Source organism: the organism of the source record quoted next, unplaced genomic scaffold (genome assembly GCF_019419815.1).
Source record: "Pyrus x bretschneideri cultivar Hongxiangsu unplaced genomic scaffold, Pyrus_bretschneideri_v1 Contig72, whole genome shotgun sequence".
NCBI lineage: Eukaryota > Viridiplantae > Streptophyta > Magnoliopsida > Rosales > Rosaceae > Pyrus > Pyrus x bretschneideri.
The window spans coordinates 1682668-1750181 of NW_025999812.1; the positions used below are offsets into that span (position 1 = coordinate 1682668).

The 67514-nt window shown below is 36.8% G+C and overlaps 4 protein-coding genes and 1 long non-coding RNA gene across 5 annotated transcripts; 2 read left to right on the forward strand and 3 right to left on the reverse strand.

Moving 5' to 3' along the window:
* Positions 1-14972: 14972 nt before the first annotated feature.
* Positions 14973-18548, forward strand: LOC125468254 (R3H domain-containing protein 2-like). The gene is given in 5 exon segments (XM_048574502.1): positions 14973-15350; positions 15967-16414; positions 16416-16592; positions 16906-17182; positions 18245-18548. Coding segments are annotated over 5 exon segments (1062 nt in total). The 5' UTR covers positions 14973-15238; the 3' UTR covers positions 18293-18548.
* Positions 18549-38548: 20000 nt separating this feature from the next.
* LOC103932157 (R3H domain-containing protein 2) lies at positions 38549-41980 on the forward strand. Its single transcript, XM_009341703.3, has 4 exons — positions 38549-38875; positions 39426-40050; positions 40369-40645; positions 41701-41980. Exons 1-4 carry the CDS (start codon positions 38764-38766, stop codon positions 41746-41748), a joined length of 1062 nt encoding a protein of 353 aa, XP_009339978.2. The 5' UTR covers positions 38549-38763; the 3' UTR covers positions 41749-41980.
* Positions 41981-43589: 1609 nt separating this feature from the next.
* LOC125472731 lies at positions 43590-44333 on the reverse strand. The gene is made up of 2 exons (XR_007254650.1): positions 44018-44333; positions 43590-43777 (listed from the first exon to the last, which is right to left on the reverse strand). It is a non-coding gene; the product is annotated as an uncharacterized LOC125472731 (long non-coding RNA).
* A 6479-nt stretch (positions 44334-50812) lies between these two features.
* Positions 50813-53195, reverse strand: LOC103932174 (transcription factor MYBC1-like). The gene is made up of 2 exons (XM_048574503.1): positions 51660-53195; positions 50813-51161 (listed from the first exon to the last, which is right to left on the reverse strand). Exon 1 carries the CDS (start codon positions 52615-52617, stop codon positions 51667-51669), a length of 951 nt encoding a protein of 316 aa, XP_048430460.1. The 5' UTR covers positions 52618-53195; the 3' UTR covers positions 50813-51161; positions 51660-51666.
* A 10643-nt stretch (positions 53196-63838) lies between these two features.
* Positions 63839-65743, reverse strand: LOC125472737 (transcription factor MYBC1-like). Its single transcript, XM_048574513.1, has one exon. The coding sequence runs from the start codon at positions 65654-65656 to the stop codon at positions 64706-64708; it is 951 nt and encodes a 316-aa protein (XP_048430470.1). The 5' UTR covers positions 65657-65743; the 3' UTR covers positions 63839-64705.
* Between the last annotated feature and the right edge of the window lie 1771 nt (positions 65744-67514).

The following is a 67514-nucleotide window of genomic DNA, read 5'->3' on the forward strand; positions in this document are numbered from 1 at the left end:
TGACCCTTTTGTTTTTTACTATTGATGATGCCTTTACTGTGGAATCACGTTGCTACCTTTTACAAAAGCTTGAAGGATCAGTGACTTTTTTGTTTTTCACTATTGAAGAATAGTGCCTTGTCTGTGCGGAAGAAATGATAGCAGCTACTGCTGATGAAGTTGTTTGGCTGACACAATCACATGGGCAAATAAAGCAGTTCAAAATTCGAACGGATCTTGTGCGTCTTGAAGGTCCACCTGATCAACCCAATTGGCGGGAAGCTGAGACCCTGCATCAGAAGCGTCAGAATCCGAGTCGGAACCTTTCTTTTTCTGGAGCATTGCTGCTTCGGCCATGAGCTGTTAGGCCAAGTCCAGAAGCTAGGTAGTCTTTGAAGATTTTTCTTTCTTCGAGCTAGAGGATTTGGCTGACTTGGTCTTTCCTTTGAGGGAGGAGGATGGACTAATGTCTGATAGAGATTGAACTGGTTCTTGAGCTTTCGGGAGTTCAGGAAATTGCCACTTACTATGGGGTTTAAAAGATATATCGTTTTGAATTCTTTTTGCAAGAAACAAATTTGCACATGACAATGAATCTTTGACAATTTCTTTTCAAGTATATATATATATATATATATATTAGCATATTTTCGCAAAAACATAAGTGATATGGTGGTCAAGGTGTTGAAGGAGTAAAATGGGAGGGGTTCGAATCCCTCTATGCGCAAGATTGACACTTTTCAACATTTTTCAAGTATTTTTGGGTTTCATCTCGCGATATTATCGATAATATCACGATATATTGCCCAAATATATGCTTTAAAATGCTAAAAATATCGTCTCCGATATTATCGCGATAATATCAACAAAAATATTTAATATTGACGATAATTAAGTGGATAAGTGTGAAAATATCGCCCTCTCAAAAAAATGATATTATCGGTGAAATATCGCCGATAATATCAATATTTAAATCATTGGTCGCAGCCTTCTAAAGCCCTTATGCCACCTAAGTCAGGTAAGGTTGTTCCAAATTCAAGTCTTTCTAACCCCATTCCACTAAATGTATCTTTTCCTCGCAGGTTTTTGCAATCCAAGATAGAAAAAGGAAAGAAAAACATCTTCGAAACCTTTCCAAATGTGCAAATTAATATCCTGATTATGGTACAATAATGCAAGTTCCAGAATGTGCTGAATTTTTTAAAGAGATTTGTACAACAAGAAGACAAATTCAAGAGAAAGAAGTGGCTAGGGAATATCTAGAATTCATCTAAAAGGATGTACTTGAGACAACCATCCCCAAAGAAGTTGAATTTTATAACACAGGACAAGTCACTACCCTCAAACTAAATCTGGCCGAAAGCAACATTCCTAAAATTTTTGAAGTAGTGTTTGTCCTTGAGTTCTTGTCGCAGCACACAGGTAAGCCACCTCCTCAAATTTCAATTTTGTTTTCTACTAACATGTTGTTGATTTCAATGATTCAGGCACCCACTCTAGAATTTAAACCATTACCAGATCATTTCAAGTATCACTTTCCATTCAAAGATCAACTCCATGCTGCTGGTCCTAGTGAGGATTAAATGGAGGTGTTGTCCGGCTAGAAGATGTTAAAGCAAGCGCTTCTTGGGAGGCAACCCATGTGTTCAAATAAAGTGACAATGGAATTTCCAGTTCCTACAACCAGATTTGCTCTCTTTTACCCTTCTCTTTATTGTTTTTACTTAGTCATGATTGTCTTGTTTGCTAGTTATCTTTTATTGCTTTCTTGTTTAAGTTTATTTTTGAAACATTGAGGACAAAGTTTGGTTTAAGTGTAGGGGGGTTAAACAGATTGCTTTCCATGACTTATCTTTGAATTTCACCACCTATCACTACTAATATTGTTATTCACTGTTTTAAAATGTTTTATTGTGTGTCATATAACAAAATTTTGAAAAAACAAATTCGAAAAAGCTTGAGAAAATAACAAAAAGAGTCGTTTTTGTTGTTTGATTGTGTCGTAGGGTACCTTCCAACATAATGATGAGTATTTGATTTTTAATTGCATGACTGTTAAAGAAAGTTACAAACATAGGTGGAAGTTTGATATGCTCTTTGGTTAATACTTAGTTGTAGTTGTCATTTACGAATTCACATGTAATCACAACAACAAAAATCAGTTTTTGTAACATGCTTGAAGGAAGAAACTCAAATTAACGGTACAACCCTGTGAGACTTGAGCCTATTCATTGTTTGGAGAGTTAATAATATGTTGCATGATCTCATTATTTCTTTGCTTGGCTGCTACTTAGAATGTTTTTTCAACATTTTAGTTCCAAATACTAGAACTCACTCCCCTTTCATTCAAAGCATAAAATTGATTGCATAACAAATAACAAGATGAAGTTGTTTAGTTACCACCAGAGCCAAAAAGCCTTATCCCTTGCATATGTATTGTAGGTTTAACCCCTTTGAGCCTTATTTAGCCTATTTTCTTTGTTAGCTTGCATTATCCCTACCTAGCCTAGTATAAGAATATCCATACCCATGTTATTAAAGAATAGTGGAACATGACTTGTTGGGAATTCCTTTTAATCTACGATTTGTAGAAAAACAAGTGTGGGGGAAGAATTTGTTCTTTTGAATCTAGTGAAGTAGTGCTTATGTTTAAAGTTGGGAAAGTAGAAAAACGTTGAAAAAAAAAAGTTGAAAAGAAGTGAGAATGAGTTCATAAGTATTGGTTGTTGAAGATGGGTCAAAAATGTAAATTTGACCCTATAGTTGTACAAATCTCCCCTTTGTGTTTAAAGTTGGGTGCTGTAATCAAAAGTTGAATTCTAATTGTTGATTTCATTACTTTGGTTACGATTACTGTAAGAACCTTTGTTTATCCTTAACCTTTCTTTGTTAGCCAATACCTTAGCCCCATTACAACCCTTAGACTTTTATCTTGATTGTTATGTGATTCAATATGTGGAGTTTGAAATTGGTACGAGCATATGGAATCCATGGTTCTCACTTCTAAGTAGTGGCATTTCGTTCACGAGATCATATACATGTTTGTATTAATAATTCCAGAAAGTACCTTCTTTGTTGTAACATATGTGAGTGCTAGTCTGCATGTTTACATCAATCTTCTCACATATACTTAGTTTAGGGAATGTAGTCAGAAAATCTGTGTGAACATAGAGAGTATATCCGGTGAGGAATTGAGTGAATTCCCTAGGCATGTTACTACTTTCAAATGTTGTTTTAATTGATTAAATGAAAGCTAGTGAGTGGTTACTGCGGTTAAGTATAATCTCAAGAGTAAGGATGGCTAAAATCTATGTGAGTAGTGATTTTTAACATGTCATGTTTCATTGGAAACCCCTGAGGCAATTGTTGGAAGGTTTATGTTTTGTTTTGTTTTCTTTGTTTTCCTCGGGGACTAGCAAAAGTTAAATGTGGAGGAATTTGATAAGAGCATATTTATGCGACTTTGTTATTTTATTTCTTTACATTTACTTAATTAATTTCCATTTATTTGGGTAATTTAAGTTATTTTCGTATTATTGTAGGACCAATTGGTAAAGATGACAATAAATAGCTAAATGGAGCAATTTGGAGCAGTTTTGGACTAGGATTGAATAACATGCGTGGATAGCATATGGGCTGGACATTTTTGGTGTTTAAATGGTGTTAGACATGTGCTAAACTCTGGATAAATTAAAGTTGAGGCTTGGAAGACAAGGAATTACTCAAGAAAGAGGAATCTTAGTTGGAGAGGAACATTATCCTATCTTATCCAACATTATCTTATCTTATCTCCAGCTGTAAGGAGGAATCCTAATCACATTCCAACACTTTCTACCTGATTCTTAGAGTTCTAAAATAATTTAAAACATCAAAACCCTTTCCTCCTTGGATTCAGTCGTTTCCTCTATATATATGAAATTCCTGCAACGATTTACGATGTGCCATGCCTACCATTCATCTATTGAAGTTGTTGGAATTTTCAGAGTTCTTTCTCTCTTTGTTTTAAGTTTCAATGTTTATTTTCGATTGCTTTTCAGTTATGATGAACACGTGTAACTAAGTTTATTTTTAGTTAGAGGTAAATTCGAAGCCATGATCATATGTTTTATATAAATTGATTACATCCAGTTATTGTTTCATAAAACATGAATGCAATTTACTTATCTGCCTTATAGAGAACTTATTCTTGTATGTTCATTAAGGACGCATACTTAGTTTGCATGCAGGGATTTGATACCAGAATATAAGGGAATTCCACCTAATTGTTATGAACTTATATGTGTAAGTAGTAGAAGTCACTAGTCATGATTGAGTTAAGTAAATTCTTGGCAGGAGTATCATGCTTGTCATAGTTACGAATTCTTTGTCAATGCTTATGATTTTCACATAACTTAATAATCTTTGAGATGTATCTCTATCATGCTTTTCCTAATTAGGGAACTTGAGAAGAATAATTTAGTTGCGTCACTAAGTCCAATTCAATGAACTTAGGAAAATATGAGAGTTAATTAGTGTTGTTCACAATTAATTTTGGGCATTGTCATTTATGGTTTATAGGAAGAATAACTAGAAATCGATTTGTATGTATATATTTCATGTGTGGAGAAGAATCCTTTAGCTATCCTTTCATCCATATTTCATTCACAACTTAATATACTTGCTGCCATTTACTTTTGTTTTAATTAAATTCGTCCAAAATCCTCTCAGTCATTGTTTTGATGTTAGTTTAACTTAGTTTTCAGTTTTATAAGTTTAATTTGTGTTGATTAACATCCCTTCTAATCCCTAGAATAGAAGGATCCCTACTTACTCATATTACAATTGCATAATTTACAGGGTTTAATTTGTGTGTTAGTTTCTACCGCATTATGGTGCAACATTAGTACAAGGCCTAGAAGAATAAGGAACAGTGAACTATAATTCAACTGGAGAAGCAGCTGAGATCGAGGCATTAGACATAGAAGTTGCACTTGTGGGAGATGCTGGAGAGTGATGAAATGGAAATTTAGATTCATCAAAAACCACATGGCGAGATATATATACCCTTTGAGTCAATGGATCCAAGCACCTATATCCTTTATGTTGAAGACTGTACCCCAAGAACACACAAAGCTTACTTTTACTATCCAGTTTTGAAGTTGTATAAGGCTTAAGCCAAGGGAAACAATTGCAACCAAACACCTTTAGTCTACTGTAACCAGGTGGAGTATGAAATAATAACTCCCATAGAGACTGCAATATTCCAAAGATAGGAAGTTTATTTATCAAGTATACAACAATAGAGAATGCCTCCACCCAAAAAACATGATGGACATTAGAAGCAACTAAGAGATTTCTAGCAGTTTCCACAAGATGGCGATGTTTCCTTTCTGCACAACCATTATGTTCAGGTGTGTGTGGACAACTAAATTGATGACTAATGCCATGTATTTTGAGAAAGGACTGGAAAGCATTGCTAGTAAACTTACCCCCGGAATCTAAACAAAGAACTTTGATTTTATTTCCAAGAGGACTTTCTACATAATTCTTCAACTCAACAAATACAAAATACACTTCAGATTTGGACTTTAACGGAAAGAACCAACCGTATTTACTCTGATCATCAACAAGCAACAAATAGTACCTATAACCACTCATTGACATAACAGAAGCTGGTCCCCAGAGATCACAATGCAAAAGTTCTAAACAAGAAGAGGAATTAGAACTAACGGTACTAAATGATTGCTTGTGACTCTTTGCAAGCACATAGTTGGAACAAAAGAAAACCATTGGATTTCTTCCATGGAGAGTAAGCTTATTCGTTGAAAGAACACGTTCAAAGATTGATGAAGATGGATGACCGAGTATCCTGTGCCATACTTAAACTGGTACTTTGACACTTATTAAGGCAATAGGTGGAGTAGCATAACATGAAGATGACTGAGATGAACACTGCAAGGGATAAAAACCACCCTTAACTAGTCCCCACAAAAGCGTCATCCCCATAGAACGATCCTTTACAAAGGATCCATCAAAATTAAGTGTCAAAGAACATTAATTATCCTTGAGAAATTGATATGCAGAAAGTAAATTATGCTGCATTTATGGTACATGAAGAACATTGCGTAGTTTAAATGTGGCAAATGGAGTATGTTAAACAGAAGAACCAATGTTGTTAATTTTCAAACCTTTACCATCACCAACGTAGACTTGTCTTCACCACGATAAGGAGTAGAAGATGAAATATTAGAAATATCATTTGTAATGTGTGAAGTTTCACCCGAATCAATAAGCCAAGAAAGAGAGGACTTCGATGAAAAATGTGCACACATAGCAACTAATTTGGCAGGATGAACTTTGCCAAAAATGTTCGAATTCATTCCATCAAAACAGTCAATAGCCTCATGAATGGTTGATCCACATATTTGACAATTAATACCATGAGAGCCTTGATAATTGCCATGAGAGCCTTGATAATTACCACAAGAACCATGATAGTTACCACGAAAGTTGTTACCTTTGTAGTTGCCATGATGACCTCAAGCATTACCTCTGTAATTTCCATGATTATTGCCTCTGTAATTTCCACGAAGAGGTTGTGATTGGATAGCAAAAGCTTGGTGCTGGGGGTGGTGTAGGCAACAGAGGAGCCTATGATTAAGCTGAAAAGGCATGAAAAGGCTCTGTGGTGCTGGAGCGGCAATTTTCTTCCTCCGAGACATGGACAATTATTTGGTGAGCAGAAAGCCATGTAATTCAACCAAAGTTGTGGTGGAGATGCGAAGGAGAATGGAATCAGTCAAGGATTCAAACTCATTAGGTAAACCAATAAGTGTAACAGTAATTAGGTCACGATTGGTTATATGAGCACTGGCTACCATCAAGGCATCAAAAATCTCTTTAATTTGTTAAAGATAATCAGAAATTGACTGTGAACCTTTCTAAATTGACTGGAGATGAGATTGTAACTAATGAATGTGAGCATCGAAGACTCCTCCAAAGCGCTGCTCAAGCTTGAGCCAGAGATCGCGAGATGATGATACACTAACAATGAAGGGAATTACTTCTTCAGAGAGAGTAGAATTCAACTAGATAAGAAGGTTCTAATCTTTCGCATACTAGATCTCAAAAGTTGGATTGAGAGATTGATTGAGAAGAAAAGGCAATGGATAAACTTCAATACCATTAATGATGCCAAGTAGCTTGTATCAGCGCAAAATTGGGGCAAACAAAGCACACCATGGGATATAATTGGAGCATTTGAGTTTGATGGGCACTATGCTTCCAATGTTTTGGATCGTAAGAGAAGTATACGAATTCAAAGAACTCGAAGAATTAGAAAAATTAGGGTTTTGAGCATGCAGACTCACAGGGAGAAGACGAATTAGACGGTGACGTTATGGCGAGTTGTAGAGAGAAATGCACTGATCAACTACACAGAAGTTGCGATTGAAGAAGAACAATGAAGAATCATAGCATAATTGGTGAAGAAAAATCAGAGATTGTGAGCGAAAGCGAAGAGGATCGAGAGAGAGAAAGTCTTGAGGCAAGACGGACGTGATACCATATAGAAACTAAATGTTCCTCTTTCATTCAATACAATTAATAATTACAACTGTATTTGGTATATATAGTTTTTGGGCTTTCTAACAGATTACATTAATGGCCTTAACCAAACTAACAATTTACAAAAGAACTCTAACATACTATAACCAACTTTTATCAACACTTTGATGACTAAACTTTAGCTTCTTTATTTCTATCTAAGCCAATTCAATCCAACGAAACTTAATAAGGGAAAACAAACACGACCTTAGGGTACTAAGAGATTCTACAAGCTCAACTTTATGTTTGAACTTTCAAGGTGTTACATGATTGAAATCTAAAACCTAAGTGAGAAATTCGTGTAGGTCAACGGGAAAGATAGACCATGTCACAATGTTGATACCAACACAAAAAATCAGAAATTTAACACCTAGACAAGAGATGAACTGCCTCATTGTATTGTTAAATTAGAATTAACCATTCTAGAATTATTTCGTGATTAGTGCATGTATTATAAGAATGTAGTAGAGATTAATATAATCTTATACCTATTATAGTTTTTTACACAAATTAATACAAAGAGTCATATTTCTACCAGTTAAATATTTGCTCATATTTGTTTTGTCATCTCCTCTCCTCTTTTTGAAATTTTGACAAGTTTTTAAATCCTTTATATAGTAGGAAATATGAGAAATTCATAACATATGATATGCCCATACTTCAATTGAGTTAATTGACAGAAACTAGCATTTGGCAAGACATAAGAAGGTTGCTTTTTTGCTTGGATTGAATAATAATAATAATTCAACCATGTGGGCTGCCTATACTCAAACAAAATTATTATCACATTATCACTAATATTTTATTTCTGGGTTTTCCACGGGGCAACGTTTGGAGGCTACTATTGTAGTAGAGATTTTTCAGTGTGTCGGGCACCGGTACACTAAGTGTAATAATAATATAATTAGTTGAAAACTTGAAGGAAAAAAAAATTCAACTAATAATATTCTTACACCTAGTATACCGGGTCGTGTTCATGGCACATTGAAAAATTTCTTCTATTGCGAAACAAGCAATTTTTTATGTAGCTTGAATGCGGTCATGTAATTTTACTATTTCACTTAAATTATAACATTTAAATTTGTTTTTTCTATTAATATACTCCAGAAGTAGGACATATCACTAATGTCATCTATTCTTCTTATAATACATGTACTAATATACTATATGACTTATGTTCTTAATACCCATAAAATGTTTATCTCTAAAAAACTTAATACGAATTCCTCACGAAGATTTGAGCTTGTTTGGAGCTCGTTCGGTCTATCTTCCCTTGGAGTGCATGAAACTTTCTCTGCGGAAAACCTTCTTCTCATTATGCGATTTTTTTTTCACTTCTCCAAAAATGTTTTGAATTAGAAGGCTGATCATTGAGGCGTCGCTACATGATCTCCTTATCCTTCTCCTCTTGCCTTTATTGCTTCCTTTCTATTGCCTTTACTTCATCCTTACCCTTGTCTTACTCATCTGTTTATTTGTCTCGTTCCATATCCTGTGCATGTTGGCGAACTAATTCATCAACCATTTTTAAATAATCATTATTGGAAGAACTCCCTCTTCCAGCTCTTTTCTTAGCAGTCTTCTTACCAATAGGCCTTGGGGTTACGGGTTTCTTGGGTTTCCAATGTTGCCTCCAATGGCGACTCTTTAGTAGTTGACTTGTGTTATGGAGTCTCATTCAACTCAACTTGTGGACCAATAGGCAGCATTTTGTACTTTAGTGTATGCTTCACAACGTTTCGACATTCGTGCCTTGTGAATGATTCTTGTTATCAAGATTGAACCACATTTGTGTAACAAAAGTATAAAAAAAAAAAATTAATAACATTTTTAATTTATTAAAAATAATATAATATTACCACATCGGCTAGATGAGTGCCACTAGCATAAATTTCCTCCGCTTTTGCAATGGCTTCTTGCCAAACTTTCAAATCTTTATGTAGACGTTTGTACCTACTCAACAGAGATTGCTCGGTTTGGGATGTGCCTTGAATTACCTCGACAAATTGTGCATGAATGTTCTTCCACAAATTGTGCCAGTGATCGGATCATGAGTACCACACACCCAACCCTTAAGCAAAGCAAGGTCTTCTGTGATAGACCACATTGCCTTCTTACCCATTTTTTGGGGAAAAAAAAAAACAACAACAAAAAGAGAATTTGGGCAGTGGAAAACAAATATAGTAGATTGTAGTAAGAATGAATGTTAAGTTGTGACAGTGCCACTGTGCAAAGGAAGGGATCCAGAGGAAAGAGGGACCTCTACCTGTCTAAGATCGTGACTGGGAAGGTCTAAGGTGGTGGTGCTCGTCGTAGATGCTAAGGTATGGTGGCGATGGTTTGTTTTCCACATAGAGGAAGGGAGAGTTCTAAAGTGAGAGACGGAGAGAGTCACGAGAGAGCTGTGAGCTAAGAGATGAAAGATGAGAGATGAGAGATGAGAGAGAGAGAGTATGGGAGATGAGAGGTTAAGAGAGTCTAATGAGAGACTAAAAGAAGGAGAAGAATAATCGGGAAAAAAACGGAACATTTGAGAAAGTGGGGAATAAGGGAACACGGGCCAAACAGTGTGGGCCCCAGTTGCTCACAAAACTAAACTATAACAAACGAAATGGGAAAATTCTTCAAACTGTAAAATTATCGAAATACCCTCGACATTTTGAAATTCGTAAAAATTTCGTTTTAGGTCCGAATTCAATTCCGCTCATAGCCACGCATTTGTAACAACGAGTATTGTGTGAATATGCTAAAAGAATAATTCATACATGTCCTTATGCGATAGTCAACGAAAGTCAACCGTTTTAAGGGCATTTTCGTAAATTTCCAGCTATAACGGAGGGTCAGGAGCTTAGGGAGTGTAGCTTCGCACGGGCTGTTTGGCTTACATCCTCTCTAGGCTTACGTTTGTTGACCATTCGCAACAATTTGATGAGGGAGCGGCAGTTTTTGTTAGTGGACCAAAAAAATTTGACATTTTTTGTATGCTTCTTTGGACGTTGTGGCAAGAGAGAAATGCTATGGTTTGGGAGGGTAAGCACGGGCAGCAAATGGAGGTAATCTAAGGCCATTTCTAACCAAAATGGTTAATCATAGTCCCATCTAGAACTATAGCCCTGCAAGAAAATATTTTTAAATAAATAATGTCAGACCATATTCATATATCATCTTTAACTGATGGGGCTTAGCCCCTTTCCTAATTTATTAGTTTTAAGTTTATAATTCAAATTTATTGGTTATTTTAATTAGGCTAGCGTTGAACGTTCTCAAATCTAGTTGTTGAGTTTGAATCAATTATTATTGCAGCTAATGTCCCTTTGGCCAAATAATGGCTTGGTGGGCTCCCTAGAATTATAGTCCAGCCATCAATTGGAGATGGATTTTTGGACAAATGAGGCTATTATTTGGCTTTTAGACCTTTAGCCCTCTCCATTGGAGATGGTCTAACGTGTTCTCAGTTGGCATCAGGCCTTCTAACTGGCCAATCCTAAAGCCAAGGCTCCCTAAAAAGCGGATGCAAGCTAAGTGGATGGTGCCTAGGGAGGAATGGGTAAAGATTAATGTGGATGAAGCTACACGGTTTGCAATTAGTTTGGGTGGTGTGGGAGTGCTAATTCGGGATTGAAATGGGCACTTTGTTGCTACAAGGGCTTGGAGGAGGGAGGGGATTGGGTCGGTGCTACATATAGAATTACTAGCAGTGATGGAAGGTCTTTGTCTTGCACAACGCTTGGGTGTACATTAGGTTGTGGTGCAGAGCGACTCCACTCAGGCTCTGGCTACGATCAATGCTTACTCTAGTAATGTTTCTGCATTGGGTCTGCTTGCAGAGGACGTATGGCAGGTTGTGACTGCACTCCATCCCACATAATTTGTGCATGTCCCTAGAACCTGTAGGTATAGCCATGAAATAGCTCATGTCCTTATCCAAGATTTGATGTAATCTCCATTTGAGTTTAATATATCGTCGGTTCTTAAAGCAAAAACATCTCTTTTACTAATGCTCTAAGATTTTTTATTTTTTTATTATCTAAATTACGGTAAAAAGGAGAGGATATTGTGACAAAAAAATTAATAAAATTGTGTGCAAAAACAGTGTATAAAAAACAAATTATTATTATTATTATTATTTAGAAAAAAAAAAAAAGTTTTAACGAAAAGTACACGGTACTGTTCACTTTAAGGAAAAATTATATCACTAATGTCATCTATTCTTCTTATAATACATGTACTAATATACTATATGACTTATGTTCTTAATACCCATAAAATGTTTTTCTCTAAAAAACTTAATACGAATTCCTCACTAAGATTTGAGCTTGTTTGGAGCTCGTTCGGTCTATCTTCCCTTGGAGTGCATGAAACTTTCTCATCTTCTGTGGAAAACCTTCTTCTCATTATGCCATTTTTTTTCACTTCTCCAAAAATGTCTTGAATTAGAAGGCTGATCATCGAGGTGTCGCTACATAATCTCCTTATCCTTCTCCTCTTGCCTTTATTGCTTCCTTTCTATTGCCTTTACTTCATCCTTAGCCTTGTCTTACTCATATGTTAATTTGTCTCGTTCCATATCCCATGTATGTTGGCAAACTAATTCATCAACTATTTTTAAATATTCATTATTGGAAGAACTCCCTCTTCCAGCTCTTTTCTTAGCAGTCTTATTACCAATAGGCCTTGGGGTTAGGGGTTTCTTGGGTTTCCAATGTTGCCTCCAATGGAGACTCTTTAGTAGTTGACTCGTGTTATGGAGTCTCACTCAACTCAACTTGTGGACCAATAGGCAACATTTTGTACTTTAGTGTATGCTTCACAATGTTTTTACATTCGTGCCTTGTGAATGATTTCTTGTTATCAAGATTGAACCACATTTGTGTAACAAAAGTATATAAAAAAAATTAATAACATTTTAAATTTATTAAAAATAATATAATATTACCACATCGGCTAGATGAGTGCCACTAACATAAATTTCCTCCGCTTTTGCAATGGCTTCTTGCCAAACTTTCAAATCTTTATGTAGACGTTTGTACCTACTCGACAGAGATTGCTCGGTCCGGGATGTGCCTTGAATTACCTCGACAAATTGTGCATGAATGTTCTTCCACAAATTGTGCCAGTGATCGGATCATGAGTACCACACACCCAACCCTTAAGCAAAGCAAGGTCTTCTGCGATCGACCACATTGCCTTCTTACCCATTTTTTCGGGAAAAAAAAACAACAACAAAAAGAGAATTTGGGCAGTGGAAAACAAATATAGTAGATTGTAGTAAGAATGAATGTTAAGTTGTGACAGTGTCACTGTGCAAAGGAAGGGATCCAGAGGAAAGAGGGACCTCTACCTATCTGAGATAGTGACTGGGAAGGTCTGAGGTGGTGGTGCTCGCCATAGATGCTAAGGTATTGTGGCGGTGGTTTGTTTTCCACGGAGAGGGAGGGAGAGTTCTAAAGTGAGAGATGGAGAGAGTCACAGGAGAGCTGAGAGATGAGAGATGAGAGATGAGAGAGAGAGAGAGTATGGGAGATGAGAGGTTAAGAGAGTCTAATGAGAGACTAAAAAGAAGGAGAAGAATAATTAGGAAAAAACGGAACATTTGAGAAAGTGGGGAATAAGGGAACACAGGCAAAACAGTGTGGGCCCCAGTTGCTCACAAAACTAAACTATAACAAACAAAATGTGAAAATTCACCAAACTGTAAAATTATCGAAATACCCTCGACATTTCGAAATTCGTAAAAATTTCGTTTTAGGTTCGAATTCAATTATGCTCATAGCCACACATTTGTAACAACGAGTATTGTATGAATATGCTAAAAGAATAATTCATACGTGTCATTATGCGATAGTCAACGAAAGTCAACCGTTATGCCTCTAAGGGCATTTTCGTAAATTTCCAGCTATAACGGAGATCCCGAAACGGAGGGTTAGGAGCTTAGGGAGTGTAGCTTCGCACAGGCTGTTTGGCTTACGTTCGTTGACCATTCGCAACAATTTGATGAGGGAGTGGCCGTTTTTGTTAGTGGACCAAAAAAATTTGACATTTTTTGTATGCTTCTTTGGACGTTGTGGCAAGAGAGAAATGCTATGGTTTGGGAGGGTAAGCACGGGCAGCAAATGGAGGTAATCTAAGGCCATTTCTAATCGAAATAGCTAAACATAGTCCCATCTAGAACTATAGCCCTGCAAGAAAATATTTTTAAATAAACAATGTCAGACCATATTCATATATCATTTTTAACTTATGGGGCTTAGCCCCTTTCCTAATTTATTAGTTTTAAGTTTATACTTCAAATTTATTGGTTATTTTAATTAGGCTAGCGTTAAACGTTCTCAAATCTAGCTATTGAGTTTGAATCAATTATTATTGCAGCTGATACCCCTTTGGCCAAATAATAGCCTGGTGGGCTCCCTAGAATTATAGCCTAGCCATCAATTGAAGATGGATTTTTGGACAAATGAGGCTATTATTTGGCTTTTAGACCTTTAGCCCTCTCCATTGGAGATAGTCTAACGTGTTCTCAGTTGGCATCAGGCCTTCTAACTGGTCAATCCTAAGCCAAGCCTCCCTAAAAAGCGGATGCAAGCCAAGTAGATGGTGCCTAGGGAGGAATGGGTAAAGATTAATGTGGATGAAGCTACACGGTTTGCAATTAATTTGGGTGGTGTGGGAGTGGTAATTCGGAATTGAAATGGGCACTTTGTTGCTACAAGGGCTTGGAGGAGGGAGGGGATTGGGTCGGTGCTACATGTAGAATTACTAGCAGTGATGGAAGGTCTTTGGCTTGCGCAACGCTTGGGTGCACTTTAGGTTGTAGTGGAGAGCGACTCCACTCAGGCTCTGGCTACGATCAATGCTTACTCTAGTAATGTTTCTGCATTGGGTCTGCTTGCAGAGGACGTATGGCAGGTTGTGACTGCACTCCATCCCACATAATTCGTGCATGTCCCTAGAACCTGTAGGTATAGCCATAAAATAGCTCATGTCCTTATCCAAGATTTGATGTAATCTCATTTGAGTTTAATATATCGTGGATTCTTAAAGCAAAAACATCTTTTTTACAAATGCTCTAAGATTTTTTATTTTTTTATTATCTAAATTTCGGTAAAAATGAGAGGATATTGTGACAAAATATTAATAAAATTGTATGCAAAACAGTGTATAAAAACAAATTATTATTATTATTATTATTTAGAAGAAAAAAAAAAATTTAACGAAAAGTACACGGTACTGTTCACTTTAAGGAAAAATTATATTTTTACACTAAAAAATCAATCTTAATATTATTCACTTTATTTTTTATTTTGTTCTTATTATTGAAACTCAAAGACCCAAAACCTTTTTCCTTAGTTTTAAAAATAAAAAATCCAAAAAATCCAAAAGCAATATCTTCCCTTATCTTCCCTGTTTAGTTTGTGGGTTGGGGTGGGATTAGAAAGTAGAAACCGAAAGGGTTTCTCACCTCCTGTGTCTCCTCGTTTTCCCTTGTAAATGCTTTCAGACCAATAACACCCGCTGTCCCTCTTCTTCCTCTTTTTGACCCGCCCAACAGAGGACAAGAGAAGAAGCAAGAGGAATCCTATCAATCATTACAACCTTCTTTTCTCTTCTATTCTCTTCTATTCTCTTCTATTCTAGAGAGAGAAGAGAGAGAGAGAAACCAGCTCTTATCCTGTCCATGGAATCCTCATCTTCTTCAGCTTCCAGCGATGGCCTTAACCTCAAAGAAGGGTCAATCGTTGACCCCTTCTTGGTCGAGGCTCTCCAGAATCCTCGTCACCGTCTCACCAGTAAGTTCTTTTTTTGTTTAATTTTATCTAATTTTTTATTATCTCTTGTTCTAAACCCTAGTTTAGTGTTGGATTTGGTTTTGCGTTTATGGGTTTTTCTTTTGCTTTATTTGTGTGTTAAATTTTAATAATTTTGGGTTTCCGATTTCGAAGTTTATGGGTTTAAGGGCTTTTTTTTGTTTAATTGTGGTTTTGGTCGAATTGTTGGATGAAATTGAATTTGTTGGATTTGAATCTGGGTTTATTGTTATCTTAGATCTGGATTTCTTATTGGTACCGCGTGATATGATGTTGAATGTTTTCTATTCATGCTGATTTCTTTTTTTGTATAATTTTGGACGGATCTGTTATCGATTCCTTTATCCTCCCAAAACATGTTTATGAATAAATATGAATTTGGCCAATTATCTCTTAATTGTTTCTTATCTTGTCAAACCTTGATATGATTAAATCAAATCCCAGAGTAAGCAACATTTAATCTATATGATTAACCTAGTCGTCAATTGTCCCCCTACGTGTGCTCTTTTATGCATTTGTGTCCTAGTTTTTGGCGACGGTTTCTTTGAATAGTTTGATATTTTGCTTTTCTAATTAGCCGGATGTCTTTTCTTTTCAGTTTTGCGAATGGAACTTGATATCCAGAGGTTTCTGAAAAGTCCTGATCAGCAGCTGTTTGAGTTCCAACATTTCCCTACATCCTACCTTCGACTTGCTGCACATCGTGTTTCTCAACACTATGGCTTGCAGACTATGGTTCAGGATTGGGGCCCAGATGGTCAAGGGAATAGGATTTTGGTGAGGAAAACAGCAGAAAGCAAATACCCAGCAATTCAGTTATCCGAAATACCGGCTAAGCAGTCAGAAAACAATAGACATGAGCAGATTAAAATTGTCATCAAGCCCAGGTCTGATAAAAATAATATGAATGGAGCTAATGGAGCTGGGATCAAGCGAAGTCCTGTGAGAAGTGTGGAAGAGAGGAAGGAGGAGTACGATCGGGCACGGGCTCGCATCTTTAGCAGCATTAGCAGTTCTGATTCTGATGATACTGCCTTTTCAGTCCCTTACAGATGCGAAAAATGCATCCTTTAGCAGGGATGAGAATGAAGGTTTTAGGAACTCTGTGGTTGATACAGAAAAGAATTTAAACGTGAAGGATCTTGGTTCTTCATCTCGAGTTGCCATTTTTAGAGATAGGCAAAAAGACCGTACTGACCCAGATTATGATCGAAATTATGAAAGGTAGGCATCTATCTATTATATCAAAGTTGATGTGAGAACTTTGCAGATGGTTTCTCTCAACCTAATAAGGACACTACAGTCTTTGCACTGCTATATCACGTGTCCTTTACCTTTCTATTTCTTGAAATGCTTGTAAACTTTGATCTGGTCACCACCGGCTACAATGCTTTCATATCTTGTCATTGTGGAACTCTTTGTTTTATGACATACAAACATAATAGATTTTACACTCTTGGAAAAGTAATATATACAATTTTGTTTTGGAAATAAATAAATTATTAACTGAAAATGTTTAATTACACTACTGATACAGGTATGTCAGGAGTCTTCCTACCAGTCAAGGATTTAACTTGGCACCTTTCAATATGCAAAAGGTTCAACCGCAGTTTTTGCAGTACGATGCTGGTTTCTCTCAGATGCCAAGGCATCAAGCTTCAATTAGTTATGGGCCTCCTTCAACCCCAGCTATGAGCCCTTTTTGTGCTGTGGGATTCAATCAGACATCTAGAGATGCTACGTACATGCAGTGGGCAAGTGCTTCAATGATGTATGCACATTCGTATGATCAGTTTAGGCAAGCTGTTATCCAGGTAACCAAAACTTAATACATAAAATGGTTTATTTGGAATAAATTACAAATAGCTTTAATGTTAAGTTTTTAAAGTTGTGTTGCACTTTAAACTTGCATGTTTTCAAATAGCTCCTCTTTTCCGTGGTTGTTTTATTATTTCAATTTTTGTCCGCGTCTTTCAGTTTACTTGATACTAGAACGTAATATCCCTCTGTGGGGTCACTTCTCTTTAAAATGTATTTGTTAATTAGTGCACAAAACTGAAGTGTTTTGAAGTTTCAAGAATCAGTAGGAATTTTGACAGTGCACCTCAGGAAAATGTGTGACAGACATTTGGTGTACAAGGGCTCAACCTCATGCCTTTGAACCTGGTGTACACTTTTGGGTGTTGTATCGTTGAATATTAATCTTTAAGCTAAAGTGGCTGGGTCTTGGTTACTCTTAAAAAAAAATTGAGACATCACCCCAATTCTTTTGTCATTTTCCCTTCTCGAGGTCTATTCCACTGTTGGCAGCTTCCTAATGTCATTGTGCAGCTGGGCCTTCATCATACCTTTTGAATGTCTTTTTTACACTTTTGTTTTGATTGTTGCGAGTTGCCAGAAGCAAAGGAGATTCGTAACCAAACTTTTGTTGGAGAGATCTCCAGTACAAAACTGCAGGGGCTGTTTGATACTCATTTAGTTTTTGGTTTTTAATTTTTATTTTTTTGACCTTAGAGATAGAGGAGAAATACACTGGGATCTATAGATATAGAGAAATGAAGGATGGTGGGAGAGCTGTAGAAGAAATGGAAAGGAAACGCACACTAAAAAAAAACAATTTAAAAGTCGTTTTCACATCTAAGATTTTGTTTCCATTCATTCATTCTTTATTTCTTTCCCTCTCTCCCATCACCCTTTGTCATCCTGCATTTCTCCCATATACATTCTTCATATCTCCAGCACAAAAAAGTGATTAATCAGGCCCTTATTTTGGGCTATAAAGCATTTAGCGGAATACTACCTGTGCATGTATGTTTGCTGTGCTTGTCTTGATTTTGCTACTGAATGTGCGTATGCTTTTACTGGTCTCTTTGCAGGCTCCATTCTGTCACCAACCCCTGAGCTTTCATTCACAAAACCATTAATCCACGTTTAGGCGGGGATTTTACAGCGGAGATGCAAGCAGAATTCTTTGTTCTTCTAGGATTAAAACAGAGTTAGGTCATTGTATTGAGACTTGGTGCCACACAAGCTTGTTCCCTTTGTAGTTTGTGGTGGTGTCTGCTATTTTTGATCTTTTATGTAGCCGAGGACTCTATTGTATTGTAATGACACTCTTGTTTCGACTATTGCCTAGCAACATTATACTATTCATTTGGTGAGCCCTACTCTTTGTGATAACTCTTGATGTGTTCTTATTTTATTTGCATTGAGCTGTTCAGTTTGTTTTACTCGAGCCTCAGGACATGTCGATTGCGTTTTCAGCGTGTTCGGTTCTTCAATGAAATTTGCAATTTGATGCCGATTTAGATTTAAATTTCAGTGAAATAAAGGTCAAGTTTCAGCTGTTGGAAATTTTTTGGTTTCGGAATCCTCCAATATAATTCATATATATATATATATATATATATATATATATAATTACTATTTGACCGTTGAAATGGTGATTATATTAAATACATGTAAGTATTTTAGTTAAATCTCAAAAATAGGTTCAGAAGTTTTAAGTGTTGAACTTGTGGGTCTCAGAAATTGCACACAATTGGATAGAAATAACTATGAAAATATTTCACCTTGAGTTTTAAGTGTTGAACTTGTGGGTCTCAGAAATTGCACACGATTAGATAGAAATAACTAAGAAACAAATTCACCTTGATTTAAATAAAATATTAATACGTAACTACTCAAACTTTTAAGGTGATTTAAAATTGGTCTAAACTTTTTAATACATTTCAAATAACTACATAACGTTTTGGAAATAATCAATCGTTAGGTAACTAGCATTAAGTGATGATGTCACTACCATTAATTAATGACCTAACACTCCTCCAGATCATCACTTAACACTAGTGACCTAACGAATATCTAGTTTTAAAACGTTAAGTAGTTATTTGAAATGTTTTAAAAGGTTAGACCAACTTAAAATTACTCCTAAAAGTTGAGTAGTTATCTCCCCTCAAAACTTGGTTGAAATAGCTTCTTCATACTTCCATCTCAAAATCTCTGCACCTATTTTTACATCACTCCATCTCTAGATATCTCCCCATCTCTCGTCTTAACATCAAACTCAAGCAATGGAGTTGTAAATGTCCCAAACCCGTTTCCTTTTCATCTTCCCTTTTATTGAACTATTCGATGGTTCATCGCAGAGTCATTGTTCAACTGTTGATATGTCATATTTCCAGTCGTGCACGTCATTGCGTGCGACCCACTTGTACAAAGTCTCATTAACTTAGGTCGCGTTTGGTACGCGGGACGGGACGGAACAAAGTGGGACGAAGCGTTCCGTCCCACATTTGGTACGCCTAAAATGAGTGGAACGCGCTGTTCCACGGAACAAGTTTTGAATGACTTTTTGTTCCACCTCCCCCCCTGGAACAGGTTGTTCCACAGTCCGTGGGACAGAAATTTCCAATATTTTTAGACAAAAATGCCCCTGGTCTTTTTCAAAATTTACAACATCAAAATCAGATAACAAACCCTAAAAACTATTTCTCTTCTTCTCAGCCGTTTCTCTTCACCTCTGCATCCCTCTACCCTTTGCAACCTTCCTGCTCATCTTCTTCTGTGCAGCCTCGCAACCTTCCTCCTCGTCCCCTTCGCAACCTTCCTCCTCGTCCTCTTCTGTGTAGCAGCTCTGCGAACTTGGGGGTCCTCAGGTATGTCTCTCTCTCTCTCTCTCTCTCTCTCTCTCTCTCTCTCTCTCTCTCTCCCTCTGTATTTTTGGGTAACTTGAATGTTTGAATTGGTGATCACAAAATCAAGATTTGTTTGTCAGTTACAGTATTAATAAGTGCCTGATTTCATTTGTAAACTCTTTCGCGGAAAGGGTTGCTGATTTTCGTGGTTGAAGGGATTTTGTGGTTACCGGGCCGTTGTGCGTCTATTTAGATATGGGATTTTTTGCGTTCCGAGGGTTTCGACATCACTAATTGGGGTAAAGAATTCCTGTTGTTTCCCCCTTTTTCCGTTTGGGATTTCTGGGTTGTGGCTGGGTTTTTGGCCGATTTACACCTCTTTTCAAGGGTGGCGTCTTTGCAGCCCGCTGTGGAACAAGTGTGATCCAACTAAGGTATATTTTATAATCATTTTCTTTTGGTTTTTCTTTTGGTTTTTCCTTTGTTTTGATGAAACCTTAATCGTTTCCTTTTATTGTCAATTGTGGTGCTCTCTAGGGTTTTCCCTGTTAAAGGAGAATTTTGCGTTTTTGTTCTTCAGTTGGCAAATCTCTGATTTGCTCGTATTTGCAACGTTGCTGTAATTTTTTGGGTTTTTTTTTTGCGCTTCTGCTTTTTATCCGATTCGGATATGGATTGGTAATTATTGGATTTAAATGGATTCGTAGTTTTTGATGAGAGGAGTTGTTGAGGTTGTGTGAAGGTTTGTTTTTCTGGGTTTTATGCTGCAGAGAGTTACAAACACGAAGAGGAGGAGAGGAAACATTAGTTTAGATTGTGATTTAAATTTTTTTTTTTTTATATGTTCTTGGTGATATAAACTGTGTGAGTGCAGTTGTTTTAAAATTATTTGCATGTGCTTTTTTATAGTTTTGCTTTATTCTAGTTTGGATTAAAATGGATTTTGAATTTTTGAGAAGAAATTAAAAGGGTCGTTGGAATTTTGGAAGCCTTTGTGTTTTTGGTGAACACGCAGACAATCGTGAAAATTTGTGTTAAAAGACTAATGTTTGTATATAAAAATTGCAGCCATGTGGTAAAGAATAATGGTTCATTAAGCTAAATGTCAATGGACTAATCCATGTGTTGACTGTGTTGAAAGGCACAAATTTTTTTGACATGTTTGGGTTTCATCTCATGTGGATTATTGGAAAAACAAAATGGTATTGCTCTGACAGATTGTTGGTCGCTTACAGGTCTGAAGGAAGAGTGTCACATCCCGGCCCGGGCGGCACCACTTCCCGGGCCCGCTCCACCACCATAGCACGATATTGTCCGCTTTGGGCTTACCATTCCCTCACGGTTTTGTTTTTGGGAACTCACGAGCAACTTCCCAGTGGGTCATCCATCATGGGATTGCTCTAGCCTCCTTCTCGCTTAACTTCAGAGTTCCTACGGAACTCGAAGCCAGTGAGCTCCCAAAAGGCCTTATGCTAGGTAGGGATGGGAATATACATTTAAGGATCACTCCCCTGGGCGATGTGGGATGTCACAATCCACCCCCCTTAGGGGCCCGACGTCCTCGTCGGCACACACACGACCAGGGTTAGGCTCTAATACCAAATTGTCACATCCCGACCTGGGGCGGATCACTTCCCGGGCCCACTCCACCACCGTAGCACGATATTGTCCGCTTTGGGCCCTGACCACGCCCTCACGGTTTTGTTTCTGGGAACTCACACGAGAACTTCCCGATGGGTCATCCATCCTGGGAATGCTCTAGCCTCCTTCTCGCTTAACTTCAGAGTTCCTACGGAACCCGAAGCCAGTGAGCTCCCAAAATGCCTCATGCTAGGTAGGGATGGGAATATAAATTTAAGGATCACTCCCCTAGGCGATGTGGGATGTCACAAAGAGGAAGAGGAAGAGAAGCAGGAATGATGATGATGCAAATATTGTATCTGTTATCAGTGAAGGTTGGAATAAAGTTGTTACTGAAATGAAGAAATTAGGTGAAAGTTTTAATTTTAGAGAAGCAAAAGCTAGACTACCTTCTGAGCTTCAGGCCATGGGTCTCCCATACGATCAAGTGTTAAGAATTTCAATGAAGTTAGTGAAAGATACCGATCTGATGGGTATTTGGACCACCTTGGATGACTCACAGAAGCTAGATTTCATTAAAGTGTTTATGGAGAGCCTTTGAGGTTTTAGTATTTGTGGTTTTAGTATGGGGAACTTTATCAACTTCTAAGTGTTTTCATTATTACTTTAGCAAGACATTATTTGTTTTTTAAGTCAGGACGAATGTTTGATTTCGGATATTTCATGTTTAAGTTATGCATATTTCATTTTCTTTGTTTAAGTTCTAAATGTTTAAACCCTAAAATGTTTACGATATGCATGATCATTAAACTTATATATTTTTCAACATTTGTCATGTGCTCTTATGTGGTTTGCCTTGTTCCTGCAATGGGGAATATTTAGAGGGGTGTCCTTCTAAACAAGGCCAATTCTAATGTTTGTAGAACCTAAACTCCCTGAACAACAACCCACAATTGAAAGGACCAAAATTAGGGACTAAAAATTGAATTGGGGTGTGGGTTTTGCAATTTGCACAATAAAATTTGATGGGTTTGTGGTGAAAATTCAAATGGAGGTGTAGAAAACAGGAGAAATTACAAATTTTAAAGGGGTTTGCATGTGAAACACAACATATACCTATTAAAATTTGGACCAAGAAAAACACATAATGGATACTAGTGTTCAAATTTGAACAACTTATTAAAAAAAAAAAAAAAAAAGAGTCATGTCCTGTTCCGCCCATAAAATTGTACCAAACAACAGACGAAACATGGGTATTTTAGTCATTTTAATCTTTTGGTTCCGTTCCGTCCATGTGCTACCAAACGCAGGACGGAACAACCGTCTTGTTCCGTCCTGCGCGTACCAAACATAACACAGAACATCTGTTCCGTCCCGTCCCATCCCGTCTGCGTACCAAACGCTACCTTAATGCAAGGGATCACAGATAGGCCTATAAATATGAGGCTCCATAGCTAATGAGTGACCTTTTAACTAACAATACAAATGAAGGAGCGACCGTTTAGATACAATACAAACCTAGAAGACTCATAAATTTTCTGCATTGTTCAACACTCTCGAGACGAGCCACAAAAGACATAACCAAAGTGCCAACTCCTTCACCACCCAAATCAAACCTCTATAATTCTTGGATTAAACTCACACTTTGTTATTTTCAAACACCTTTGGAAATCAAATTAAAAGATCAGTTCTTGTAAATAATTTACTCAAAAGATTTTAAATGTAAACACTCATTAGTGGAATTTATTATTTTGTAGACGTACTATTGTTTCATTCCAACAAGAACGTTTAAATTTACAATCAAATTTAAATAATAGAATATATAAAACATAAATGATAGAACACGATACTTGAAGACAGTCATATATAAATATAAACATGCCTTCTGTCTTTCATTGACGTTGGAACACAATGTCTCAATTCTTTTTTTCTTTTTTAACAAACGATATTATCTGCCACTAGTACTACAGTCTAATGGTACTCCTCTTCACTTGTAAGTGAGAGGTCTTACGTTCGATTCTCACCAAAGGCGAATTTGAACCACATTATTTCTAATTCATTGTGAGGCTTAGTCTACCTCCCCCCCCCCCCCTCCCCCACATCCTTAGTGTAGATAATATCGTGTGTTCAAAAAAAAAAAAAAACAAACAATATTATCTACACTAGGGGGTGGGGGAGTGATCTTTAGCGAGAATTGAACTTAAGACCTCTTACTTACTAGTATAACGGAATATCACTAGACCGTAGTACTACACCCTGAATGTGTTACCTTTGAGTATACCTATGATCCTCCATACATTTTTGGCATAATAAGTGAAGGAAGATTTGTGAAAAACATGTTCATTTAAGCAACATCAATAGCATGCAATTAACGGCGGAATCATGCTTGTATGCACTTAAAAACAAAACATTTACCCATGAAATTCAAAGCCTAGTAGATAGGTGAACCAAGACTCAGCTCAAAACAAAGTGAGTTGAGAAATCAATACCTTTGTAGATTCCTCTTTGCATAAGCAAAGGCTAATCACCCAAAGAGAGGGCCTTCATTCCTTGCATCTTAGATCCATGGATTTGGATGGATGAAAAGGTTTCTCCAAGTTCCCAAAATTGAGAACCTCTAATGATTCATCACCAAGGCATAATGAAGAAGAAATGAGTGACCTTGGAGGAGTTTGATTGCTAGATGATCCCTCCAAGGTTGGCCGAAATTTTTAGAGAGAAAGGAGAGCTTGTGTTCTCATCCTTTCCCCAAAAAAACTACCCTTAATGAATTTTGGCTATTAAGTCATACTTATTCCTTAATTCATTTGAGTGGCAAACTTGTAAATAAGTCAAAACCCACTCTTTCTCTAACATGGCCGGCCTTAGGGATTTATTGGGCTATTTGGGCCTTTGTGAATCATTATTCATTAAGTTGTCATACAACTTAAGTCAATGGACTTGACGTTCGAAGCCCATTGGGCCTTAAGGTCCAAAACTATCCCGAGGTCTTTTAACGAACTTATTCGTTTGATTAATTAACATATTAATTAATCCTAGCCTTAGATAAATAATTAAACCATTTAATTATTCTTACTCATCTCCGTTGTTTCTTCAAACTCTACCTTACTCGGTGAACGATCCATTAGGTTCCTTTTAGCGAGGCAGTGGGCGATTAAAACTCTTTCTAATCGATTGTAAATTGAAACTTACTTTCAATTCTCCCGTTAGTGATAATACACTTTTAGGGCTTCCACAAACCATGGTTGACGCCTAGCAGCATGTCATGGTTACCCAAGCTAATCAGAAGAGGTGGAGAACCTATTCAGTTTTAGGATTACAAATGCAATACGGTCTTTCTCTAATACAATACTCTTGACCACATTGTTTGGTTTGATAGTTTATTCATGTCTACTATCCAATGTGAGTCTTGTGCTTATATGATTACCTTGAATGTGATTTGGAACACATTCCTAAATCTCATTCATACTTTGGCCAAAGATTCTTAATCATATCATAGAGTATTCTCCCTCAAACAGTTTGAAGGTTAGAGATCCCTTGTTGCGCATTCACTTGCCTCCATGGCTAAGTGGCTTAACCCCAACGATGCCATGGACACCCTCCTGATGGAGTGACTTTGACATAATCAAAGATTAAGGATCTAACCACAAGACAACTGTGATGCCTCAGGTCAAAAGACTAATTTGCATTATCCCAACCATGAGTTCTCATGTGACATGAATATGAGAACTCTTCGTTGATCGTGTTCAGTGAACTCATTCTCTATTGAGCACCTACGTACTTGTCTTGATGTCACACACACCAATGACTCGAGACTAGTCATTCTCCCTGAGAGAAGACATAGCACGTACTGATCTTAACGGACTGTCAATGCCCAATTGAGAATCCTATGATCAGGAACGTTTAGGATGTGTCAACGAAAGAATGGTCTCATGAATCTAACTTCTTTAGATCGCATTCTTCCAATCACATATTCCTTGGACTTATCGTTTAAGCATATAACATTTATATGAGACGGCTCAAACAATAATCTTTGCCCTTTACATTTAAACTACATTAGTTTGAAATGTCCATAAAGTATCATCATATGATTGGTTTTAGGGCACATTTCCAACAATCTCCCACTTGCACTAGAGCCAATCAGCTTGTTCATCAGTGATGATACCTCTTCTGTAATTCATTTCATAAATGGCTGAGTAGTAAGCCTAAACAATGGATATCTATATGTTATCCACAGAAGCAACCTTGAGAATAACGACGTCACCATTATACATGATTCTCAATCATGTGGTTCAGTCTGTCATTTGAGTTCGGACCTTGATGAGACCTTGATTCCCTGGCTTAAGCTATCGCCCCATTAGTGTCATACACTTTCTGGTTGGAACCGAATGGAGAGTTCATGAATGAACTTTCCCATCCAAACAACAATGTTGTAAGCTTCTATATGGCAATATATTTTGCATACATGATGGAACACATTAAAGTCATTTACTTTTAACGTTTCCACCCAAATATCTCTTTAGTCATAATAAAGAGATATCTCATTATCACTTCATTCATAATGAAGAGATATTCTATGATGGATTAGATTCATAATCTAATACATTTACGCTTCCATTACGTTACTCTAATTCTTCCTCATTCTTGAGGAATCCATCCTTAGTATTTCTTAAATACCTAAGGATTCACTTGACAGTTGCCATGGTTCTGATCCTGGGCTTGCACTGATATCATCTTGTACCGTTCTAGGTACAACTTATATCAATGTTTTCATACAATATGAAATACATAAATCACCTTTCTGCGTATGCATAAAGGATTCTATTTACGCATTATTTCTTTGGGAGTCAAAGGGTACATTCCCTTTGAGAAGAACAACTTCCTAGTCTCACTAGAATTGTCATTCTAATTGAAGTTTATCATCATATGAGAAACTTCCTAGCATCTCTTGTCTATTTTAGGTATTGATATAATCCAATTATATCTTGAAATCTATCATTATAGATTTCCATCCCATGTATATAGACTATGTCTCCCATATACATTCTATCATTATAGAATGTTTAAAGTCATAACTTTAACGATGAAGAATTCCTTTCATTTTCAAAATTAATATATATCATGTATATATATTCAAATTTAGGAATATGATCAACTCCCACTAATCTTTTGTAAACCTAGTAAACAAAAGATTCATTTACATCTTTATGAGAAATCAAACAATTGATCTTTTCTCAGAAGACGCTTATAGCTCCCACTAGCTTGCTAAGATCCATGATGGATGGATCTCTACAACTAACATGTCTTAGAAGTATATATCATATATATATGGGTAATTGATAATGTCCAACGAACTAAATCTTATTTATGTTCATTCTTCTCCTAATGGAGAAATTCATTATCTTACGATGCTACTTTCCTTGATATTTTTCAAGGAAATTAATCTAAAGTGTTACTTTTTCCTTGGATCAAATCTAAGGAGGTAAATACTTTAGACATCTTACTCATCTACTTACATTTCTTGAATTCTTTGAAACCTTTTGCAAAGTATTCGGACTTGTGTTTATTCAAAATAAACTATAGTCCAACCGAGAGTGATCTTCGGTGAATGTCATACAACATGAGTAGTATTATGTTGTGGACAAGTGCCACTAACATCTAAGTGAATTAACTTCAACAACTTTGTGATTCTTTCTTCTTTCCAAAAGAATAAAGATTCGAACATTTCGCCTCTATACAATTTTAACAAGAAGGTATTGGATCCGGATCTAACGATCCAAAGCATCCATCTATGACCAACTCGTAACTTATGTTTTAGAGGTATCACAACTCAGTTGGGATTAGTCACTACTTTGCAACCTTTTGGGTTTTAAGCATCATCGTATTCTAAACAGTTAAACTACCACATCATCTCTACTATAGAGACAACCAATTAAATTACAATAATCTAATTATTCATTAATAAAGAACAATGTTTTGTCAAACAAAACATTCATCCATCTCTACAATAGTGACGGAATTAAGTTCCTTAAAATTGGGACGTAAAGACAATCTTTGGTTTTTCCAATTTCTTTGGTAGTTCATATCAGGAAGTAAGTACAATCCGCTTTCGCAGAGATCTATATTTGATTCACGTTTCGAATGTGAAGTACTTTCTCTTCTCTCATTTATCTTCTACTTCTTATTAGCCACACTTTTACAACGATTGTAAAACATAGTTGCTAATACAGAATCATGTATTCAAGTAGAAGAACCAACTGTTTTGAATTATTCAAGAACATTTTATAACACCTTCAAAAGGTGTGTTCTTGACACTTGCAAGACATTTCTTGCAAATACCCCTTCCAATGTCCATCCTTTCATAAAGAAAGTTTGTTCCCTTAGAGTTATTTTGCCTTCTTCATTTGACTTCCCTTTTGATTACAATAGTCATGGTCCCTAAACTCCCACTATCTCTTTTGAAACTTATTTCAAATGTGTTATACACATCAAACGATTTGGAGAGCGTGCGGTTATTGTTCACTATATCGTTTACAATAAACTTAGTGAACCATTAGGATAGGGACACAAAGGTGAAGTCCTTGCCTAGTTTCCGTCTCGTTAAGTGGTTTAACACTTCAACACTCAATGATTCAAAATCATCATAAGTCCATATAAATGGACTATTTTTGTCAACCAACCATTATGTTCTAAACATAATAACAAACTTTCAAGAGTTGTTCAAGGCAACTCTCATTTCTTCATACAACAATTTGTAAGTGAAGAATCATGGCACATAAAGTGTCCATGCCCTTGTGCTTACTTCTCAAGTTCCTTGTTTATGTAACAAAGAAACAAGCACTAAAGTTTGTGTTGATTAAGGGTTGTTCAAAGCAACTCTTATTTCTTCATACAACAATTTGTATTTGAAGAATTATGACATTAAAAGTGTTGTCCTTCTCATGTTAGACTTATCTAACATATTCCTCCAATGATACATTATCAATAGGAAGATTGTGAGGATGAGACTACTTAGTTACATCTACAAGCCATTAAAGACAATCTATGGGATTGTAGAACTAAGTCCGGAAATTAAAGCGTTCGGTTTTTCTTTGTTAAGTTTTGGATAGCGTTTGCAAATATATTGGTAAACAAATACATAACGAATATAAATTGATTGATTTTAAGCCATTTGATTCGGGTCTTTAAATCAAATAGCACCACCCACTATTTTTGGCAAATTCCATATCCCTCATCGGAATTCGAGAGTTTTGTTGAACTCTTAGCAGGGTATGGGAGACTCACCATTACCAAGCCCACCTCAGAATTATATCATTTTGGTTAGCAAAAATAATGATGAGAGAATAATACTTTAGTCATTTACAACTCTTGTAATTACCCATCTAGTTTGGCCTCTAGAGAATGAATGCCTCAAAATTATATCATGTTGGCACCATTGCACTTAGTTAAGTTATTCCCACCATGCTTAGTTTATGTAGAGGTTCAAGCACAACCTCAGAATTATATCATGTTGGTCATACTCGTTGTCTACACTCACCTCATCATATGCGTATAGACTCCTCCTGAATGTAAGCATGCACTTTGTACTCCCCCATTATAGGGTGAAGCTGGTGTACAAGTCACAAACGATTGGAGCCTACCACGGTGGAAGGCCACGAAGAGATATTCAAAGCATCTCTCGCTTATCAACTTAATATTGATTTGGTTGAGGGTTTTTAGGTCTCATCACATATAAACATACATTTTAATCCAATTAAAACATTTTGGTCCTATTACAACTATTGGTCCATATGATTGATTTAGTAGTATATAATACTCCCACTATGCTTTTAAAACGGGTTTTAAAGCAAGACTATATGGTACTACTAACATAAGATTTGCATTCATTGATGGACTATATAGTTGCCTTAGGGCCTTAGGATGACTATGAACCTTTGATTTGATTCAACACGAGCCTAGTGTTGAATCTCGGTCAAGGGATGGTGATTGATTTTAGTTACGCGTTTAATCACATTAAGGCGTGTTGTCTTATTGGGCGTTGGACCCAACTACTCCAATTTCATGCATATCGAATAAAACAAGAAAGGAGTACTTCAAAGTAAATAAGAGCTTATGCTCTTTTACAACAATTGATCAAATCAAATTACTTTAAAGTAAAGAAGAGCTTATGCTCTTTTACAACAATTGATCATATCAAATTACAACCAAAATTTAATCTACACATTCCCATGGTTCAAACAAATTTGAAACGGCCTTTCACATAGCTCAATTATCGTAGGCTAAGGTTCATAATCACCCTTTCTTTAATTAATTAACGCTTTAACTAATTAAACTTGAATGCAACATTTTCATTTGGTTTTTGTATCCATAGAATTGATTTAAATGGAGCTAAATGAAATGAAAATCCAATTCTCATTTAAAGAGACAAAACAATTTTGTTCTCTACCTAATTTGGGCCAAAATGCTATGACCTCAACTTGTTTGGGCCATAGTGCAATTAACCTCAACTTTTGGGCTATTTTGCAAAAACTTAAACTTTTGGGGTCACTTTGTAAAAACACAAAAGTCCACTACTTCATGTAATTACAACTAGAACCCAAAAATTTCCTCAAAAAATAAAACTTCATTAAAGGAGCAAAACAATTTGTCCTTTTAGTGATTTTGGACCTTTACGTAAAAACGTAAACTTTTGGGTCAAAATGCAAATACACAAAAGTATCAAAACTTTATATAATTGCATAAAAGCCCCACAAGGACCCTAATTGAGTAGGGTGGCCGGCCATTTGAAACAAAATGTATAAAAATTTCAAAGTTTTTGTAAGTGGGGTGTGTGTAATGGAATAAATCATTACACACCAACCCACTAAAATTTCTTTAATTTTTCAAAATAAATATCTAATATATTTAAACATAAGAAATATTTCAAAACAAAAACTTTATGAAATAAATCAAAACTTTGAATCAAAACACCAAACCTTTTGTTCTTGGCAAGAACATATCAAGAACAATGAAGAACATTCATGAAAACTCATAAGAGCTCCATGAACATTCTTCACCCAAAAACATACCAAAACCACTCAAACTTAAGGGAAATAACATACAACCATACTAGGGTACATAGGGGTTCCAAAAGTCACTTTAAAACACTTTTAACAAGTCAAACAAGAACCCAAAATTCCACCCTTTGGATTTGGCCGAATTTCCCCAAAAACATGGCACCAAATTTTAGCTCCAAAATTCATGCTCATATGAACTACATCTACAACATTTGAGATGGCAAATTTTCTAACAAAATTTACATTCAAAGAAGAAAGAATAAAGCTTGTAACAATTACAACATTCAAATCACAAACTATGAACTACAAAACCCAAAAGGATTCACCAACTACTAGACTTAGGCTCTGATACCACTTGAAGGAAGATTTGTGAAAAACATGTTCATTTAAGCAACATCAATAGCATGCAATTAACAATTAAAGGTGGAATCATGCTTGTATGCACTTAAAAACAAAACATTTACCCATGAAATTCAAAGCCTAGTAGATAGGTGAACCAAGACTCAACTCAAAACAAAGTGAGTTGAGAAATCAATACCTTTGTAGATTCCTCTTTGCATAAGCAAAGGCTAATCACCCAAAGAGAGGGCCTTCATTCCTTGCATCTTAGATCCATGGATTTGGATGGATGAAAAGGTTTCTCCAAGTTCCCAAAATTGAGAACCTCTAATGATTCATCACCAAGGCATAATGAAGAAGAAATGAGTGACCTTAGAGGAGTTTGATTGCTAGATGATCCCTCCAAGGTTGGCCGAAATTTTTAGAGAGAAAGGAGAGCTTGTGTTCTCATCCTTTCCCAAAAAAAACTACCCTTAATGAATTTTGGCTATTAAGTCATACTTAATCCTTAATTCATTTGAGTGGCAAACTTGTAAATAAGTCAAAACCCACTCTTTCTCTAACATGGCCGGCCTTAGGGATTTATTGGGCTATTTGGGCCTTTGTGAATCATTATTCATTAAGTTGTCATACAACTTAAGTCAATGGACTTGACGTTCAAAGCCCATTGGGCCTTAAGGTCCAAAACTATCCCGAGGTCTTTTAACGAACTTATTCGTTTGATTAATTAACATATTAATTAATCCTAGCCTTAGATAAATAATTAAACCATTTAATTATTCTTACTCATCTCCGTTGTTTCTTCAAACTCTACCTTACTCGGTGAACGATCCATTAGGTTCCTTTTAGCGAGGCAGTGGGCGATTAAAACTCTTTCTAATCGATTGTAAATTGAAACTTACTTTCAATTCTCCCGTTAGTGATAATACACTTTTAGGGCTTCCACAAACCATGGTTGACGCCTAGCAGCATGTCATGGTTACCCAAGCTAATCAGAAGAGGTGGAGAACCTATTCAGTTTTAGGATTACAAATGCAATACGGTCTTTCTCTAATACAATACTCTTGACCACATTGTTTGGTTTGATAGTTTATTCATGTCTACTATCCAATGTGAGTCTTGTGCTTATATGATTACCTTGAATGTGATTTGGAACACATTCCTAAATCTCATTCATACTTTGGCCAAAGATTCTTAATCATATCATAGAGTATTCTCCCTCAAACAGTTTGAAGGTTAGAGATCCCTTGTTGCGCATTCACTTGCCTCCATGGCTAAGTGGCTTAACCCCAACGATGCCATGGACACCCTCCTGATGGAGTGACTTTGACATAATCAAAGATTAAGGACCTAACCACAAGACAACTGTGATGCCTCAGGTCAAAAGACTAATTTGCATTATCCCAACCATGAGTTCTCATGTGACATGAATATGAGAACTCTTCGTTGATCGTGTTCAGTGAACTCATTCTCTATTGAGCACCTACGTACTTGTCTTGATGTCACACACACCAATGACTCGAGACTAGTCATTCTCCCTGAGAGAAGACATAGCACGTACTGATCTTAACGGACTGTCAATGCCCAATTGACAATCCTATGATCAGGAACGTTTAGGATGTGTCAACGAAAGAATGGTCTCATGAATCTAACTTCTTTAGATCGCATTCTTCCAATCACATATTCCTTGGACTTATCGTTTAAGCATATAACATTTATATGAGACGGCTCAAACAATAATCTTTGCCCTTTACATTTAAACTACATTAGTTTGAAATGTCCGTAAAGTATCATCATATGATTGGTTTTAGGGCACATTTCCAACAATAAGACCTTTGAAGAGGTTATGGAATCTGAAGTTTCATATTTAAGTTCAACCTTGTACTTTGTTGTACTTTGTTGTACTTAGCTCATTGCGTTAGATAGAACATCTCATTTGCTGTTGATATATTGGCAAATATGCATCACCACGTCTACATGCAACTACTGAATTGGTATTGAAGACATCTTTCCGCTACCCTAAAAGGTACTACAGATTTGGGCTAATCCTAATGCATCCCTAAAGGATTCAAACCCATTGATCATCATAATGATGCTTGCCTTGTTTGTTATGTTGACGCTTGTTACTTATCAAACCTGCACAAAGCAATCCACGAATGGTTATGTCTTCACCGTTAGGGATATTGCAATATCATGGAGGTCCATGATATGACCTTAGTTGCGAAATCTTTGAATCGTTTGAAGTACTTGTTGTTCATCTATCGTTGAGTCCCGACAACGATCCATATCCACTCAACCAAGACATGATACATCAACAAAATCAACGCTAAGACATATTGCGTCTACATCACATCAGCAAAGCATTAGAAGATTGAAGTCATGTAAGCTGACCCCATATAACCTTGCCGACCTCCACACGACGTCATGCCGAAATCAACCTTACAGAAACTTGTTTGAGGAATTAGTATGCCTAACTATTCATATGCAATACTTGTAGTTCTCATTTGGAAGTTTTGTCAAACTCAGAAGGAGTATCCAGAAGTATACTCACTTGATCTTAATGTATTTTTCCCCCGACGATTAGGAGCATTTTTGCTACCTAACTACGTTTTGACGAGGCACCCATCCTAGGTTGATGATACCCTTGTGAGGTTTTCTACTTGAGTCCTGAAGATGTTTAGTTTTGACCTAATACAACTTCTCACTTTTCTATTTAGTCTACGGGTTTTTCTCCCACCTTGGGTTTTACCATAGTGAGGTTTTGCGAGTTTTATCTTTTATGCATTCTTTCGTTGATTTGAGACTCACATTCACTCATTCTGCCGACGACTTCATCAACTGTACTTACTTCATTGCTGAAGACCTGATGTGCCATTTACTTGAGTATTTACACACTCAAGGGGGAGTGTTGCAGTCCTATTAGATTAGGAAGTGATCATGTAAATCCTATCATATCTAGAATATTTCTTAGACTAGATATTATCCTATTAGAGTTGTAATCTTGTTGTGGTAAGGAATTTTCCTTCCTTACTACTATAAATAAAGGCACAATAGGGTGAGATAACACACACCTCACAATGGCACATCTCTGTCTTTCTCTCTATGCCAACGCACACCCTTTCTCTTTATCCTTTATATTGTTCAGTAAATGAGGCCTATAACAAAAGAGTCATATTTCTACACATTAAACATTTGCCCATATTTGTTTTGTCATCTCCTCTCCTCTTTTCGAAATTTTGACAAGTTTTTGAATCCTTTATATGGTAGGAAATATGAGAAATTCGTAACATATGATATGCCCATAATGCAATTAACAACAACTAGCATTTGGCAAGACATAAGAAGGTTGCTTTTTTTACTTGGATTGAATAATAATAATAATTCAACCATGTGGGCTGCCTATACTCAAACAAAATTAATATCACATTTTCACTAATGTTTTATTTTGTGGGTTATTCAAATGGCAATGTTTGGATGCTGCTATTGTAGGAGAGATTTTTTTAGTGTGTCGGGCACCAGCACACTAAGTGTAATCATAATATAATTAGTTGAAAACTTGAAAAAAAAAATTCAACTAATTGTATTATGACACTTGGTATATTGGGTCGTGTTCTTGCATATTGAAAAATTTCTCCTATTGTGAAACGAGTAATTTTTGGTGTAGTTAGAACACGGTCATGTAATTTTACTGTTTCACTTAAATTATAACACATGAATTTGTTTTTCTATTAATATACTCTAGAAGTAGGACATATCAACATTATCATCTATTCTTCTTATAACATACTAACCTGCATGCGCGTGCAGAAGACATTGTTTGAATCACAGTGTGCTACACACAACTTACACGTTTTAAATGTATTTATTGCGTAAATTGACAAAAGAAAAGTCAAATATTTGAACTAAATGAATAATCTTAGATCATGCTAGAAGAAATCCCTCATAAACCAATTAAAGCAGCTGAATTTATATAATAAAATCGGTCTCTATTGAATTTATATTAAGAATAGAAAAAATAATATTCAATAAACAACTGAGTGAATCACATTATTGCTAGCCCATTGTGAGGATAAGCCCACACCCTCCCTCTTAGTGTAGATAATATCGTTTGTTAAAAAACAAAATAAAAAAAATATTTAACAACTAATTTAATCATATTATTATTATCCGCGTGCAAAAGACCTTTTTAATAATCGGCATTACACACATCTTAAGATGTTGAGCATGTTTAAAAATAGAGAAAATATTATTTAATGAACAACTGATTGAATCATATTATTACTAGCCCATTGTGAGGCTAAGCTCATATCTTCCCCCTTAGTGTAGATAATATCATTTGTTCAAAAAAAAAAAAAAACATTTGACAACTAATTTAATCATATTATTATCTGCATGCAAATTACATTTTTAATAATCGGCATAACACACATCTTAAGATGTTTTGAACATGTTTAAAAATAGAGAAAATATTATTTAATGAATAACTGATTAAATTACATTATTGCTAGCCTATTGTGCGGTACTAATTATTAAAAAAAAAAAAATGTACAAATAAGATTAATTATTACAAAAACACTATTAAAATGATGAAAATACCCTTACCACATTTGATGCATTATTTAGGGTTGTTTTTGAAGTTTTTTGTTTGAGGGGCATTCTTGTCCAATTGTTTTTGGTAAACTTGTGACACAAAAAAACACTATTCATTGGGTCCTTGGCTTTATACATAAAGATGTAATAATATACTATATGACTTGTATTCTTAATACCCATAAAATGTTTATCTCCCAAAAAGTTAATACAACATTTCTCACTAAGATTTGAGCTTGTTTGGAGCTCGTTTAGTCCGTCTTCCCTTGGAGTGTATGAAACTTTCTCATCTTTTGCGAAAAATCTTCTTCTCATTATGCGATTTTTTTCACTTCTCCAGAAACGTTTTGAATTAGAAGACTCTTCGTCGAGGTGTCAAGACATGATCTCCTGATCCTTCTCCTCTTGCCTTTCTTGCTTCTTTTCTCTCGCATTTACTTCATCTCTAGTCTCATCTTACTCATATGTTAACCTGTCTCGTTCCATATCTAGTGCATGTTGGCGAACTAATTCATCAACTATTTTCGAATAATCATTATTCGGAGAACTCCCTCTTATTGCTCTTTTCTTAGCAGTCTTCTTACCAATAGGCCTCGGGTCACTTGGGTTTCTTGGGTCTCCAATGTCACCTGTAATGACGACACTTCAGTAGTTGACTTGTGCAATGGAGTCTCGTTCAACTCAACTTGTGGACTAATAGGCAGCATGTTGTACTTCAACATATGCTTCACAATGTTCCAACATCCATGCCTTGTCAATGATTGCTTGTTATCAAGATTGAGCCACATTTGTGTAACAAAATTTAAAAAAAAAAAAAAAAAAAAAAACTTTAATTACATTTTAATTTATTAATAATAATATAATAGTATCACATCAGCTGGATTAGTACCACTAGCATAAATTCCTTCGGCTTTTGCAATGGCCAAACTTTCAAATCTTTGTGTAGATGTTTGTGCTTACTCGACAAAGATTGCTTGGTCCAGGATGTGCCTTGAATTACCTCGACAAATTGTGCATGAATGTTTTTCCACATATGTTTCAGTCTCATCTCATTTCCAATGATCGGATCATGAGTAAGACACACCCAACCCTCAAGCAAAGCAAGGTCTTCTACGATCAACCATATTGCCTTCTCACCCATTTTTTCAGACAAAAGAAAAAACACAAATTTGGAATGTAGAAAACAAATATTGTAGATTGTAGTAGGATTGAATATTGAGTTGTGATGAAGAAATGAAGATGGTTGGGTATTTATAGAACAACAATATATAAATAAAGAAAATATCATTTTTAATAAAAATAATTTCTATTTTTTTTTAACCTTTGGATTAATCGTGGCCATTGATTTTCAAATTGATCTAAAATGCACGCACTAGATTGTCCCGCGTGTTGCAATGGTAACATTTTAATTTTTTTTACCATCGGAAATTCTACGATCCAGATCATCTGACCATTAGAAATCCATAAAACTACTAAAATACCCTCAACGCTTCAACTTTCGTAAAAATTTCGTCTTAGCTCTGAATTCAATTCCGCTCGCACCCATGCATTCGTAGCGATGAGTACTACACGAATATGCTAAAAGAATAATTCATATTTGTCAGACATGACAGCAATGCAAGTCAACCGTTTCTCCACTAGGGGTATTTTCGTAATCTTACACCATTAATAATATAAAAACCGATAATTTTGGGATGGCTTATACAATTTGGGCCGGCAGTGGTGGGCCCACCACTTGCCTTTGGTTTATTGGACAACTAAAGATGATTTTTTGGTTTGGAGGGCAACATTGTTGTCATTGCCCTTACCTTCCACCAAGTGGTGGAGATGCTCTAAAAAAGCGATGAATCCTAAAAAAGCATATACAAAGTACTCTCTACTTGTCATGTTCCAAATAGCTTAATAACACTCCAACAGTACGTAATTACTGTACTTTAAATTTTTCAATATTACCATAGCCCCTGAAGGAAAAACTTCAATAAGGTAGTCTGACTGTCTAGATGGTCATATAATCTCATTTATTTACGTATTGTTTCAGCACACATAAGTACAATTTTCTGAAAGTTACCTGACTGCCACAGTCATCAGCTCACTATCAGAACTTTTACGAAAAGAAAAGACAGTTATCCCGAGAGATATATTCCTCCCTTTCGATATATGACTAATTGGTAAAGATTTTATCGACCTTTGGCTAAATAACTTTATTTTTTAAATTCTTTAAAATAAATAAAATTTTGAACACACATGATTTTCATGGACTTTTTTAAAGTCATAAAAAGACTTTGTTCAATAGAAGTTGACTTTTATAGTCCTTTTAAAGATTAACGAGAAATGATAAGGAGACTTTTTAAAATGATATTTTTTATGGACTTTCTGTCACATTACAGTTTACCGTTAATTATCGTGCCAACATTACAAATATCATAAAACTATATCTGAATATACTTAGATTTGAAAGTCAAACAAAGCCATTAAACTCCATATACAATACAACTCCTAAGATTTTTTATTTTTTATTTTTGGTAAAAGAGAGGATTTTGTGACAAAAAAAAATGTATTATTATTCACACACCCACATTTTTATTTCTCTTACACTCTTCTCAAATTTTGACGGTCAAATCAAATGAAATGGAGAAAATCAATAACCAAAAATTAATAAGTCTTTAAGTAATAAAATTTGGTAGGCAGATAACACTATTAAAAAAAATAGTGTGTATAAAAATATAAAGATTTATGATTGGTAGATCAAATTTATAAACCATATTTGCTAACCAAATGATCTGTTTCCAATAAGAAAAAAAAAGCATATTAATCAACATTAAATAATAATCCAATTATTAACAACCATAATATTTTGTTTACAAAATTTAGTCTCCTTAACATTATCGTAATATGTAAAATCGCGTATGAACACAAATTAAAATATAAAAAAATATAAAAGGCGATATCTCCCCGCTTATGTTCCGTGTTTAGTTTGTGGGTTGGGGTGGGATTAGAAGGTAGAAACCGAAGGGGTTTCTCATCTCCCCTTTCTCCTCGTTTTCCTTTGCGAATGCCTTCTGACCAATAACACCCGCAGTCCCTCTTCTTCCTCTTTGACCCGCCCAACACTGGACAAGAGAGAAGAAGCAAGAGCAATCCAATTAATCATTACAACCTTCTTTTCTCTTCTATTCTCTTCTTATCCTATCCATGGAATCCTCATCTTCTTCAGCTTCCAGCGATGGCCTTAACCTCAAAGAAGGGCCAATCGTTGACCCTTTCTTGGTCGAGGCTCTCCAGAATCCTCGCCACCGTCTCACCAGTGAGTTTTTTTGGTTTGTTTAATTTTCTCTAATTTTTTATAATCTCTTGTTCTAAACCCTAGTTTAGTGTTGGATTTGATTTTACGTTTGTGCGTTCCTTTGTTTTTTTTCTTTTTTTTTTTTTCCCTGTTTCCGATTTCGGAGTTTTTGGGTCTAAGGGCTTTTTTCTAATTAATTGTATGTGGTTTTGGTTGAATTTGTTGGATTTGAAACGGGGGTTTATTGTTATCTTAGATCTGGGTTTCTTATTGGTACCAGCATGATATGATGTTGAATGTTTTCTGTTCATGCTGAATTCTTTATTTGTGTAATTTCGAACAGATCTGTTATCGATTCCTTTTTATCCTCCAAAACATATTCATGAATAAATATGAATTTGGCCAATTATCTCTTAATTGTTTCTTTTCTTGTCAAACCTTGATATAATTAAATCAAATCCCAGAGTAAGCAACATTTAATCTTTATGATTAACCTAGTCGTCGATTGTCCCACTACGCGTGCTCTTTTAATCTTTACTTTTCTAATTAGCCGGATGTCTTTTCTTTTCAGTTTTGCGAATGGAACTTGATATCCAGAGGTTTCTGAAAAGTCCTGATCAGCAGCTGTTTGAGTTCCAACATTTCCCTACATCCTACCTTCGACTTGCTGCACATCGTGTTTCTCAACACTATGGCTTGCAGACTATGGTTCAGGATTGGGGCCCAGATGGTCAAGGGAATAGGATTTTGGTGAGGAAAACAGCAGAAAGCAAATACCCAGCAATTCAGTTATCTGAAATACCGGCTAAGCAGTCCGAAAGCAATAGACATGAGCAGATTAAAATTGTCATCAAGCCCAGGTCTGATAAAAATAATATGAACGGAGCTAATGGAGCTGGGATCAAACGAAGTCCTGTGAGAAGTGTGGAAGAGAGGAAGGAGGAGTACGATCGGGCACGGGCTCGCATCTTTAGCAGCACTAGCAGTTCTGATTCTGATGATACGCCTTTTCAGTCTCTTACAGATGCGAAAAATGCATCTTTTAGCAGGGATGAGAATGAAGGTTTTAGGAACTCTCTGGTTGATACAGAAAAGAATTTAAATGTGAAGGATCTTGGTTCTTCATCTCGAGTTGCCATTTTTAGAGATAGGGAAAAAGATCGTACTGACCCGGATTATGATCGAAGTTATGAGAGGTAGGCGTCTTTCTATTATATCAAAGTTGATGTGAGAACTTTGCAGATGGTTTCTCTCAACCTAATAAGGACACTACAGTCTTTGCACTGCTATATCACTTGTCCTTTCTTTTACCTTTCTATTTCTTGAAATGCTTGTAAACTTTGATCTGGTCACCACCGGCAATCACGTTTTCATATCTTGTCATTATGGAACTCTTTGTTTTATGACATACAAACATAATAGATTTTACATTCTTAGCAAAGTAATATATACGATTTTGTTTTGGAAATAAATAAATTATTAACTGAAAATGTTTAATTACACTACTGATACAGGTACGTCAGGAGTCTTCCTACCAATCAAGGATTTAACTTGGCACCTTTCAATATGCAAAAGGTTCAACCTCAGTTTTTGCAGTACGATGCTGTTTTCTCTCAGAGGCCAAGACATCAAGCTTCAATTGGTTACGGGCCTCATTCGACCCCATCTATGAGCCCTTTTTGTGCTGTGGGATTCAATCAGACATCTAGCGATGCTACGTACATGCAGTGGCCAAGTGCTTCAATGATGTATGCGCATTCATATGATCAGTTTAGGCAAGCTGTTATTCAGGTAACCAAACTTAATACAGAAAATGGTTTGTTTGAATAAATTACAGATAGCTTTAATGTTAAGTTTTTGAAGTTTTGTTGTACGTTAAACTTGCATGTTTCCAAATAGCTCCTCTTTTCGTGGGTTTTTAATTATTTCAATTTTTTTTCTCAATCTTTCAGTTTACTTGATACTAGAACATGATATCCTTTAAGTGGTGTTACGTCTCTTTCAAATGTATTGTTAATTAGTGCACAAAACTGAAGTGTTTTGAAGTTTCAAGAATCGGTAGGAATTTTGAGGGTGCACCACAGGAAAATCTGTGACAGAAATGCACGCCGTATTTGTGTGTTTGGTGGAAGTGTAAAGTGGCTTACACCTTTTTCCGTGGCCTGTACACATATAGTGCAGAAAGGCACACCCTCTTGCCTTTGTCCCTGGTGTACATTTCATGGGTGTTGTATCATTGACTATTAATCTTTAAGCTAAAACGGCTGCGTCTTGGTTTACTCTTAAAGAAAAATTGAGACATTACCCCAATTCTTTAGCCATTTTCCCTTCTCGATGTCTATTGCACTGTTGGCAGCTTCCTAATGTCATAGTGCAGCTGGGGCTTCATCATACCTTTTGAAAGCCTTTTTTACACTTTCGTTTTGATTGTTGTTAGTTGCCAGAAGCAAAGGTGATTCATCCCTTTGTAGTTTTTAATTTTCATTTTTTGGCCTTGGAGAAATACATGGGATATATAGATATAGGGAAGTGAAGGAAGCATAGTGGGAGAGATGTAGAAGAAATGTATAAGGAAACGCACACTAAAAAAAAAAAAATTTAAGTAGTTTTCTCATCCAAGATTTTGTTTCGTTCATTCATTCTTTATTTCTTTCCCCCTCTCCTGTCACCCTTTGTCATCCTGCATTTCTCCCATATGCATTCTTCATATCTCCAGCACAAAAAAAAGTGATTAATCAGGCCCTTAATTTGGGCTATAAGGCATTTAACGGAATACTACCTGTGTTTGTTTGTTTGCTGTGCATATCCTTTTTCTGCGATTGAATGTGCGTATGGTCTCTTTGCAGGCTCCATTCTGTCATCATCCCCTGAGCTTTCATCCACAAAACCATTAATCTACGTTTAGGCGGGGACTTTACAACGGAGGTGCAAGCAGACTTCTTTATTCTTCCAGGATTAAAACAGAGTTAGGTCATTGTACTAAGACTTGGTGCCACACAAGCTTGTTCCCTCCCGTTGTAGTTTGTGGTGGTGTCTACTATTTTTGATCTTTTATATTAGCCGAGGACTCTATTGTAATGTAATGACTCTTTATTTGACAATTGCCGAGCAACATTATGATTTTCATTTGGTGAGCCCTCCTCCTTGTGATGACTCTAAATTATGTGTTCTCATTTTATTTGCATTGAGTTGTTCAATTTTTTTACGAGCTCGAGTTGGTTCTTGTGATGCTTCTCATACAAGTTGAGCTCGAGATTCAGGACATGCCGATTCTAAGCGTTTTCAGCGTGTTTGGTTCTTCAATTAAATTTGCAATTTGATGCTGTTTTAGATGTAAACTAGCTATTAGTATTCGCGTGATGCTGCCGGTTTATAAACAGGATCAAAGACTCCGTATGCAGAGCAGCAATTCGGAGAACAGTGATAAACATCACAGTTATTCATTGGACTGCGGCAGTTTCATCCTTCTTTGGATCAGAAGGATCACATCCAGATACAAAAATTCAGCAGATGCTGTCATATGGAGATACCAAAAATATTACAGTAATGCATTCTGCTTTAATAGTCCTATGCGCTCTGAAAGCTAAACCAGCATTTGCATACAAAAAATTAGGAAATGCTGGTCTATGGAGGTGCAAAAAATGTTGTCTAATTCTGAGCAGAAAAATATATTTGCAGGCCGTAAATCATATTAACGAGTGTTTTACAGATGCTTTGCACAAAAACATATCATCCTGCAAAACATCTCATATGTACCACCAATTATAACATGTGTCAAAACGTTTCACAGATGCTTTGCACAAAAACATATCATCCTACAAAATGTTTCATCACACATTTATATGATAAGGAGCAACAACATAAATTATTCGACATCATGGATGTTTAAAAAGTGAGACAAAAATTGTAATGAATAGATTTAAAAGCCTGGTCAAATAATTTCAACATGTATGTTTAAAAACGGAACACAAATTGTAACGAACGGAGTTAAACACTTGCAATTAACGAATGAGAAACAAAACAAATACCGTGCCATAAAGGACAGGAACCTAATACAGTAAAATCACATAATGATAAAACAGTGGAATATTTTATACCAAGTAATGTAAAAAGATAACAAAACAAAGAGAAAAAATGGGTTTCAGTTAAATGAGCTACCTCGGTAACTTGACTTTTAAACTTGTAAACACAACAACAATCGGCAAAGACAACGTCTCCACCGATAAAGAACAAAAAGTTTATGCAACATCTGCCCATAACGTAACACGCAACTCTTCTTTTCTATGCACAAAACAAATGAGAAACAAAGGCTGAAATTTTTTGCCACCCTAACAAAAGAAAGGCTGTGAACAATTTAGAACTGCATTGATGAAAACAAAGGAACAACCTGATATTCTCAATGTGTAGGTCACACTTGTGTGCTATTCTTTGATTAATCTATTTTGGTTCCAAGTGCTGGACCGCAGTTATATGGCCAATCACATTTCACAATTTAAAACATTAACACACAAAAGCTTGTCAACATTCATTTCACAAAAAAAGAACATAAATATTTTTAATTCATGCACATATGCGCGCGCGCGCGCACACACACATATATGCAGAGACAGATATACACGTATTAACATTACTTGTAAGAATTTCAACTCTCTTGAGACGGGGATAGAGCGTGTTAAAATCATAGAGAAAGAACTAGGTGTCGAGGGATGGATGGAAACACACTAGAGAGTTTTTCGAACATTGTTTTAGCAATGAATATAACCTGGTTATCGTGCGGCACACTTTATACTACCCTCTGATTCTAATAGTGCGAAAATTCATGATCTCGTCACAACCATCAGCCTCAATCTTTGAAGCCACAACTTCATAATCAATGTCCAACGTAGAGGCTTCAACTGCATTGTTCTTCACAATCGACCACGCCTGAAAAAAAAAAAAAAAAAAAAAAAGAAGGGAAAAAGAGAAAAAGAGAGTTAAAATGGTAATCAACAAACAGACGATAAGAAATATTATATTTTGATATAGGCAGATTCAATTGCCACAACAGGCAAATACACTGACTGAAAAAATAGCTAGACTATGTGAACCAAGATTTATAAAACACTTGACACAACTATTACTGTTATAATCCCTAATTAAAATGATAAAACAATGACCACTCACCGTTTCATCAACCAAGATATAGTGTAGTGTCGCGTATTTCTGAACAGTTCCGAGAATGCTAGATTTCCATACCCTACACACATGCATCTTTATTTTGTCCGCTTTTAGTGTACAGATGCAATTGCGCAATAGAGGTCACCTCTACGCCTTCCATTTAACCTGCCCAAAGCGAATACAAATTTTATAAACTCATGAATCACCGTAATACAAATTCGAAAACAAATATGAAAGTAAGGAGTGATTTGTTCCATTCCTAATTCAGCAAATGTTAAATAATTTCCAACATCACTGTTACAAAATTGACAACCACAGTATACACTGCCAACTCCCAAAACACAAAGGACTCCAAAAAGAAATAACTCAGCTAAAAGCAATTAAAAAACTAAATTTCACAAAAAAAATGCACTCGACATTACGACAGCAACAGGAGCCAACACATGTTAACAGATGAGAGATACAACGACTATTATCAAACTGTCAGCATTTTACGAAAGCAACAAGGCAGTCGTTGCAAAACCCAAACTTAAAAAGACGCTAGATATTACAAAGACTAAAACATTACTTACAAAAAGCAGGGTCAAGGAGATAAATCAACAACTTTCCCACACTGCAAATGCAAGGCTCCAAGGCAAATGAGTGACCTTTCAGCTACAGTACAAACTAAGGAGAGACTTTTTAGATACAATACAAACCCTGAAGACTCGAATTTTCTGCATTGTTCATCGCTCTCGAGAAGAGCCACAAAAGACGTACCAAAGTGCCAACTCCTTCACCGCCAAAATCAAACCTCACACTTCGTTGTTTTCATACACCTTTGGAGATCAAATTAAAAGATCAATTTTGTAAATAATTTACTCAAAAGATTGTAATCCTAAACATTCATTTAATAAAAATTTATTATTTTGTAGACGTATTATTGTTTCAACCAAATTTAAATAATAGAATATATAAAACATAAACAATAGAACGCAATTCTTGAAGACGGTCAAACATAAACATAAACGTCTCTTCTGTCTTTCTTTGACGTTGGAACCCAATGTCTCAATTTTTTTTTCTATTGGTTTAAACAAAAGATATTATCTATACCAGAGAAGTGGAGGAATGGATTAAGCCTCACAATGAGCTAGCAATAATATGGTTCAAATTTATCTTTGACGAGAATCGAATTTAAAACCTCTCATATACAAGTAAAGAGAAATATCACTACACCGTAGTACTAAGTGGTCCTCAATTCTTTCTTTTAGTTTTATTGTTTCTTACTTTCTTCATAAAAAGGAATAAACCATGGCCGAACAACATTCGCGACCAGATCCTAATTTCTTGTCCACACTCAATATGTTTCACTTTTCTCCAACCCCAACATTACATAGTTCATCCAATCAGTTAATTTAGACATCAAATGTTAGATCCCACATCGTCCAGGGGAGAGGATCCTCTATGCCTTATATGTACATGCCCACCTTCATATAGCATGAGACCTTTTGGGAGCTCACTGGTTTCGGATTTCATCAGAACTCTAAAGTTAAGCGAGTTTGGGCGAGAACATTCCCAGGATGGGTGACACACTGGGAAGTCTCGTGAGAGTTTCCAAAAAAAAAAAACCGTGAGGGCGTGGCCGGGGCCCAAAGAGAACAATATCGTGTTATGGCGGAGCCGAGACTGGGATGTGACAATTTGGTATCAGAGCAAATCCCTGGCTGAGTGTGCCAACGAGGACGTCGGGCCCCTAAAAGGGGGTGGATTGTGAGATCCCACATCGCCCAGGGGTGTGGATCTTGTAAGCCTTATATGTATATTCTCATCTCCACCTAACACGAGGCTTTTGGGAGCTCATCAGCTTCGGGTTCCATAGGAATTTCGAAGTTAAGCGAGTTCGCGCGAGAGCAATTTCAGGATGGGTGACCCCCTGGGAAGTTGCTCGTGAGTTCCCAGAAACAAAATCATAAGGGCATGGTCAGGGCCCAAAGCGGACAATATCATACTACGATAGAGTTGAGCCCGAGATATGGTGTGGGCCCGGGCGGGGATGTGACACAACACAAAGTAAAAACTTATGAATATGAGTTTGTATTACAAATTTAATGCAGGGAGCACTGTTTTAAAAATCCCTACCTAGCTCCGCCTAGGCGCTAGACGGCTAGCGATTGTCCTGATTAATGTCTAGGCATCTGAAAATTAAGAAATGGTGCCTAGACCTGCTGAGGTGCCCACCTAGACCACTTAGGCACCAACCTAGCCCGCCCAGACCCGCCTAGGTTGCGACTCACTTAGGCAGAAAATAGATAACTTTCATTTTGCATGTATTTTTTTCAATAAATTGTAAGAGACTTGTTGAATACTTAAATGAGCACACATTATATGCTTGTTCTGACACACCCCGACCAAGATCAGGGCATGCTGGCCGTCACGTGGAAGTGACGTAACCAAGTGCACAGTGCGGAAGCTAAATAAATAACAATAATAAATGTACGAATAAATAAAAACCAGCTTTACACAAAATAACAACAAACATGTGCAAGCCTGAGTGTAAAAATAAAGTTCAGAGCACGAAGACCTAATGCAGTCCAGGAGAAACAACACTACAAAAGCACACCCGAAGGTTGTCGTACACTGGTAATAATCTGTCAGATATGCCGGGGAAATCCTCAGGGGAGCCACCAAACGTGCTAGCCAACTAGAACCTATAGGGGCGCAAAACAAAAGCGTGAGTGGGCAAAAACAAAGCTTTTCAAAAACCATTTCATAAATAAGTTCTAACCCCTTGCCGTAAAACGTGTATGCCTCCCACAAAATAGAATATACATATATACATATATATATATATATATCATGCACGGAAAAATATGCCATGCCAAATGCCTCAAATATATGCAAGTGCTCAGGTAATGTCACAATCAATGTTACGAAAGCTATCAGCCGGAGTCACCTAACGTGACCTGTACGGCTGAATCTAGAGCTTAAATCTCCATCTCACTAACTGTACCTGTACACGAGTCAGAACCACCTAAAGTGGTCTGTACGACAGGACTGGGTGTAATATATATATACGCTCAAGTGTTACGATCACGTGAAGGCTGGGCGACTAATCGCAGGTCACCTACGAGTCGAAACCACCTAAAGTGGTCTGTACGACAGGACCGTGCACCTAACTTGGATCCAAGATGAGCGTGTGGTGCTGGAGGTGAACATCACGTGAAGGACTGTGCCCAACTTTGGGCGGGAGCACTAACACCGGGCGTGCAAGTTATGAGCTCTCGATAGATCACTAATTACTACTGAACGTAACAAAAACATAAATCATACTTACCCGGCACTTACCTGTGCGTCCACGGCACCAATACACGTATATATATATGACTAAAAATGCGTAAAGAAATGGCAAACAATAAACATGGCATATAACGAATAAACGTTTCAAATTAATTTCTGGGAAAAACATGAGTATATAGGTATATACGGAAAATCAAAAGCCCACTCACTGGTATGTAGAAGGGTCGTAACCGCCTTGCCTCGAGTGACCGAACTCGTCCTCGGGATAGGTCTCACCTATATGCGAAACAACTACAAAAACATTAATTTTAAAGCACATAACCAACCTTATGAAATAACTTCTCATACAATGCTCAAATGGGGTGTATGAATACACCAACGTGATCTACTCAACCTCAGGAACATCCCCATATTTTTTAGAAAAATTTCCACCATCGCACGCGCCGGCCAAGGCACGGCCACACTCGCCGGCCACGCGCAGGCACGTGTCTGGCACGCTGACGACGTCAGTTAACGCCGTCAGGAATATTCCATCAACTTTAACGGATTCCGTCAACGCCGTTAGGAATATTCCGTCCAAACTGACGGAATATTCCGTCGTCTTCTCCGGTGCCGTTGCCGGCGCTGGAAAATCGGGAAATTTCAAATCTTCAAATCTTATTCGTTTTTCAACCAAATTTCACAAAATTGGTACCAAAATGAAGCTTGCAACAAGAGGAACAAATCCATACCACTTTCAAGCACTAAAATCCACGGAATCTCACCGGGAAAACTCCACCAACTCCGGCCAACCTTGAAACTCACGATCCCGACTTCCAAAACCTTCAAACGAACCACCCCAAGCCTCCTAAGGACCTTACCAAGCTTCCTACAAGCTTGAAATTCCCAAAAACACAAGAATTAATGTGTGCATGAACAGTGACAAAATCGGGGTATCCCGAGTTCGACGTGAAAACAAAGGTATCTTTACCTGAAATGGGTATGGTTTGACTCCCACAGAACTCACGAGCATGGATATGTACTTTGTTTCCTCGATTTGTGAAGGTTTGGAGGGTTTCTTGGTGTGTCTGTACAAATGAAATAGGAAATGGGGAGAAAAAGGGCTCGGGACAGGTGCAGGGCAGGGAAAAAGGGTGAGGGAAATATGGGAGAGTGTGTGTGGTCCACAACTTGCCAACAACAAACCAAAAACAACCACACCACCAAAAATCAAACTAGGGGCAAAAATCGTCTTTTCACCCTTACGATTCGAAAATTCCGGAACAGGCTATCACATGTTCCCCATGTTTTCATTATGTTCCAATACTTCATAATATATGTGTCATTGTATTTTGTAGTTTATGATGAAATTATATATATTTTAAGTATAAATAGACACTTATTTACATGAAATATAATGGATTTAGTTAAATCCGCCTAGTCCGCTTACGCGCCCGCCTAGACCCCACCTAGCCACCTAGGCACTAGACCCCAGCTCGCTGCCTGACTAGCGCCTAGCGTCTTTTAGAACCTTGGCAGGGAGCAACGTGGCGGGAAATAAAATGTTGGAATTAATATAAATTAAACAAAAGTAAGACACTTAAAATAAGTTTACAACTCAAATTTCAATATTACAATTCAAACAACTTCTACATCTCTTTTTTGTGTTATAAATACATATATTATATCTCAAAAAATGCATGCATTTCACGCTCTGATACCAACTAATTCAGGGAGCAACGTGGTGGGAAATAAAATTCTAGAACTAATATGAATCGGAATGAATAGATATGAGAGATAGATATGATCCACTATCTTCAAGTGTGAGGGGAGACCTCAAAACCACAAATCATGTCTCTAGTACTAGCCTACAGCGTAGACAACTATAAATAAAGTAACAACTCTTAAACAAGAGCAAGGAACTTGTAATGAGCTTACAACTCAAGCTTCAATATTATAATTCAAACAACTTATATCTCTTTTCTGCCTTAAAAATACATGTATTTTTAGGCTTACAACTTAAAGTGAGAAACATGAAAAGACAAATGAAATAGAAGGAAATTTAGATTAAATATCAATTTTAATATAGGTTTTAAAGGAAAATATAACTTTAAGGAAAACTACCACGAATGAGGATTCTCTCCGGATCTTCTTTGTGAGGATCCCGAGGATTTCCACATCGTGTCCATTTATCGTATATTATACGGCCAGTTTTCGTCAAGTACTATTCATGTTTAATTTTAAATAAAAATATTTAAAATGATTTCTGACCACACGATGTACAGTAAACAAACACGATTTAAGAATCCCTAAGAACCTCACAAAGAGGATCCGGATTGGATCCTCATTCAACTACCACTCCCTTCCCATTCTATTTGGATAAAGCACAAAGGACATTTCTATTTTTGTCCAAATTGCACATGACCGACATTCTACCAAGGTGGTAGTGCCATAAATTGTCGTCAACCATCATCATTGTGCCCGAAATTCTTTTCCGGTCACCGAAAAATTTGAAGCCCCTAAACAACATGTACAACTTTTTCATCTTCAATTATGTTTTGTTGTGTGAGTTTATTATTATTTTTATCTTTTTTTATGTATACACAATTAAATTAGGCCCAGGCAGCCCAAAAGTCTTCCACAATTCTGATTCCACGTAGATCTAGTGAACTTCCATAACCATCCACATCACAAACCACTCAGCAAGCTCTGTTAAGTGACTTCAGCTCATTTAAGCATGGCGTACGCATGGTGTGACTTGCGATAAATATTTGTGATTTGCACGGTCTTGGCGTTCAATAAGCTATTGTTTATTGGCAGGCATGTTTATAAATTTGCATACTCTTCATTTCATACTTTATGCATAGATAAAAGCTTGGCTTGTGACACTTCCACAACGATTGAGCTTTGGGTCGTGATTGGGCTTGTAGGTGATATTTTTAGGCTCCAACACTAGTCGAAAAACTGGTGTTACGATTGTGCAACAATCATGTAATTATTGTGAATTATATTTAGTATTTATAGAATTATTTTGGTTGACTTTTCCATAGGTACCTAAACTATAAACATGATGGTTTCAAGGCGGTTTCACTCAATGGCCAAGACCTTTCTTTCTTTCTTTAATTAAGCACTCTGAAATATATATAACATCAAACTGTGTGAAAAAGAATCCACACATAAACGAGCAGCGGATCAACAAGCCAAGCCACGGAAGTTTTTCTGAAGGAATACATGCATTCATGGAAGTTGCAGCATACCAAGGGTAGTAAAGAAGCACCAGTTAATAATTCAAGCTTCTCAGAGGTTCACCGTCACATTTGGTTTTAACAATCTAATAAATCATACGAGGAAGGGAAGATGGAACTCCGAAATATCATCGCATTGATGTACCTGTCTAAGTTAGAGTTATGGGGTGTAAAGGAGAGTTTCAGATGTGAATTTACCTCCATTCAGCAGCTGTAATTTCTTCCTTATCTCATGAAAGAAGCTTGCACTCATAAAACACCTTCCATCCACCACCCCGATTACAACAGATACGGAAAGATGTAGTGCCAGAATTAAGATAACCTTCTAATAAAATCAGAATTGTTTCAACAGACCCCTAGCATCAGGGGGTTTAAGTTGTCCACAAACATACACAATAAGTAAAACTTACCTCTATATGATACTAAACTCAGAGATACAAGGCATAACTCCCAAAAGCCAAGAAAAGCGGTGCCAAATGTGTTCAAACACAGTTACCAACTGCATCTTTAGATATCTAGAGAACCTAAGGAGCACTTGCTAGCATTATTTATCCTCGTTTGCAAAGCTCAAAATTAGTCAACTGTTGCTTCTCCCACTCCTACCAGGCTACCAGCCATACCAATAAGAAAGCCTTGCCAGCAAGAAAACTCTGAGTTGAAAGAAAACCCAGGTTGATACCTTATATAACAAGGTAGAAATGAACGTCTAAGAAAGCTGGATTGATCGACCACCATCATACCACTACGATTTTTACCAAAGAAGAGCTTGAATTAATGTCGCTCGAATGATATCACAATCATTATCCCCCCAGATATAGATTAGAGACTGCAACCAGCAACATACTTACACAAGTAGCACTCCAGAGAAAACCTAACACTACTGAACTCGTAAGGATACCGAAACAAACCCCCGTGGCAACGAATGAATAATAACCTGAAATTTTGGATCTGCAAAAAGGATTCCCAGATCTCATCTGAAGCCCAAACGACCCGCTAACACAACAAGGGAATCTAGTGTATCAAAGCTCTAACAAATACAACCAGACACCAATTTTCACATGACCCAGAAATTAAAATGAACTTAGCGGTAGAAAGATGGAATGAGAAGACAAAAAAAAAAAAAAAAGGAACAAAGTGATGACATTTACCCAAAATTCAATCATCCCCAGTTGGAAATAGAGTAAGAACTTTCCTGCCACCAGTTGCATTTGCTGATTCCAAGTCCTCTACATAGCCTGGCACTGAATTGTGCAGCGGTGCCCCCATCCTATGAACCGGCTGTGACGACTGCCTCGCCAAGAATGGGTGCTCAAGTTGCCCGTTTGGTGGCGACCCAAAATGCCCTACCTGCCTGTGGTACTGCGGATGGGCTGCCACTGCCGCTGCAATCTGCTGCTGCTGCTGCTGGTGATGGTGGTGCTGCTGCAGAGCCACCGGCACAAACGGCAAGAAATGCTCGGAATTGGGCCGGCCCCCAGGGTGCGGGTGCAGGAAATGAGCCGGAACTGGGGAGCTGGCGAACAAATGATCGGTGGCGGGGTCGGCAGAGGCGGCCAAGCCAGCGGCACCCCCGCCGGCACCACCTGCAGAACCTCCAGACAAGCCCTGCATCCGCTTGAGATAAAGACGATACTTCTGCAGATGGCTGGCAACATTCTCGCGGGTGAGGCCGTCGACACTCATGAGCTGCATTATGGTCTTGGGGACCGCGTTCTTGATGCCGAGGTGGGCGACGGCGTCAACGAAGCGCTTGTGGAGCTGGGGGGTCCAGACGAGGCGGGGCCGCTTGAGGGTACGGGCGGGCTCATCGCCGGCGGCACCGGAGCCCAAGTCAGCGGAGTCGGCGAAGTCGGCGGAGGAGTTGGGGTGGGTGGGGGTAGCGGGAGGGAGGGAATTGGGAGGAGGAGGAGGGGGAGGGGGTGTGTGGGGGGGTTGAGGTTGGGGTTGCGATTGGGAATGGGGAGGAGGAGGGTGTTGGTGGGAGATGTCAAAGGCGAGGGCAAGATCAGGAGTGATAAGGGTTTGGGATAAGGGCATGAGTTCCTCAGGAGAAGGCAGCTCTTCTTCCCACCTTGAGAACCAATTCGACTCATCATCTTCCCTCATTATTCAATTCAATACAATTCAATGGGAAATCAGTCACGCAGTCAGCGAGTGGGTGAGGCCTCGGATGATTGATCGGATCGCCTCCTCCTTGGATCTCAAAGAGACAGACTCACAGCAGCTCACTTTTGCTACTTTGCTCGTGCCTACTGTATGGTAGAGGAGAGAGAGAAGTTGAGGGATTTGGATTTGGATTTGGATGTAGTTGTTGTAAGCTGATTGAGAGGGTGGGGGATTGATTTATGATCGATGATTGATGATTGATGAGGTTAGGAGGAGGACGGAGGAGAGAGGAAAGAGGAGAGAGGAGAGAGGTGGATCCTGTTTTCTCTTTGTTTCTTGTTCCTGATTTTTATTTTATTTTATTTTTTTTTTTATTTCTATTTTCCGGATTTGGAGGAGAGATAGTGAGTGTTACAAGAAGCCAAAGATCTAGCCTTGACATTATTTCTTATTTATACTCTTAATACTACGGTCAAATAATATTATTTTTTATTTATAAATAAGAGTTTTTAAGTTCGATTCTCATAAAAAACGAATTTAAATCATATTATTGTTAGAGCTTAATATACATTGCTACCTCACCTTAGTTTGTAGTGCGGGAGATTGTCGAGATGGACGCTCTCCTGTCATTCCACAGCCAGCCAGAGCAAGTGGTAGTAGTACTTAATTACCCGCTCTTTATGGTGAGTTACACAATTTACTCGCATCCTTAGGACAAGAGAAAATTGAAGAAATTGTCTTTCAACTTCAACCTAATTGGAGCAATGGTTCTTCAACTAAAATTTCATGAACATTGCTCCCTTAACTCATCAAAACATGCAGTTATGATCCTTTTCACAACTCCGTCAGAATTCCGTCAAAATGAGTCATGTCGGATTGCTATAATTTGGTTAAAGTTAAGAGACCATTTCTCCAATTGTGTTAAAGTTGACTTATCTTTTTTTCTCATTTGGTTTTCCATATTTGTCTCTTGATTCAGTTTTTCGTGCGTAGCATGTGACTTATTTTTACAGAAGTTCTACCAAAGTTGACAAAAATGACCATAGTTGCATGTTTTGATGAGTTAAGGAACTAATGGTCATGAATTTTCATTTGAGAGACCATTACTCCAATTGGATTAAGATTGAATAACCATTTCTACAAGTTCCTCTTAGGACAAAGGCACATTGGATTTGCGATTTCGAGCATAGTTAGATCATCTCCTTTGTAGGCAAATAAAATAGGTAAAATTATATTATAATGGTTAACGCGACAAGTTACTTACTCAACTATCTCGTAAAAAAAGTGTCACTTTAATGATAGTCAAACAAACTAGGCAAAATTTTATTTTATTACACTTTCACTTTAGAAATTTAAATTTCACCACTTAATGCCCTAAAATTCAAATTTTACTCCCCCTTGAAATATATTTATTGCAACTAGCATTAGCCCACACACTTCGAATGTGAAGCATTTTTTTTTTTTTTCAAAAATATATATGGGAGAGAAATGTGAAAAAAAAATGTGGAAGTGGAGAGAATTTATATTTTTATTTTATAAAATTGGAGATATGCTATGATACATGTGAGTGAAGGAAGAAAAACAACAATAAAATTTTATTTTTGTAAAATTTACATTACTGTCTATGATTTTATTTTGTTATAAAAAACCAAATTATATTTTCCTGATAATTTTTTTTATTAATCTGTAGCTTATGTGTTCTAAAAGAAAGAGTATTGTAGTTAAAATATTGAAATTATTCATTAAATAAAAGAATCGCAAATTTCAATCTCCTCCCCTCTCCCCACTGTCCCTACCATCTCATACGCATGAGGGCATTACTAAATTCATAACTGCAATCTATCCAACTTCATGAATGATGAATAATGGTACAATAATTATTGAAAAATATGGTATGCAATAATTCTTCCCATCTTCTTGGAGAATACTTGTAATTTCATTTTTTTCATCACACAAATATTTTTTTCTTTCTTTCTTTTATTTAAAGAAAATGGATATTGAATTATTGAGATAATTAGAGCAATAGTTTCGTAATGTAGGGAGCAGCGTGGTGATAAATAAAAAAAGAAATGAATAGGATAAGTATAAAAAAAAATAATAATAAATGATAAATAGGCAGGATCCACTATCTTCTAATGCAAAAAGAGACTTGAAAACCCTAAGAATTTCGTTTGTAGTGCCTACGACGTTGACAACTAGAAAAACAAAGTAACAAACTCTTAAACAAGAGCAAGACACTTAAAAACGAAAAAGGATCCTCGCCGGATCCTTGTCCTAGGGATCCCGTGATCTCATTCGTTCATCATACATCGTGTGATCCCTAGGAAAAGGATCCGGCAAGGATCCTTTTCCCTTAAAAACGAGTTTACAACTCAAGTTTCAATATTATATTTCAAATAACTCTTCCCTTTCTACCTTACAAATATGAGTATATATAGGCTTACAACTTAAAATGAGAAATATAAAAATACAAGAAAACCAAAAGATTTCAAATATCATAAACCACAAACTTAAAGAGGGATACATGCATTATAGCTCCAAAATGCATGTATTTTATTATAATACTTAAATCTCAACTGCCACTTATTAATATAATAATGTCTTTGGCCCATGCCTAAGTCATTCTCCCCTTCTCACAAAAAACTTGTTCTCGAGTTTTGTTTGGTCTTACTCAATCTTTCGGATGTCCAACCATTTTCCACAATAGCCATGTAAGAGCATAAAGTTCTAAAGAACTCCAACGTGGTGGTTAATAAAAATGAATAAAAATAGGATAAATTGGTTTGGTCTACTATCTTCTAGTGCAATGAGAGATCTGAAAAATTCGCTTCTAGTGCCAGCCTATGACAAAGGCAACTAGAAGAACATAGCAACAAACTCTTAAACAAAAGAAATGCATTAAAATGATGGAGAGAAATACTCTGAATCTTCCATTAATCAAAATGAGGATAATTTCAGGTCTCTCATCGCACTAAGAGATATTTGACCCTTCCTATCTTTCATATCCTATCTTTTTATTTTATTTTCATTTTTATTTACCACCGCGATGCGCCCTACATCAGCTAGTTATCAAAGTTGGGAAACATTCTAAAGAACGTAACCAAGCTCTGATAAAAATAAAAATTAAAAATTAAAAATTAAAAAAAAAGGATAGATAGAGTCCACTATCTCCTAGTGCAAGGAGAGACTTGAAATCCATATAAACTTTGGTTCTAGTATCAGCCTACAACGTAGACAACTAAAAACAACGAAGCAACAAACTCTTTAACAAGAGAAAGGCAGATAAAAATGAATTTCCAACTCAAATTTTAATATGATATTTCAAACAACCTCTCTTCCTTTCTGCCTTACAAATACTTGTATTTATACACTTACAACTTAAATGAGAAATATGAAAAGACAAATAAAATAAAGACTTATAGTATAACTCTTAGAAAGCTAAAAGATTCAGATAATCATAAGTCTTTAGTTGGGTCTTCCTCTCTCCTTCGAATGTCCAACCAACAAATTCCACAATAACCCTATTAGTGCCAAAATTTTCAAAATTTCTGAGCCCATCAAAATGATAGAATATGCCATATATGTTGTCTTCCACAACCTTTTCAAGTTCCAAGCACCCCTTAATTGTTTCATGGTAGAAAAATGAGCATGAACCTTCCAGATTCCATATTAATGACATGTTATATTTTCATATAGTGACAAGTAATGAATTCTTCCCAGATGAGATGTAGTCACGTATACAATTTGAATAAATAGCGCCAGATTTTACTCCTTTATGATTATGCACAGTGTTCTTGGACCAATGTGTTGGTTTCTTCATCACTATCACATTAACAAAAAAAACTGCGGCAAAATCTCAATCGGCACCAAATTGCTTACAACACTCTTTAGCGACCTCAGCCATATCTATGAAATCATCATCGTCAATGTACTCATCGTAAATTGGTGGGGAATTCTAATCAACCAAAATATTGACTTCACCAAATCTGACAGTAGCGATATGATTCCAGTAATCACTCGAAGCTCTGATACCAACTAAGCAGAGGGATAGTGAAAAGAAACCAATTAAAGTTAAATGAGAAATGAAATATATGGTTCATTATCTCCTAATGCGAGGAGGAAAGACCTGAAAACCCCAAAAAGCTCGTCCTAGTACCACCCTACAATTGCAAAGAACTAGATAACGAAAACTGAACAATCTCATAAGACAATGACACTAAAATGATAGAGAGAAAAACTTTGAATCTTTCTTTCACTGAAAAACATCCAATCTGCCTTACCTTCCAGCAAGAAGTGGGTTTTATAAGAAATTTGTAACATACATCCAAAAATTGAAAAGACAACAAAATTAAAACAACAGAAAACTGAAAATTACATAATGAAAGTAATCTAAGCAGCCAAAGTTCTACAAGATGCTAGGCAGCTAGTCGAGCGGCAGGATAGGGCCTAGCGCCTAGGCAGACTAGGTGGATTTAAGTAAATCTATTATATTTTGTGTAAATAAGTGTTTGTTTATACTTAAAATATATATAATTTCATCATAAACTACAAAATAGAATGACATATATATTATGAAGTATTGGACATAATGAAAATATGGAGAACAAGCGTATAATGTGTGTCCATTTAAGTATTCAACAAGTCTTTACAATTTATCGAAAAAATAAATAAAATGCAAAATGAAAGCTATCTATTTTCTGTCTTAATGAGTTGCAACCTAGTCAGTGCCTAGGCGGTCTAGGCGGGCGCCTTAGCAAGTCTAGGTGTCATTTCTTAATTTTCAAATGCTTAGGCATTAATCGGAGCGGTGGCCAACTGCCTAGTGCCTAGGCGGCGCTTGGTAGGGATTTTTAGAACAGTAGCAACCAAATATGCTTGCTTGTTATTAAGTGCTACTGATTGGTGTAGTCATTTAATTTATCGCAACGGTCCATAAAATGTACTGGCTAACAAATCTGCAACATCCTTTCTAGGTTGGAGCAAATTTGCCCTCGAATTTTCATTTCCAGTATCGCCAATGTCCTTTCATAATGGAATGAGATGTTTCACATTGATTACATAAGAAGTACGAATATGACTTGGTAACTTCAAGCAATAAACATTGGGGTTAATCTTTTCAAGAATTTCATATAACCCCATCTTCCTTGTAGAAAATTTGTTGTTATCTCCAACTAAAAAGCAATCCTTGGTCAAAACTGCCCAAACAAAATCTACCATATCAAACTCGACCATTTGCCTCTTGGAATTTGCATGAGCTTTTGTATTTCTAACTTGTTTCTTGAAAGTGTTTATGATTCATGCTATGGACTTGTTTCACATTATCAACGAAACTTTCTGCCTTACCACTAATTATTTTCATGTATGGGATGAGAGTAAGATCAATTGGTGCTCGTGAAATTAAGCCATAAACAATTTACAAATGACACATTCTGGTGCTGCGATTGATGGAATGATTATAGGTAAACTCCGTAATACATAACTTCTAGCCCCATAACTTCAGATGCTCGCTTAATAAGCAACCTAAAAAATCTCCCAATGAGTGATTGACAACTTAAGTTTGCCTGTTTGTTTGAAGATGATAGGTGTTGCTGAAATTCAATTGAGTGTTAGCTAATTTTCACAAGCTCCTCCAAAAATGAGTCATAACCTTGGTGTCCCAATAAAAAAACAATTGAACTTGGTAACCCATGAAGTCAGTACATGTTATGAAAGAATAGCTCAACAACTTATGAAGCATCCGTTGTCTTCTTATAGGCAATAAAGTGAACCATTTTCAAAAAATGATCAACCACAATAAAATTGAGTCTATACCACACTTAGTGCGAGGCAAACCCAAAACAAAATCCATGCTTATATCCACCCATGGTTGTGAAGGAATGGGTAATGCCATGTACAATCTAGCGTTCATCACCTTGCCCTTAGAAACTTGACAGTTTCAACACCGTTCAACAAAGCGATATCTAGAAATAAGAGAAAGAAACAAGCTCAAAGTTCTTGTCCCTTCCAATGTGGCATTCATTATGTAACTCTTGTATGATCTTCAATCTCAAACTAGACTTCGATATACAAAGCTGATTCCCTTTAAAGATGAGCCTATCATGCAATATACATCTTGTTCTAGTTCCTTGCTCAACATCTTCAACAATTGTTGAGAAGAAAGTATCAGTTTCTAATAAATCCTTCAAAGAGTCAAACCCTAATACCTGAATTTTCATTGAGCCATGTAAAAAATTTCTCCGACTCAAGGCTCTGCAACCTGATTTGGCACACCATCTTTGTACTTCAAGGTGAATGTAGAGTCTTGCCAGTATGCTACCCATTTAGCATGTTTGGCTGACGATTTTGCCTGGATGTTCATATGCTTTAAAGAGTCATGATCGGAGTACGTAACAAACTATTTGTAGATCAGATATTGCCTCCAATACTTTAATGCTTGAACAATGGCATAGAATTCCAAGTCGTATGTGGAATAATTCAATCTTGAACTACTCAATTTTTCATTGAAATAAGAAACAAGCTTCCCTTCTTGAATTAGAACAACCACAATAACAATCTTGGACGAATCGCAAGATATCTCAAAAACTTTTGAAAAGTTAGGTAGCACGAGCAACGGAGCCGAGCTCAACCTTTTCTTGATTTGCTCAAAGGCAGTTGTTACTTCTATAGGTCTTGGATTAAACTCACACTTTGTTATTTTCAAACACCTTTGGAGATCAAATTAAAAGATCAATTCTTGTAAATAATTTACTTAAAAGATTGTAATCGTAAAACATTCATTTAATGGAATTTATTATTATGTAAACGTATTATTGGTTCATTCGAACAAGAACGATTGAATTTACAACCAAATTTAAATAATAGAATATATAAAATATAAACAATAGAACACAATATCTTGAAGACGGTCAAACCTAAACATAAGCGTCCCTTGTGTCTTCCTTTGATGTTGGAACCCAATGTCTCATTTCTTTCTTTTAGTTTTATTGTTTCTTACTTTCTTCGTACAAAGGAATAAACCATGGCCATACAACATTCGTGACCAGATCCTAATTTCTTGTCCAAACTCGATGTTTCACTTTTCTCCAACCCCAACGTTACATAGCTGATGCAATCAGTAAATTTAGACAGAACCAGTGGCGTAGTCAGGATTTTTAAATAATGGGGTCATAATATCAACCAAAAAAGCTTCATTGGGCAATTTCGTAGAGCACCTAGTAGGCACCTGCCGATTTCTGTCAACATATGCCAAAAGTTTATGCCAATATATGTCGACAACTTTTGTTGAGGCTTGTCAAGGGTGGCTACAGAATATTGTAGAGTAATGTTGAAGGATGTCAAGGCTTTTCAAATAAATTATTTTCATAAAAGAATAGAAGTAGGAGGAGCCGGAGGAGGTTGTAATTTAGTTTGCCTTCAAAAGCCCCATGCAATTTGTTTCATACAACCTCCTCCTCCTACTTCTTCTATTTTTTTCCATGGGAATTGTTATTAGCACTCCAAAAATCTCATTCTACACTCCAAACTTTCTATATTAGGAAAGAAAAATACACTAGTGGAGAGTGTAGAATGAGATTTTTGAAGTACTAATAACACTTACATTTTAATTCTTGTATGAAATACTTAAGTTGAAAAGTCTTGACATAAAATTCTAGAATTAATATAAATTAAACAAGATCAAGACACTTAAAATAAGTTTACAACTCAAATTTTAGTATTACCATTCAAACAACTTCTACATCTCTTTTCTGTGTTACAAATACATATATTTATAGGCTTACAAAAACATATATTAAATATCTAAAAAATGCATGTATTTCATGCTCTGATACCAACTAATTCAAGGAGCAACGTGGTGAGAAATACAATTCTAGAATTAATATGAATTAGAATGAATACATATGATAGATAGGTATGGTCCACTATCTTCAAGTGTAAGGAGAGACTTGAAAACCTCAAACCACGTCTCTAGTACCAACCTACAGCGTAGACAACTAGAAACAAAGTAACAACTCTTAAACAAGAGCAAGGCACTTAAAATGAGCTTACAACTCAAGTTTCAGTATTATAATTCAAACAACTTACATCTCTTTTATACCTTACAAATACATGTATTTTTAGGCTTACAACTTAAAAATGAGAAACATGAAAAAAAACAAATGAAATGAAGGCGAATAAATATCAATTTTAATATAGGTTTTAAAGAAAAACACCAACTTCAAGGAAATCTACCACTCCCTTTCCCATTCTAGTTGGATAAAGCACAAAAACAATTCTATTTTTGTCCAAATTGCACATGACCGACACGCTACTGGTGTTAGTGCCATAAATTGTCGTCAACCACCGTCATTGTGGCCAAAAAAAAATTTCCGGTCGCCGGAGAATTTCAAGTCACTAAACAATATGTACAACATTTTCATCTTAAATAATGTTTTGTTGTGTGAGTTTATTGTTTTTTATATGTATACACAAAAAAATTAGGGATTTTGTTACAATACTTACATGTATTTAATACAATTACATACCTATTGTCAAATTGTGATTGTATTAAATACATATATTCACATGAATATATATTAGATGATGAATGTATTGAGTACATGTAAGCATTATAGTCAATTCTTGAAATTAGAGAACTTATGAGAAAAATCATTACTTAACATGGTTTTTTTTTATGACTAAGACCTGAAATCTGGTTGGCTGATCGCCAAATAAATTGATCAACCTGTCGCAAAAAAAAGTTAGATAGTCGAAAAAATGTGTTCCAATTGTGCGACAATCATGTAATTATTGTGAATTATACTAGTATTTATAGAATTATATTGGTTGACTTTTGCATAGGCACCTAAACTATAAACATAAACATGCTAGTTTAGCTCAAGTCAATGCGGTTCACTCTGCATACAAGTTTCCAATGCAAAATTAAAACTTAAAACTCAATGGCCAAGACCTTTCTTCCCATGTTTGGATTGGACCAGCCTCAAAGGGAATCTTTACTTAATTAAATATTAACTATAATGTCGATCCAATAATGGAAGGGATCCTTTCGATAAAAAAATGGAAGGGATATCCATTTTTTTCAAAAAATGAGATTACTTGGAAGACCAACCCCACTTCGAACTTTAACAATTCGAATCATCTATTTTGTAAGTCTCAATTCATAAATCATCCTAGCAAAATTCAATTCAATTTAAAACCATTTGTCTGTTTAATTTCTTTGAACTGAATTAGATGCCTCAAATATTTATAATTTGGCTAATATCTTGAAAATAAACGATTCAGATCGTTATAGTTCGATGTAACGTGGGTCTCACAATTAAAGCTCATTTTTATAAAATAATGGAATCCCTTCTTTAAAGGCTCTCTCTCTCTCTCTCTCTCTCTCTCTCTCTCTCTCTCTCTAAAGTTCGATATAACGTAGGTCTCACAATTAATCCTCGTTTTATAAAATAATGGAATCCCTTCTTTAAACACAAAATATATATTGTGAGATTTGGCGTGCTTTCCACCCGCCTGTAGCTCAACATGTCTCTTGGTTGGCATCTGCTAAAATCTCAATGTAAGGCTGTCAAAGGTAATAAGATAGTATACTTGCTAGCTAGGAAAATCTTGAGAAACTTCATACGATTGCAAAGCAAAGAGAAAAGTTTAAAGCACCGCACCAATAATATCCGTCTACGGTCATTAAAATAACATCAACCAGTTAAAAGTCCATCATCATCATCATCAAACTGTGTAAAAAAAAAAATCCACACATAAAGCAGCACCGGATCAACAAGCCAAGCCACCCAAGTTTTTCTAAAGGAATACATGCATTCATCGAAATTGCAGCATACCAAGGATAGTAAAGAAGCACCAATTAAGAAGAAGAAGGAAAAGAAAAGGAGGACGGGATATGTTATCGCTATTCCTACACTAATATAACATTGTAGGTGTTCGAATCCAGAGATTCCAGAAGCTTTAAGCAAGTTTCAAATCAGCTTCTTCTTTCTATGCAGTTGCCAGGTTAAAGAAAATAAAAGGCTCTAGTGACGTGGAGTACATGAGATAATTCAAACTGAATAGATCAAACTTAATAATTCAAGCTTCTGAGAGGTTCACCGTCACATTTGGTTTAACAATCTAATGAATCATAAGAGGAAAACAAGATGGAAGTCTGAAACATCATCGCATTACTGTACCTGTCCAAGAGATATGAGCTATAAAAGAGAGTTTCAGATGTGAATTTACCTCTACAATTAGAATCACATACAACTTCAACAGCAGTAATTTCTTCCTGATGGCCCTCTCATGAAAGAAGCGTGCACTCATAAAAAATAATAATAATAACCCTTCTATCCACCACCCAGATTAAGACACAGACGGAAAGAATGTAGCATACAATAATTACAAGATTATGTAGATTTCTCTTCATTCTAGGCTTAACTACAATATCAGGTTGCAAGCTGGACAGGTAAGCCAAAACGGGTGGTAAGTAAGACGGATGTAATAAGATGCACAGTTCAAACTTTTGCCTAACCAAAAGTAATCTCATGGAATTAGAAACTAAAACCGTAATCCAAACCTCAAATCTTACATAGGAATACTAGGACATCTTCTTTCACCATGCAGTTACAAGAACTCAGACAGAATATCATCACTGAAATTTTATAACAACCCACTGAAATTCTATATAGTTTGAACCTTGAAGTTTTTGAACTTTCATTTGTAAGCTGATATATTATGTGATAAAGAAGTAACTCTACTAATAATTATCATCAAGCTTAATGTTTAAACGGGGATCTAATACTATAATATTTTACTATAAATGCCATTCCCAATCCATTTGCATAACATCTAAATTTGGTCACTTGCATTACAAATTTGCAGGCAGTAACTCAATGGGACTCTCACATATTTGTCATTCAAGGATGCTGCTAGCTCAACTAATCCATTCATAAAAAAAAAATTCTATTCACATTTGTCTAAACTATTACGATGTTAACCAAAAAGAATTGAAACTGAGTGATCTCGGTTTGCCAATCCTTCTTATGTGTTTACGTTTCAATACTAAGGAAGAAAGAATAGAGGACCTCGTAGCAACACCTATATCCCAGTCCATACGCAAGGGAACCCTCAAACAATAAAACAGGTCTGAATGACTTATATGATGCAAACATGAAAGAAGATATGAGCAATAAAGCGATCAAAGCACCAACGAAAGATATAGAGCAAGATCAAAATATAAGATCAAGAAGCATTAAGATAACCTTCTAATAAAATGAGAATTGTTTCAACAGACCCCTAGCATCAGGGGGTTTAAGTTGTCCACAAACTTACAAAATGTACAACAAGTAAAACTTACCCCTATATGATACTAAACTAAGAGATACACGGCACAACTCCCAAAAGCCAAGAAAAGCGGTGCCAAATGCGTCCAAACACAATTACCAACTGCATCTTTAGATATCTAGAGAACCTAAGGAGCACTTTTGCTAGCATTATTTATCCTCATTGCAAGCTCAAAATTAGTTAACTGTTGCTTCTTCCAATCCTACCAGGCTACCAGTCATACCAATGAGAAAAACTCTGTCTTGAAAGAAACCCCAGTTGATTCCTTACATAACAAGGTAGAAATGAACGTCTAAGAAAGCCGGATTGATCGACCATCATCATACCACTATGATTTTTACCAAAGAAGAGCTTCAATTAATGTCGCTCGAATGACATCACAATCATTATCCCCAGATATATATTATAGACTGCAACCAGCAATATAATTACAAAAGTAGCAGTCCAGAGAAAAGGACACATGGATACAGCCCTCCTAACACTACTGAACTCATAAGGACAGCGAAACAAACCCCGATGGCAACAAATGAATAATAACCAGAAATTTTGGATCTGCAATAAGGATTCACGGATCTCATCTGAAGCCCAAACCACCCGCTAACACAACAAGGAAATCTAGTGTATTTTCTAACAAATACAACCAGACACCAATTTTCACATGACCCAGAAATTAAAATGAACTTAACAGTAGAAAGATGGAATGAGAAGAAAAAGAAAAAAAAAAAAGAAAAAGGAACAAAGTGATGACATTTACCCAAAGTCAATCATCCCCAGTTGGAAATAGAGTAAGAACTTTCCTGCCTCCAGTTGCATTCGCTGATTCCAACTCCTCTACATAGCCTGGCACTGAATTGTGCAGCGGTGCCCCCATCCTATGAACCGGCTGTGACGACTGCCTCGCCAAGAATGGGTGCTCGAATTGCCCATTTGGTGGCGACCCAAAATGCCCCACCTGCCTGTGATACTGCGGATGGGCTGCCACTGCCGCTGCAATCTGCTGCTGCTGCTGCTGGTGATGGTGGTGCTGCTGCAGAGCCACCGGCACAAACGGCATGAAATGCTCGGAATTGGGCCGGCCCCCAGGGTGCGGGTGCAGGAAATGAGCCGGAACTGGGGAGCTGGCGAACAAATGGTCAGTGGCGGGATCGGCGGAGGCGGCCAAGCCAGCAGCACCCGCGCCGGCAGCCCCAGCAGAACCTCCAGACAAGCCCTGCATCCGCTTGAGATAAAGACGGTACTTCTGCAGATGGCTGGCAACATTCTCGCGGGTGAGGCCGTCGACGCTCATGAGCTGCATTATGGTCTTGGGGACGGCGTTCTTGATACCGAGGTGGGCGACGGCGTCGACGAAGCGCTTGTGGAGCTGGGGGGTCCAGACGAGGCGGGGGCGCTTGAGGGTGCGGGCGGGCTCATCGCCGGCGGCACCGGAGCCCAAGTCAGCGGAATCGGCGAAGTCGGCGGAGGAGTTGGGGTGGGTGGGGGTAGTGGGAGGGAGGGAATTGGGAGGAGGAGGAGGGGGAGGGGGTGTGTGGGGGGGTTGAGGTGGGGGTTGAGATTGGGAATGGGGAGGAGGGGGGTGCTGGTGGGAGATGTCAAAGGCGAGGGCAAGATCTGGAGTGATTAGGGTTTGGGATAAGGGCATGAGTTCGTCGGGAGTAGGCAGCTCTTCCTCCCATCTGGAGAACCAATTGGACTCATCATCTTCCCTCATTATTCAATTCAATTCAATTCAGATGATTGATCCGATCCCGACAAATCGAAACACAGAGACAGAGTCAGATGTCGTGTAAGAGATTCATCCTCCTCCTTGGACCTAAAAGAGACGGACTCACAGCAGCTCGGTTTTGCTACTTTGCTAGTGTCTTCTGGGGGAGACTGAAGGTGATAGAATTGTTGTAAGCTGATTGAGAGAGTGAGGGATTGATTGATGATTCTTGCGGTTTGGAGCTGGACGGAGGAGGAGTGAGGAGGACAGAGAGGTTCGACGTGGATCTTCTTGTCTCTTTGTTTCTTGTTCCTCATTTTTATTTGTTTTTATTTTTTATTTCTATTTTCCGGATTTGGAGGAGCATGATTGGGTGTTACAATTTCGACGTACTTTTAAAGTAATTTAGAGTGTTTTTGGCTAAAAGCGAAAATGTTTTTGAAATCAATCCTTATTAAAAAAAATTCAAGTAGATTTTGAAAAAGTACTTTAAGTGTTTTCTGCAAAAAACACTTAAACTGCTTCTTGCAGAAAACGCATATCTTATACTTCTTCCAAAGAGCTTTTGAAACTCAAAATCAATTTCATCAAAAATACTTTCTGTTATTTTAAAAGCATTTTTAAACTAAACATGTTACTCCCGCAATAACTTGTAGCCGCAGAATGCAAGCTCTCCTGTCATTCAACAGCCGGAGCCAACCAAAGTTATAGTGGAAGTAGTAACATCATCAAGCAATCACTCGTTTAATTACACGATCTCAAGAGCATAACTTTGGCAGCTACGAAAGAAGGTTACAAGTATCAGATGCGCGTTCGTTACACGATTTACTCGCATCCTTAGGACGAAGGCACATTGGATTTGTTAGATCATCTCCGTTGTAGACAAATAAAATAAGTAAAATTATATTATATTAGTTAATGTGACAAATTATGTACTCAATTTTCTCGTAGAAAGGCAAACAAATTTGGCAAAATTTTATTTTGTTACACTTTCGCACTAGAAATTCAAATATAACCCCTTAAAATTCAAATTTTGTTCCCCTTTGAATTATATATGTATTGCAACTAGCCCTAGCTCACACACAATGAATGTGAAGCCGTTTTTTTTTTTTTTTAAATTTTAAATTTTATTTTAGTCTTCTTTTGGGAAAATATATCGGAGAGAGATGTTGGAGAAAAATGTGAAAGAAAGGAGGGGAGTGAAAGAGAAAAAACGTGGAAATGGCGAGAGGTCTTTATTTATATTTTTAAAATAGAGATATGTTATGTGACATCCCACATCGCCCAGGGGAGTGATCCTTATATGTATATTCTCATCCCTACCTAGCACGAGGCCTTTTGGGAGCTCACTGGCTTCGGGTTCCGTAGGAACTCCAAAGTTAAGTGAGAAGGGGGCTAGAGCAATCCCATAATGGGTGACCCACTAGGAAGTTGCTCGTGAGTTCCCAAAAATAAAACCGTGAGGGCGTGGTCGGGGCCCAAAGCGGACAATATCGTGCTACGGTGGTGGAGCGGGCCCGGGAAGTAGTCCCGCCCGGGCCGGGATGTGACAATTTGGTATTAGAGCCTAACACTGGTCGCGTGTGTGCCGACGAGGACGTCGGGCCCCTAAGGGGGGTGGATTGTGACATCCCACATTGCCCAGGGGAGTGATCCTTATATGTATATTCTCATCCCTACCTAGCACGAGGCCTTTTGGGAGCTCAATGGCTTCGGGTTCCGTAGGAACTCCAAAGTTAAGCGAGAAGGGGGCTAGAGCAATCCCATGATGGGTGACCCACTGGGAAGTTGCTCGTGAGTTCCCAAAAACAAAACCGTGAGGGTATGGTCAGGGTCCAAAGCAGACAATATCGTGCTAAGGTGG

Bases quoted from the DNA above. Each gene is read 5' to 3' on its own strand.
- LOC103932174 (XM_048574503.1), bottom strand. From the start codon at position 52,617: ATGAGGGAAGATGATGAGTCGAATTGGTTCTCAAGGTGGGAAGAAGAG.
- LOC103932157 (XM_009341703.3), top strand. From the start codon at position 38,764: ATGGAATCCTCATCTTCTTCAGCTTCCAGCGATGGCCTTAACCTCAAA. The intron at 38,876-39,425 runs GTGAGTTTTTTT...TTTTCTTTTCAG, and splicing joins TCCTCGCCACCGTCTCACCA to TTTTGCGAATGGAACTTGAT. The intron at 40,646-41,700 runs GTAACCAAACTT...GTCTCTTTGCAG, and splicing joins TTAGGCAAGCTGTTATTCAG to GCTCCATTCTGTCATCATCC.
- LOC125472737 (XM_048574513.1), bottom strand. From the start codon at position 65,656: ATGAGGGAAGATGATGAGTCCAATTGGTTCTCCAGATGGGAGGAAGAG.